This window comes from Mauremys mutica, chromosome 13 (genome assembly GCF_020497125.1).
Source record: "Mauremys mutica isolate MM-2020 ecotype Southern chromosome 13, ASM2049712v1, whole genome shotgun sequence".
NCBI lineage: Eukaryota > Metazoa > Chordata > Testudines > Geoemydidae > Mauremys > Mauremys mutica.
Window position 1 is genome coordinate 48,126,855 of NC_059084.1, and position 57,709 is coordinate 48,184,563.

A 57,709-nucleotide genomic window follows, 5' to 3' on the forward strand; every position below is an offset into this window, starting at 1 on the left:
TATGAAGCAGCAATTACTCTAAACAGGTTAGATCATTCTTGGCAAAAAACATATTATCTCGTTAGTAACTTTTCTTGACCGGTCATTCTGTTTCACTCCCTTTAGCCAGGTGCAAGCAGGCTGTATAATTGCCTCCTGGTACTGATAACTAGTTGCCACACATTCCATTCTTTCCATCTAGCCTGTGGGGTTAATTAAAGTTTAAACATGGAAGCAGTTCAGACAAGCAGAGGCCTAATACAGGGAGCCTTCATTGGCACTGTCATTTTCCACCCCTCTGTCAACACTGGGTCATGCCTGGTGCCACCAACAATTCCCTCCTTTGAGAATACTCAACAAACCTTTGGCTGAGTGTTCTCATATACTGTGGACAAAACGTAATTGAGTTCTATGGAGCTGGGGCTGTCAATGAGAGGGTACATAGGGACCTTCGGGACACGGGGGGTACAAAGTTTACGGAGGAGCAGTTTAAAACAAGCAAGCAGGAGGAGGGTGACCAGGCACAGTATCACACCTGTGAGGAGGAGACGCACAAGGCCACTTCCCAGTCCTCCTAGGTTGGGCAACCAACTTTAAAGGGAATTAAAAATTGTGGGTTTCCTTTCCTGGGCCTTCCACTCCTCGAAAGCCTGTTTGGCTGACAGGATGTGTTTCCATAGCAAAGAGTAACATTGTGGCAAACCCTAGGCCTGGATCCATACTGGGCAAGTGATCCTAAGGCCTAACAATTACAATTCCCCAAATACCCACAAAATTACTACTACTAATAACAAGCAGATTAAAAACAAAAGGGACCAGGCCCACAGGTTAGGCTGGCCCTGTGAAAATAAACACAGCCAACGCTTAGAATGTTCACGGGGAGTGCGCTGTAACTGTCCAAAGGGGTCACAGGGCATTCCCAGCAGGCCTTACTGTCGCCTGAATAACAGCTTAAGTCCCAGATTGTCGTTGGCAGTCTTCTCCGCAGGTTGGACGGTCCACCGTTCAGGAGCTGGCACTGCTTTCAGACGGGAGTAGTGGATCCAGTTCTTGTATCCCTCAACCTTTGCTGCTGTGTGGGTGATCAGCAGGACGGTGTGAGGTCCCTTCCACTTCTCTTGGAGAGGCTCGTCCTTCCAGGTACGAACGAGAACGGAGTCACCAGGCTGCAGGGAGTGGACAGGGGCATCCAGCGGGAGAGGCTGCAAATCTTTGGTATACCTGTGGAGAGAACAGAGAACAGCAGACAGAGAGCACATGTACTGAGATAAGAAACCGCAGCCTACCTCCCACTCCCCTAACAGAACCGGTGTACCATTCATAGGCCATGCCCTCCCAAACATAATCTCGAAGGGACTAAGCCCTAACCTGCCCTTTGGGAGAGCACGAACTCGGAGCAAAACAAGGGGTAAGGCATCAGGCCACCGAAGAGAAGCCTCTTGGCAGACCTTTGAGAGATGCCGCTTGAGTGTCTGATTAGTACGTTCCACTACTCCACTGGCCTGTGGTCGCCATGGAGTGTGGAGCTTCCAGGTGATTTGTAGAACATCCGAAATCCCCTGAATGACTTGCGATGTGAAGTGTGTTCCATTGTCAGATTCCATCCACTGGGGGAGTCCAAAGCGAGGAATGATCTCCTTGACAAACTTGAGAGCCACAGTTCTGGCAGTGTTGTTTCGGCATGGGAAGGCTTCAGGCCATCCGCTGAATCGATCCACCATGACAAGGAGGTACCTGAACCCTTGGGTCCGGGGGAACTCAGTGAAGTCTACTTGCCACACCAATCCTGGCCCTGGGGTAGGTTCCAGAGTGGCTGGTGGCACTGACACTCCTGGTCGAGGGTTGTTCTTTTGACAGACTAAACACTCAGCCTGTACCTGGGAAGCCAGGGGTCTTAATCCAGAGGTTAGAAAATACTTATTCATAAGCTGGGTGAGAGCCTCCCTTCCAGCGTGAGCATGCAATACCCCAAAAGCATATTTTGAGTCAGTAAAAATATTAACCCGTTTGTCTTTTGCCAGTTCAAGTGCACGGGTTAATGCTACAAGTTCAGCAAGCTGGGCAGATGTTCCAGCAGGTAAACTCTCTGCTTCCACTGTATCGTAGAGGGTCACAACAGCATAGCCCGCCCTCCTTTGCCCATCTATGACAGCACTGCTCCCATCAGTATACCACTCACAGTCTGCATTTGAGAGCGGTTGATCTTTTAAATCTGGACGGCTGGAGTACTGGGCATCTATGATTTCTAAACAGTCATGTTCCTGCTCCTCTGTTTCTGGTAACATAGTGGCTGGGTTGAGGGAGGGGCAGGTCTGCAGGGTAACTTCAGGATTTTCTAGGAGTTTAGCCTGGTACCGAGCTACCCGAGCCTGCGTGAGCCAGAGACCACCCTTAGTGTCCAGCAGGGCTTGAACCATATGAGGGGTATACACCTGCACAGTCCCCCCCAAAGTCAGTTTCTCTGCTTCACCAAGCACTAGGGCAGTTGCCGCGACGGCTCGCAGGCAAGCTGGCCACCCCTTGGCAACTTGATCCAGTTGTTTAGAGAAATATGCCACAGGACGTTTCCAAGTGCCTAATAATTGAGTAAGCACCCCTAGAGCCACTCCCTTCCTTTCATGCACATACAGTTGAAACGGCTTAAAGATGTCTGGGAGACCGAGTGCTGGAGCTTCCATTAGCTTTCTCTTTAACACTTTAAATGCCTTGTCAGCTTCTGAGGACCAGTGAAAGGGATCGTGATCCATTCCCTTAACACATTCATACAAGGGCTTAGCCCACAGTCCGAACTCTGGGATCCATATTCTGCAAAAGCCTGCCATGCCCAGAAAAGCCCTGAGCTGTTTACGATTGCTTGGGATAGGAATTTGACAGATGGCTTCCTTCCTCTCATTTGAAAGCTGTCTCTCCCCCTGTCTTATGTGAAATCCTAAGTACTGTACTTCTGAGAGGGCAATTTGAGCCTTGCTCTGAGCTACCCGGTATCCTCTGAGTCCAACAAAGTTCAGGAGGCTCACAGTGGCGTGGAGGCAAGGGGTTAATCCCACCGCCCCAATTAACAGGTCGTCCACATACTGCAGGAGGAGAATCCCGTCCGGAGTATTCCACTCCTCCAGGTCTTTGGCCAGAGCCTGGCCGAAAAGCGTAGGGGAGTTCTTAAATCCTTGGGCTAACACAGTCCAGCAAAACTGCCTTTTAACCCTTCGGTCGTCTTCCCACTCGAAGGAGAAAATCTCCTGAGATTGTGTGTCGACCGGAATTGTGAAGAAAGCATCTTTCAGGTCTAGGACTGAAAAGTGGGTGTACTGCCCTCCTATAGATGCCAACAGTGTATATGGGTTTGGAACAAGGGGGTGCAGAGTCTTAACCCGTTCATTAACTGCCCTCAGGTCCTGGACCAGCCGATAGGTGCCATTGGGCTTTCGAACAGGCAGGATGGGGGTGTTCCAGGCTGACTGGCATTCTCGCAGTACCCCGTACTTCAGAAACTGATTTATAGTTTCCTGCAGCCCTTCTCTGGCCTCCCTCTTTATCGGATACTGCTTGATCCGCACCGGACTTTTTCCTGGCAGGAGCTGAACTTTAATGGGGGTGTGATGTACTGCCTTTCCTGGGACCCCCGATGCCCATACTAGAGGAAAAACCTGGTCCTCCCACTGGCTCCACTCTGGGGCTTGCATGGCTGAGGGCTCAACTGCAAGAGTCATTATCCAGGCATTCTCTGGGGGCAAGGTGAGGGTGATTTCATCTTGGGTGAAGTGCAGGGTGGCACCTAAGCGACAAAGCAGATCCCGTCCCAGTAGAGGCGTTGGGCAGTCGGGGAGGTAAACCAGCTTGTGGGAGAGAGTTTTGTCTCCCAAAGCACATTCTGCTGGGGCATACACTGGACATTTGATTCCTTTTCCTGTAGCGCCGACCACAGTGAGGGAATCTGCCACAGGCAGCTGGAGGGGTTGATTTACAGCGGTTCGAGCCGCTCCAGAGTCTACTAAAAAGTCTATTTCAGAATTTCCCCTGCCTGTGCCTTAAAGGCTGCTAGGTCCACTGGGTTAAAAGGCACATGTGAGTAAACTAGCATAGTAGTGGCCCGGCGCCCCTCTGCTCCCGGGCGAGCCACCACAGTCTCAGTAATCAACGGATAAAATCCCACTGAAGGAGCAATCTCTGAAACCTGAGGCACCTGGTCTTTATACGGTGGGGGTGTAGGAGCCGAAGGGGACACCGACTCTGCCATTACAACCGGGGAGGGGTTCGGGGAACTAACAACAGTGACTGCCGAGCCTGTCGGAGTCAGATTACACTCTTGCAACAGATCTGACCTATCTCTCAACAACATAAACAACTGTGCATACATAAATTCATTCCACTTATTCATTCGCTGACAAAACAAAGCTAATTGAAGGATCGTGTTGTAATTAAGTGATCCCTCCGGTGGCCACCTTTCCTGGCCCTCTAGCTGGTACTGAGGCCAGTTTACTGTACAGAATCTTTTCAGTTTACTTTTAGTCAATGGATCTTTTTCAAACACTTTCCAATTCATCAGAATGCATTCTAAGGGTGTACACCGTACCCTGCCTGTACTCTGTCCCTGCCCCATACCTATGGGAAGACACTGGGCGTCCCCAGGTCTTAACAGGCAAACAAAAGGTTAACAGCACTGGACTGTTCCTACCTTGTCCACGAGACCGGTTCCCCACCGTCGCCCGTAGCTGCTTCTCCACTATCTGAGCGCGTTGCACCGTAGTGCCCTCCGGGGTCGACCACACTGCGTCTCCGCCGAGGCCCCCGATGAACTCACCGGTGCGCGCTAGGCATCGGTCGTCGCCGCAATCCGTCGACCTCCAGGAGGGGTCCGGGCAAGGCTAAATTTAGCCTCAAGCCCACCCAGGGACGCCAAAACTGTTGCTGGCCCAAAAGGCCTGAGGCAGCAAACAGTGATTCGTTGCCCGGAGTGCCTCGCTCCAATTAGACACACCAGGGTGGAGAAGCAAAAAAAAAGTTTATTTGAGATCTCAAAGCGCAGGATGCTTGGAGGAACACACCTCAGATCAAGCACACCCCAGAAAAGCAGCTCTCTGTCTTTATACATGATCTTAGCTAAGCATGTCTATTACCCCCAATGCCCAGCTTTCCCCCTTCGCCCCCCTCTTCTCCCTCCTTTTTAGTTCCCATACAGCAAATACATTATGAAGCAGCAATTACTCTAAACAGGTTAGATCATTCTTGGCAAAAAACATATTATCTCGTTAGTAACTTTTCTTGACCGGTCATTCTGTTTCACTCCCTTTAGCCAGGTGCAAGCAGGCTGTATAATTGCCTCCTGGTACTGATAACTAGTTGCCACACATTCCATTCTTTCCATCTAGCCTGTGGGGTTAATTAAAGTTTAAACATGGAAGCAGTTCAGACAAGCAGAGGCCTAATACAGGGAGCCTTCATTGGCACTGTCATTTTCCACCCCTCTGTCAACACTGGGTCATGCCTGGTGCCACCAACACCGGTGGACCTACACCAAAGCCGCAGGCAGGGCCGCCCAGAGGATTCTGGGGGCCCGGGGTCTTCGGCGGCGGGGGGGCCCTTCCGTTCCGGGACCCGCCGCCAAAGTGCCCCGAAGACCCGTGGCGGGAGCCCCCCGCCGCCGAATTACCGCCGAAGGGTCCCGGAACAGAAGGGCCCCCCCGCCGCCGAAGACCGGGCTGCACGGCGGCGGTGGCGGTGGCGGCGGCGGCGGCGGCGGGTCCCGCGCCCCCCCCCCCCCCCCCGCCCCCGGCCCCGGCGGGTCCCACTCCTCCCCCCCGCCACCGGTCCCGCCCCGGTCCCGGCCCCGGCACCAGCCTCTTACCGAGCGCGTCGCCGGCAGGGCCTGAGCTCCTTCCCGCTCAGAGCCGCGTGGGGAGGGGGCGGGGCTGTGAGCTCCACGCCGAGCGGAGGCAGCTGCCCCGCCCCCTCCCCACGCCGCTCTGAGCGAGGCGGGGCTCAGGCCCCGTTGGAGCTCCCAGCCCCGCCCCCTCACCACGCGTCTCTGAGCGGGGCGGGGCTCAGGGGCCCGCCGGAGACGCTGAGGCTCCAGGAGAGGTGCGGAGGCAGGAGCCTCTGCTCTTCTCTTGGGGGCCCCTGCGGAGCCCGGGGCCGGGGCAAATTGCCCCCTTTGCCCCCCCCTCTGGGCGGCCCTGTCCGGGTGCAGCCTGGGCAGAGAGAGGCTCAGATTTAAACGGGAAACTGTCTCCCTCATTTGCATATTTCCCTTCTCATAAGGGACACACCCTCCTGCTGCCAGTGATCTGACTGACTCGCCCCAGGGCTCCGGGTGCGGGAGTCAGACTGTCCCGTCCTGTGTGTCTGTGCAGCGCCGGGCACAGGGCGCTGGGGTCCTCCCGACACTTTCGGACCCCTGGGAGGAATGACCAGCTCCCTGCAGTGACTGTATTTCCTCACCTGGGAACTGAGGGCCTGGGTATTGTGAGGTGATACTGGGGATTGGGGGGGACTCAGCTCTGGAGCCCCGTTCCAGGCGCACAGGGGCCATGCAACGTCCGGTCAGGGGGGGTCAGTATCGGGTGAGGGGTCGTGTCCCAGGGATCCATTGGGCTGGGCCACCCGCTGGAGAGGGAAGATTTCCCATGGCGCGGGGGGGGGGGGGGGGTGGGGGACGGAAGCCCCTTTCCCTTCCCGGCAGTGACCGGCTCCATTGAAATGATCCGTGACACTAGGAACGTGATCGGAGCAAGCCTGGCTCGTGCTTTGGGCCGGGTCTGGGGCCCGCCTGTGGGTGCAGGTGGGAGAAGCGGGGGGGGGGGGGGGGGGGGAGTCAGAGGGCAGAGTTAAGGTTTTGCAGTGGAGCCTCCCTGACATTAGTGGGCCGAGAGCAGCGTGTCTGGGAGATTTTCTTTAGGGGGGAGTCGAGAAAGGATTCAGACAACAGTTAGGGAAGATTATTCTGCGCGGCTGATATTTATATTCGTAAAAGCAGCAAAGAATCCTGTGGCACCTTATAGACTAACAGACGTTTTGGAGCATGAGCTTTCGTGGGTGAATCCCCACTTCGTCGGATGCAAGGGATGACATGTATCTGACAAAGTGGGTATTCACCCACGAAAGCTCATGCTCCAATACGTCTGTTAGTCTATACGGTGCCACAGGACTCTTTGCTGCTTTTACAGATCCAGACTAACACGGCTCCACCTCTGATATTTATATTCGTGTTTCTATTCCTGTTCCCAGTCACAGGCCACTTCCCATTTACACTCGGGTTGTAAACTCGGTGGGACTGAGAGAGGTTTTATGGTCTGTGTTTGTACCGGGGCTAGGACTATGGGAGCCTAGACTGTAATTAACAACATAAGAAGGGCCAGACTGGGTCAGACCAAAGGTCCCATCTGTCCCAGTGTCCTGTCTTCTGACAATGGCCAGTGCCAGGTGCCCCAGAGGGAATGAACAGAGCAGGGAATCAGCCAGTGACCCACCCCCTGTGGCCCATTCCCAGCTTCTGGAGACCCTAGGCGCCAGGACCACAACTAGCACCAAATCTATCACCGCTGAGCATCATCACCAAGATCATTTACTTAGTTAATTATTAATAAGCAATTAATTGTAGACAGAAGCTTTCTCCTGATTGTGTTTAAAGAACTTGTGTGAAATGAACGCTACATGTTTCTAAACCATCCCCAGGATGTAATATTGAGGGATAGTAACAAAAACACCACAACAAATATTCCCATTCCCACTGACTTTCAGACAAGTAGCAGCATTCACGCTGAGACACAGATCTCCATTCCCATGACCACTCGTGTTCCCTTTCATATCCCCACCCTCATTCACACACACTGGAGGGGAAGGGGGTGTTCTCAGGGAATGTCTCATAGACAGTTACACTGAACGATGCTCAGATGATGAGGGTGGGTGGGTGGGTGACTCCATAATGCGCCATGGTACTAGGTTCTCAGACTGGCTGGAGACCAGTTCATTGATGAGGCTAATCGGAGGGAGACAATGTACAGGGCAGGGAGTCGAATAAATCTATAAACAGACACGACCCAGCTCTCTGGCATTGACCAACAGGGATTTGGGGAACAGCCTTGTTCCCTTTTATAGCTGCCAGGGTTTGTGTTTTCACCTCTCCTGCTTTCTATCCGCACACGGGAACTGAGAGGTGAACATGGGACTATTTTAGGCTTCTGCTGCAGCTGCCAGGAAGGTTTTTGTCTGAGCCCAGACTGGCTTCCCCTCACTGTGTGTGTCAGTGTCTCTACACAGCGGTGTCCTTGGCTTTCAGGCTGTTCATGTGCAAGCGGAAGGTGTTGCTGTCCTTGGAGGCTGCAGATCTCCCCTGGATGGAGGAGGCGTAACAGTGGATGGAGGGATCATAGTACCTGGCCAGCCACCCCAGCCCCTTCCCGGGCTCCCGTCTGACCCAGCCCATCCAGGTGCTGCTCAGAGCGAACCCGCTGGTGGCACGTTGCAGCGTATGGGACTCTCCGGCCTGCTTCAGCGCTGGCCCCGACTGGGTCAGAACCACCTGGGAGCGGGCCCCTGGGGGAGAAGGGAGAAAACAAGGCAGCGGTACATTGAAGCAGGGAATTTTAATCAAAGGGGGGAAATGAGTTGCATTAACCGCTGAATTTGCATCTCCTCCTCTTTATAAGACACATCTTGGACTTCAGCCCTCAGCGAACTCAGCCTCCCGGAGGTGGGTGCCGTGGGAAAGTGTTACCTGAGTGAAGGAGAAGAGTAGAACTTCACTCAAAGAATCATTTCTGCAGGGTTCTCTACAATTTTTAGAGACAAAATTCCTTTTTGATTGCTCATCTTAAGAACATAAAAACCGCCACACTGGGTCACACCAAAGGTCCATCTAGCCCAGTGTCCTGTTTTCTGAGAGTGGCCAATGCCAGGTGCCCCAGAGGGAATGAACACAACAGGGAATCATCCAGTGATCCATCCACTGTCACCCATTCCCAGCTTCTAGCAAACAGACTCTTTAAATAATGTCTCTGGCATTTCTTCCTCTTCGTTCATGTGCACAAGGCGGGTTGAAGGGCAGAAAGCTAATGATCAATAGCTACTGAGGCGGATTCAATGTCTCCATTGCTACCCACTAAGTCAAGTCCTCGCTATTCTCTCAACATAGCGAGTCTTTAACTGCCAATCTGCATTTTGAGATGACTGAAGCCCAGATACATTATTGGCGGTTTCTTATTCCATTTCCCGGTGTCTCAGCTGCTCTGCCCTGTCAGTGCCTGCTGCTCTCTGCTGGCCCTGAGAGCTGTTTGCGTCCGAGGAGGAGGTTTTTGTATTCACTGCAGTTGATTTCTGATCGCTGTGTCTCTCGCACAGTAATACCGGGCGGTGTCTTCCGCTTTCAGGCCGGTCATTTGCAGATACACCAGGCTGTTGGAGTCGTCTCTGGAGATGGTGAATCGCCCTTTAACCGCATCACTGTAAAACGTGCTGTGGCTACTAGCAGAGTTGTATATCAGTGCGACCCACTCCAGGCCCTTCCCGGGCGCCTGACGGACCCAGCTCATATGGTAGCTGCTGAAGGTGAACCCGGAGGCTTTGCAGGAGAGGCGGAGAGAGTCTCCGGGCTTCTGAATTCCACCTCCGGACTCCACCAGAAGAACCTGGGACCGGACATCTGGGGTGGGTGGGGGGGAGGAAGAAGGAAAAAAGGCATTAAGAATCATGTTAACACACGACCTGAGCCGAAGCTCACAGAAGCCGCTGGGAAGCGGCTCGTTCATTTCACTGCGCTTTGGGCTGGGGCAGGAATGTACAAACTGCCCCGGAGTCTCCCACCGATGCTGGGGGCGGGGGAGGTGGGAAGTACCTGGAAGGGCCGCTAGAGCCAAGAGAAGATTCAGCCACAATCTCATGCTGCTGACGCTGGGGGGGTTTCCGATGGGAACTGCAAGACCTTGGCCTGCTCCCCGTTCACACTCTGCGCTCCAGGAGAACACTGGATTTATGCGGGGCCCCGAGACACTGAATTTGCATCTCCCCTCTTTAAAAATCACACCCCAGACCGCAGCCCTCGTTAAACTCGGGCCTCCCGGAGACGGGTTCGGCGGAAGAAGATATTCGGCGGGAGAAGGAGGGTTGGAGTCTCTCTGACAGGCTCATTGCTGCAGTGACCTCTAGGGATGCTCGCTGCCTCTGACAGGCAAACTGCACCATCGATTGTTCGCCTGTCGCTGAGCTCTAGCGCTTCAAAGCGCTGCCGCGGCAGCGCTCCCGCGGCAGCGCTTTGAAGCGCTAAGTGTAGTCAAAGCGCCAGCGCTGGGAGAAAGCTCTCCCAGCGCTGTCCATACTCCACCTCCCTGTGGGGAATAACGGACAGCGCTGGGAGCCGCGCTCCCAGCGCTGGGGCTTTCCTTCCCACCGTGTGTCCCAGTGCAGAGAGCGCTAGGCCGGGCCATGGGACACTGGCTGTTTATTCCTTGGTCTGCTGGGTTGCCTTGGATAAGTCACCTCTCTCTGTAAAATGGGGATAGAAACCCTGACCCTTCTTTGTGAAGTGCGCTGAGATCTCCTGCTGGAAATCGCTATATAAATGCTAGGGGTTAGTGCTATTACTAATGTCTGGAAACATCTTTTTCTTCTTCTAGAAGGAGGCAGGCATTGCAAAGCAGGGGTGCTGGAACAATGTATATAGTGCGGATGCTGAGAGACACTGAATCAAACTGGAAACCCTGTATATGATGGAAACCACTTCAAGCCAGGGTTGGAGCAGCACCCCTAGTTCCACCACCTATGTTTGAAACTCTTCCTTGCAATGCTGGACGACCAGACAGAATTATTATTAGATTAGCACCTTAAAATGAATGGGAGTTGGGTGTGGGTACCCCTAGCCTGCTGTGAATGTTGTAGCCCAGAAGTCCTAAAGAGCTAAGTTCTGCTAACTCATATAGTGAAAATGGACAGTCGGTACCTGAAAAAATATCCAGCCTAGGATTATAACCCAGCAGGTATTTGTATGCGTGTGTAACTGTAAGTGACAGAGAACTCCCGTTGCTTTGAGTGGGGTTAATTGTAAAAAATCTGTTGCACAGAAGTTATTTCACTCTTCTCCTTCTTAGTATTAGTGTCAATATTATTTTCAACACCCACTGTATATAGGGAATAATACAGATAAAAATGTCAATAAGCTAAATGAAAGTCTCTATGGGAACGCTGGATAAAATAATAAAAAATAACAGCAATACATAGACCTTAGAAGCTGAGCCCTGCCCCTGTGTTGATGCACTCTGATACCAGGCACCTTAAAGACTAACAAATTTATTTTAGCATGAGCTTTCGTGAGCTAAAGCTCACTTCTTCGGATACAGACTAACACGGCTGCTACTCTGAAATCTGATACCAGGGGGAGTTTTTAAAGGATCTTAGTTTAAGCAATGTAACTTCTCAAATCCCATGGGAGTTGGAAACCTCACGATGTTGGGTTCCTTTGAAAATCGGGAGCAACCTCTCTAATGGGCGGAGGACTTGTTGTTTCTCAGGCGAGATCCAGTGCGCTCAGAGGCACAGCTCAGCAACATTTCAGTGTGAGCAATCTCTTACAAACATTATTATGTAAAATCCCACAGCAGTCTGGGGTTGGGCTATTCCAAACAGTTTAAGGAACACAGTAGGTCGGGGGATGATTTTCAAGGATGCAAGTTAATTCGTGATTTCATCTAGACCCTAGAATAATTTCTTAAGCCTTGATTCAGGAAAGCACTTATGCATTTGCGTAACCCCATCTCTGTGCGGGACACCACTTCCAGTTCAGCACAATTCGTAGTGCCATGGATTTAACTTCACACTTAATTCTCGGTAATGCCAGAGGCTATTCAAGATCTGAAAGAATGTTTGTCTCATATCACTAAAACACATAGAAACCCCTAAATATTTACATGCTGATAGGTGCACAAACATGATCTTTAATACTTATGCCTGAATAATTTAATAAATCAGCATTTAATTGTTGTTCACTGCTGCCCTCTGCAGCGTGTTGGTAAAGTTGTACCATTTCAGCTCGGTTTTTGTTCCGTGTTTAATAGCTTTAATCTGCTCACTCTGTGCCTAGCCCAGTGATACCGGGCGGTGTCCTCGGGCTTCAGGCCGGTCAGTTGCAGATACAGCAGGTTGTTGGGGTTTTCCCTGGAGATGGTGAAGCGTCCCTTGAAGGGCTGGGCGTAGTAGATGGTAGTTGAAGTTGGGTGTATTTCCCCCGATCCACTCCGGTCCCGTCCCAGGGGCCTGGCGAACCCAGCTCATCCAGTAGCTGCTGAGGGTGAACCCGGTGGGTTTGCAGGAAAGGCGGACAGAGTCTCCGGGCTTTTTCACATAAACTTGGGGGTCCAGGGGCTGGATCTGCGAACTGGCGACTGGGAATAGAAAGATATTATAAATCATATCAATAGTAATAACGATAATAGACTGGTCCCTTGCCCCGCCAGTGCTTTCCAGGGGAGAAGATACCTTCCAGAGCCGCTACAATGAACAGTACATGGTGCTGAAGTCTCATTTTCCCTGGAGTTGGAGGGAAAGGCTCTGAGGGGATTAGCTGATAACTGCACAGAGACAGGGGGCTGCGGATTGTCTCTCTGGGTGCAACCTGGGCAGAGAGAGAGAGATTTAAACAGGAAGTGTTACCCTATTTGCATATCCCGCTCCTTATAAGACACACAAACTCCTTCCCTGAATGATCAAATTTCTTATCCTCCGATTCCGAGGGGTGGGCGAAGAATTTGTGTAACTTTCGGACCCAAACCTTCCTGAACTGAGAAGGGACGTGGCTTTGACTGCCATTGACATCGGATCAGCTCCTACATGGAGAGCAAATATTGAATCCGGGGCTCTTTAATCTGACAGACAAAAGGTATAGCAGGAATCAAAGGCTGGAGGTTGAAGCTTGACACATTCAGATTGGAAATAGGGTGCAAATATCTAAGTGAGAATAATTGGCCATTGGACCAACTCACCAGTAATCCTGGTGTGTTCACCATCGCTGACCATTTTTTAACCAAGACTGCACGTTTTTTCCCTGGGAGATCTGCCTGAGAGATTATTTTCAGGGAAGTTCTGTGGCCTGTGGAGGTTCGATTAGAAGTTCAAATGGTCCATTCTGGCCTTGGAATCCATGAATCAATGAGCAACCAGTCGCCTGGATAATGGTGCTGACCTCCCTGCAAAGCGCTTTGAGATCTAAGAGGAAGTGGTGACGGTGACAGGGCCGGGGGGGGGGGGGATTTTCCGCAGGCCCCGCAGTGGTCCCCAGGAGAATGTCGGAGGATCCTCCCCCCCTCCACCCATTCGCCGGCGCCTCAGCGCACCAGGAGCGGCCCTGGACAGAGCTAAAGCAGCCAGGCTTGGGTGGGGCCTGAGGTCCTCCGGCTCAGAGCCACGTGGTAAGGGGCTGGGCCTGTGAGCTGCGGCCAAAGCTCAGGTCCCGCTGGAGCCACGCTGCTGCAGCGCTGTCCAGGGTCGCTCCTGGACGCCGCACGCTGAGGCTCCAGAAGAGCGGGGAGGTGGGGGTAAATGGCATGATAAGGGGGCCGGAGCTGGGGGGGTTGGATAAGGGGTAGGGAGGACAGTCAAGGGACAGGGAGCGGGCAGAGGTTCAGGGGGCGATCAGGGGATGGGGAATGGGGGTTGGATTGTGGGCATTCAGAAGGTCTGTCAGGACTCAGCAGGAGCGGGGGGTGGATGGGGTCGGGGCAGTCAGGGGACAGGGAGCAGGGGGGGTACATGAGGGGTGGGGTCCTGGGGGGGTGTTTGGGGAGGGTCTTGGGTGGGCGGTCAGGGGACAAGGAGCAGGATGGGTCAGGGATTCTGAGGGGGGGCAGTCGGGGGGCAGGAAGTGGGTGGGGGGCAGATAGGGGGCAGGGCCAGGCTGTTTGGGAGGCACAACCTGCCGTACCCTAAGACTCACTGAGCAGTTTGAGGCTTTCAGACAGCTATTTAACACCAAGAGCCAAGCTGTTAGCTTTTCCCTTAGGGGTACCATCCCTTTCACTTCTCAAATGCCAAATTATAGTCTACATTTAATTTCAGTGCCATAGAGAGATTCATGTCAGGGGAGGGTAGCTTCCTTGAAAATTAGCCACTTTAGATTAACAGTGATAGAGCCAAGAGAGCCATGGAGGAGGGATCACACAAGAAGAGCAATATCCTACACCACCTACCTCCTTCCCAACCCTACCAAGGGAGACCCCCCCTCCCCTGCTTTCCCCGAGGCTCCAGGAGGTTAATTCAGTGGTTCTCAAACTTTTGTACTGGTGACCCCTTTCACATAGTAAACCTCTGAGTGTGACCCTCCCCCCTTTATAAATTAAAATACTTTTTAATATATTTAACATTATTTTAAATGCTGGAGACAAAACGGGGTTTGAGGTGGAGGCTGACAGCTCGCGACCCCCAGTAATAACCTCGTGACCCCCTGAGGGGTCCCAACTGCCAGTTTGAGAACCCCTGGGTTAATTTAATTTTAGCACCCTGTGTCCATTCACATGCTTGTGCTATTTTGAGCATTTCAGTTTTCACAACATAGGCTCATCCCAGATTCTGGAACAAGCTCAAATGCTCAGTTTGTGGAGTATGTACATAAGTTATATGAAAGACAAACCCACAGTAACCGTGTCCAGTTTGTGAGGGACCCCGTGGAGCCAGTCTCTAGGAAACAGGTAAATGCATGGAGATTAAGTCCATTAATGGCTATTAGCCAGGATGGGTAAGGAATGGTGTCCCTAGGGTCTGTTTCTCAGAGAGTGGAGATGGATGGCAGGAGAGAGATCACTTGATCATTACCTGTTAGGTTCACTCCCTCTGGGGCACTTGGCATTGGCCACTGTTGGTAGACAGGATACTGAGCTAGATGGACCTTTGGTCTGACCCAGTATGGCCATTCTTATGTTCTAAGCTAAATGAACCCAAAGTTATGGAGACAGGTATGAGTCAAGGAAGCCAGCAGAGTATCAGAAACCTGGGAAAATCTCTGACTGGATGGGCTTAGGTGTTTGGTCACAAGCTGAGGTGGTTCAAAAGTTTTGGATTTTTTTTAAGCAGAATTTTTTTATTGTTTCTTTAAACAAACAAGTAGCAAATATTGGGCCACACACTTCTGAAACCCCAAACCATGTCCAGGTTTTGGCAGACTAATTTCACAACACATTTTGAAGGAAAGCAGACATTGTCCATGATTTTTTTCTGCTTTTTAAAAACCTTGAGTTTTCAATCCAAAAAAAGTTTTGACGGAAAATATTTGTCCAACCCTTTTAATGAGCTTTGGTGCCTTTTAGCACTAGCTGATGCTGAGAACCAGTGATACCTTTTTAAATGTTTATTTTTCCCGGGGGGGGGGCAAGTGGGGCTATTTGCCCGAGACCCCACAGGGGCTCCCATGAGTATATACTAGTCTATAGTATTGCAACTTTTTTTATGGAAGGGGCCCATGAAATTGATTTTCCCCAGGCCCCTGGAATCCTCTAGGCAGCCCTGGCATCAATTAGTGGATCCCTTTATCGCATGTAGATGAGATGCAATAAATTGATCCCTCATACATCGAACACTACCCGCCGATCTGGCGAGTTGTATAGACGTACACTGAGTCTCTTTGACTGTGTGAAGCCACTTTAGCTCAGCATGGTCAGTCTGCAGGTGGAATCTGTGTCCCCAGATGTATGGGTATAACTTCTCCCGAGCGTACACAATGGCATAACATTCCTGAGACAGACCAGTGGCTTTCCCTCTCAGGGCAGGTCTTCACTATCTGCTGGATTGGCAGGTCGGGATTGATCTATCAGGGATTGATTTATTACAGGGGTCCCCAACGCGGTGCCCGCATGCACCATGGTGCCCACAGGGGCATCTAAATGTGCCTGCATCCTAGATGGTGGTTGAGCACCCGCCGAAATACCACTGAAATTCGGCGGCATTTTGGTGGTGACACCTCTGGATGACAGCACTTGATCTAGATCAGTGGTCCCCAACCTTTTTGTCTGTCACACACCAGATGAAGGACCATGGCGGCGGTTGAGCATCTGCAAAAATGCCACCGAATTTCTGCGGCATTTCGGTGGTGACGCCTCTCAATGATGTTGCTTGTTGGCGGCAAGCAGCATCATCGAGAGGCATCACTGCTGAAATGCTGGAGAAATTCGGCGGCATTTAGTCGGATGCTCGACCGCCAGCCAGGACGCTGGCACATTTAGATGCCGCCATGGGCACTGCGTTGGGGACCCCCTGGTCTAGATGGTGCTGGTCCTGCCATGAGTGCAGGGGACTGGACATGATGGCCTCTTGAGGTGCCTTCCAGTTCTTTGATTCTAAGTCTTCATGTACGTTTTTAGATGTTCCTCTGTGTTTGTGGGTTTTTTGTTTGTTTCTGTGTTTGGAGTGGAAAAAGGGGTGAGAATAGCTCTTCGCATGGCAGTGCGTGAAGTGGAGCAATTACAGGTTGAATCATTATAGAATGAAAACCAAATGGAGCCAAAGTCTCAGTTTCCCTGCTGCTGGAGGGGAAGTTTCTCAGGACGATTGGCCGGGCCGTCACTGCTCAGACCCAGGGGACTGCGAACTGTGTCTCCGGGTGCTGCCTGGGCGGAGAGAGGAACAGATTTGAACAAGAAACTTCTCAACCTGTTTGCATATTCCCTTCCTTATAAGACACAAGCTTCTTCCCTTTGCATTAGTCTTGAAGAAGAGAACTCAAAGGACCCCTCACTCTGTGTTGTGAAGTGCCTGGGCTGGGGGATCATGTCTGTGCTTTTACCTAAGGGAGAAGTAAAATTAAGTAAAATGGGCGGTGATTTTCCCAGTGTCCGTGGGGTGAAAACAATCCACCAGCCGCTTGGGAAAGTCCCGGCGGTGCCACATCCCCAGCCCCAGCGGAGTGGAGTTTGTTCAGGCGCTGGGTGATCTCTGCCCACAGCCCCGCCCGGACTCTGAATGGCCCATTTCCATATCAAGCCTCCAGCTCTCCGTGCCTCAGTCTCCCCGCTCTGACCCAGGGGCTGGGATAGTTCCCGGCCTCCCGGCGGCGCTGTGGGGAGAAAGGCGATAACCGCGTGTGAAGGGCCGAGACGCCGCAGTGAGGGGCCTCCACACGGGTTATAATGAACTAATCACCTTCCGCTGCGTTAATCCGCTAAACTCCCAGTTTGCTGAAAGGGCCAGAGCCTCCCTGGTGTAAATCCGGAGTAACTCGAGTCTAGCGGAAGCAGCTGCGGTGACTTTACACCAGCGGAGGATTTGGCCCCAGGGGCAATTCGCTCCATCCGTTGGGTCTGATGCGAACCCCAATGCGCTTGTCCCGTTTACACTGACAGACGCTGCCCTGTGAGTGTGACACCGAGACGGGCCCAGGGGGAGCCAACGTGCTGGGTCAGCGAGGGGAGAGCGACTCAGAACAGGACTCACTCCGGATTGGGGTTCACAGATGAAGCGGGGGATCTCTGCACCCAGCGGGGCTCTGGGCAGGAAGGGGAGACACTTTGCCCGGGAACGGAAGGGTTAAAACTGCCGGGAGGTTTGTGTTACATTCACCCGGGTGCCGGGTCTCCTGTCCCAGCCCGGAGCGGTGTGTGTGTCACTGCTGCCCCCGCGCGGCTGCCGGGAGAAGGGCGATTCCGCAGCTTGGGTTTTTGCATGATCACAAACCGGTTTCGTGTCACTGTGGATCTCTCGCACAGTAATAGCGGGCGGTGTCCTCGGGCTTCAGGCCGGTCAGTTGCAGATACAGCTCACTCTTGGGATTATCCCTGGAGATGGTGAATCGGCCTTTCACTGAATCAGGGTAATATATATCACTCCCATCGTACCTTATAAAAGCGACCCATTCTAGTCCCTTGCCAGGAGCCTGTCGGACCCAGCTCATACTGTAGCTGCTCAAGGTGAACCCGGAGGCTTTGCAGGAGAGGCGGAGAGAGTCTCCGGGCTTTTTCACATCCCCTCCGGACTCCACCAGCTGCACCTGGGACCGGGCACCTGAGAATAAAGACAGGCCATTAATATCGGTATAAAATCAGCGGTAACACAATATTCTTCTAACGCTGCCAGTGACTCAGAGGACGAAAATACCTTCCAAAGCGGCTACAACGAAAATTACAAGGAGCAAAAATCCCATTTTCCCTGGTGCTGGAGGGGAAAGTTCTCAGGGACTGGCTGGTCACTGCACAGACCCAGGGGCTGCGGATTGTGTCTCCGGGTGCAGCCTGGGCAGAGAGAGGCTCAGATTTAAACAGGAAACTGTCTCCCTCATTTGCATGTCCCCGCTTTATAAGAGACACACACTCCTGCTGCCAGTGATCTGAGTGACTCGTCCTAGGGCTCCGGGTGCGGGAGTCAGAGTGTCCCGTCCTGTGTGTCTGTGCAGCGCCGGGTACAGGGAGCTGGGCGCCTCCTGACACTTTCGGACCCCTGGGAGCAGGGCCGGCTCTAGGTTTTTTGCTGCCTCAAGAAAAAAAAAATAGCCGCCCCCACCCAGCCCCTTGTGTGTGTGGCTTTTACACGTTTGCACTTTGCAATGTTGTTGGTTTGTTTTGTTTGACTGGCTGCGGTACTGATGCAGCATTGGACAACGACTGCACCTGAATCTGCTTGGGCCACCAAAGAGCCTGAGTAACTCGCGCCGCCTGTGATACATGCGGGGGAGGAGGAAATACAGACCAGAGAGGGACATTTGAAGAGGCTTAAATCACCGCGTGCTTTGCGGCGCCGGTGTCACGCCTGGGTCTTTTGAAGGGAGGCTCCGGGTTTGTGCAGCCGCGATCGGAGGCTGAGCGAGAGCCCTCCAAAGGGGACAGTTATCTCCTGAGACAGCCCCTGGCTTTCCTGGGCACGCTCCGGATTTCAGTCTTACTAGGAGCTGGGCTGCTGCTTCTGAGCGCTCTGCTCTTTCGCTCATTTAAAATGAGCCCGACATTCCCCAAATCATTAACTGACACGGACAAGGAGCGCTGGAGAATTGCTCGCTGTCCGACGGGTGCTAATTAACATAAGAACGGCCGTATGGGTCAGACCAAAGGTCCATCTAGCCCACTATCTGTCTATCGACAGTGGCCAATGCCAGGTGCCCCAGAGGGAGTGAATCTAAAGCCTGGTCTACACTAGGCGTTTAAATCGGTTTTAGGAGCGTAAAACCGATTTAACGCCACAACCGTCCACACTAGGAGGAACCTTATATCGATTTTAATGGCTCTTTAAATCGGTTTCTGTACTCCTCCCCGACGAGAGGAGTAGCGCTAATATCGGGATTAACATATCGGAATAGGGTTAGTGTGGCCGCAAATCGACGGTATTGGCCTCCGGGCGGTATCCCACAGTGCACCAGTGACCACTCTGGACAGCATTCTGAACTCGGATGCACTGGCCAGGTAGACAGGAAAAGCCCCGCGAACTTTTGAAATTCATTTCCTGCTTCCCCAGCATGTAGATCTCATCAGCCCAGGTGACCACGCAGAGCTCATCAGCACAGGTAACAATGCAGTCTCCTGAGAATCGAAAAAGAGCCCCAGCATGGACTGCACGGGAGGTACTGGATCTGATCGCTATATGGGGAGAGGATTCAGTGCTAACAGAACTGCGTTCCAAAAGACGAAATGAAAAAGTATTTGAAAGAATTTCTAAGGCTATGACGGATAAAGGCTACAGCAGGGACTCAGTGCAGTGCAGAGTGAAAGTTAAGGAGCTCAGACAAGCCTACCAGAAAACCAAAGAAGCAAACAGAAGGTCCGGGGCAGGTCGAAAAACATGCCGCTTCTACGCTGAGCTGCATGCAATTTTAGGGGGCTGCGCCACAAGTACCCCACCCCTGACCGTGGATTCCGAGGTGGGGTTGTAATCTCTGCCATGGCTGAGGATTATGCAGACGGGGAAGATGAAGATGAAGAAGAGGAGGAAGACCTAGCAGAGAGCACACAGCACTCCGTGAGCTCCAGTAGCCAGGAGCTTTTTATCACCCTGACGGAATTACCCTGCTCCCAGCCCTCCCAAGCAACTATCCCAGACAATGACGCCATGGAAGGGAGCTCTGGTGAGTGTACCTTTGTAAATAGCAAACATTGTTTTTTAAGCAAGCGTTTTTTAATGATTGATTTGCCCTGAGGACTTGGGATGCATTCGCAGACAGTATAGTTACTTAGAAATGTTTGTTAACATGTCCGGGGATTGAGAGGAAATCCTCCAGGGACATCTCGATGAAGCGCTCCTGTAGGTACTCCAGAAGCCTTTGCAGAAGGTTTCTGGGCAAGGCAGCCTTGTTCCGCCCACCATGGTAGGACACTTTACCATGCCATGCATGTAGCAAGTAATCAGGTATCATTGCGTGGCAAAGCATAGCAGCGTATGGTCCCGGTGACTGCTGGCATTCAAGAAGCATCCATTCTTTATCTTGTTGTGTTATCCTCAGCAAAGTGATATCGTTCAGGATAACCTGGTTAAAAATCAGGAATTTAATTAAGGGGGATGGCCATTTTCCTACTGGGTTCGTGGACTGCAGCAGCTTAAAAAAAATCCTTTCCTGCACGTAGCCACGCGGGGGAGGGGAGGAGTGACATGCCGATGATCTTTTTTGTGTTTGGTCAGCGGGGCTTCCCCAAGCTACCAGCCACGCAGTGGGTGGGGGGTGGGGGTGGGAAGGGTGTTGATTAGCAGGGAGCTAGCGTGGTATTAGCCATGCATTGTGGGGAGGGGTAAATCACTGCAGACGCCGAAAGATAGTGGCTTACCATGGCCGCATGCAAGCTGAATTCTGATGCCCGGACCTGTGTCTGTGAGATCTGTAACTCCAGAGCTGCAGGCACTCACTATTAAGATGAAAAATGCGACCTTGTAGGGAAATCACATGTGCTATGTAAGGTGAATAGCGCTGTTCACTGTGAAAGAGTATAACCATTGTTCTGTAAAATGTATCTTTCTAAATATTTCTCTCCCTCGTGCAGCTGCAATTTTTTCAACCATCCCTCCTCCATCCCAAAGGCTAGCACAGATAAGGCGGAGGAAAAAGAAGACGCGAGATGAAATGTTCTTGGATATTATGGAAGTTACACGCAATGAAAGAGCTCATCTGAATGAGTGGAAGGACGTGGTATCAAATTACAGGAAAGAGGCCAGTGAACGTGAGGACAGGAGGGACACCCGAGATGAGAGGTGGCGACAGGAAGACCAGCAGGAAAATCAGCGGTGGCGGGATGCAACTCTGGGGCTGCTGCGTGATCAAACTGACATGCTCCGGCGTCTGGTGGAGCTTCAGGAACGGCAGCAGGATCACAGAGTGCCGCTGCAGCCCCTGTATAACCACCCCCAACCCTCACCATGTTCCATATCCCCCTCACCCAGACGTGTAAGAACGCATGGGGGGAGGCTCCGTGCACCCGCCCACTCCACCCCCGTGGACAGCCCAACCAGAAGGCTGTCGTTAATGTGAAATTTTTTTAATGGCCTTTTCCATCCTTCCTATCCTCCTCCCAAACCACACCCTTACTTCTCTCTCTCTTTTTATAATAAATTAATAAAGAATTCATGATTTTTAAACGAGAGTGACTTTATTTCCATAAGTAAGCTGTACTCGAAGGGGGAGGGGGAGTTGCTTACAGGGAATGAGTCAATCAAGGGGGGTTGGGTGTTCATCAACAAACACAGCAGTCACACTGTACCCTGGCCATTGATGAAGCTCGTTTTCAAAGCTTCTCTGATGCGCACCACTTCCTGGTGTGCTCTTCTAATCTCCCTGGCGTCTGGCTGCACGTAATCAGCGGCCAGGTGATTTGCCTCAGCCTCCCAACCCACCATAAAGGGTGCCCTCCTGGACCCCCTGCCCCTAACCACTCCCCTGGAACCTCCCATCCACACACACCCCCAGCCCCTTTCTGAATGTGGACTCAGGAGGAGCAGGGGCAGTCACGCAGCTGGAGAGAGGCAGCGGTTTCCCTTTCAAAGCACCACTTCTCTCTGGTCATCTGCGAGGCTGCCTGGTGATCCTCCTGAGTCCTCCACCCACGTTCCCTGTGCTCCAACCACCCGCACTGCACGCCTTCCCTACCCAGCCCTCCATACTGTTTCGCAACCCCAATGTGGCCCTCAGCCAAAACGTTTGCCCACCCTGGGCTAGAAGCATGTGGTTTCAACAGTGAAAGATTCATCAGTTGAAAAAGTGAAGAACTCTCTCAACACATTCAAAAAAATTGCACACATGGCTGATGAATGCACCGATGCAAATGGGCATCAAGTATTAAGTTATTGTGTACATTAACTTGATGTCAGGGGTAGACCAGTAGATGCATTTCTAGATGTTCAAGTTATAGAAGACTCATCAGCTGCATCTGTGGCAACCCACATCTTAGAAGAGTTAAATGCTTGTCAATTGGACCCCAAACACATGGCTGCTTGCGCATTTGATGGAGCTGCAAACTTTTCTGGACGACATGGTGGAGGACAAGCTTTGCTCAGAGAAAAGTGTAACCCTAATCTCTCCTATACACACCGCAGAAGCCATCTACTCTAAGTAGCACTAGTACAAGCTGAAGACTCTTCAAAAGACATTTTAAAAAGCTATAAATTTATTGTCTTCATTATATTCTTTTTTCAGCAAGAGTCCAAAAAGACTGAATATTTTAGAAAATATAGAAAATACACTGGGACTGAAGTTCAAATCAGTCCAACCTGGGAAAACCCGCTGGCTTTCTCAGGAGCGATCCTTGGCTGTTGTCTTAAAATTACTCCAGCTGAGGCACTACCAGCAATGAGGCTGCCATGTGCTCAGGATAGACTAGAGAATTTGAACATAGAGTGGGAAGATCTTAGGACGAATGAATGAAGATTTGACTTCAACTTCTTTTTTATCATCACTAGTGGCTTGAGCGGATCTTTATGCCATATTTTCTGGGATGAAAGAAGTAGGAAATCATCTCTTCCTACTCCCAGTCACAACAGCTACAGCTGAGGGTTCTTTTTCATTACTGAATAGAAATTTGTGTTCAGAAAGAAGTGGCCTTCTGCCTGATCATGTGAATGAAGTAATGAGCATATCAAACCGGGAGAGCCAACGTTCCGGGTCAGCGAGGGGAGAGCGACACAGAACAGGACTCACTCCGGATTGGGGTTCACAGATGGAGCGAGGGATCTCTGCACCGCAGGCCCAGCGGGGCTGTGGGCAGGAAGGGGAGACACGTTGCCCGGGAACGAAAGGGTTAAAGCTGCCGGGAGGTTTGTGTTACATTCACCCGGGTGCCAGGTCTCATGTCCCAGCCCGGAGCGGTGTGTGTGTCACTGCTGCCCCCGCGCGGCTGCCGGGAGAAGGGCGATTCCGCAGCCTGGGTTTTTGCAGGATCACAAACCGGTTTCGTGTCACTGTGTGTCTCGCACAGTAATAGCGGGCGGTGTCCTCGGGCTTCAGGCCGGTCATTTGCAGATACAGCTCACTCTTGGGATTATCCCGGGAGATGGTGAATCGGCCTTTCACTGAATCAAGGTATTGTATATCACCCCCAGCGCTGTTGAGATAAGCGACCCATTCTAGTCCTTTGCCAGGAGCCTGTCGGACCCAGCTCATGTAATAGCTGCTGAAGTCGAACCCGGAGGCTTTGCAGGAGAGGCGGAGAGAGTCTCCGGGCTTTTTCACATCCCCTCCGGACTCCACCAGCTGCACCTGGGACCGGACACCTGAGAATAAAGACAGGCCATTAATATCGGTATAAAAACAGCGGTAACACAATATTCTTCTAATTCTGCCAGTTATTCAGAGGAGGAAAATACCTTCCAAAGCGGCTACAGCGAAAATTACAAGGAGCAAAAATCCCATTTTCCCGAGTGCTGGAGAGGAAAGTTCTCAGGGACTGGCTGGTCACTGCACAGACCCAGGGGCTGCGGATTGTGTCTCCGGGTGCAGCCTGGGCAGAGAGAGGCACAGATTTAAACAGGAAACTGTCTCTCTTATTTGCATGTCCCCGCTTTATAAGAGACACACACTCCTGCTGCCAGTGATCTGACTGATTCACCCTGGGGCTCCGGGTGCAGGCGTCAGACTGTCCCGTCCTGTGTGTCTCTGCAGCGCCGGGCACAGGGCGCTGGGGTCCTGCTGACACTTTCGGACCCCTGGGAGGAATGACCAGCTCCCCGCAGTGACTGTATTTCCTCACCTGGGAACTGAGGTCCTGGCTATTGTGAGGTGTTATTGGGGCTGGGGGTGACTCAGCTCTGGAGCCCCGTTCCAGGAGCACAAGGGCCATGCACCGTGCGGTGGGGGGGGGGTCAGAGTTTGGCGAGGGGTCGTGTCCCAGGGATCCATTGGGCTGGGCCACGCGCTGGAGAGGGAAGATTCCCCATGGCGCGGGGGGGGGATTGGGGACGGAAGCCCCTTTCCCTTCCCGGCAGTGACCGGCTCCATTGAAATGATCCGTGACACTAGGAACGTGATCGGAGCAAGCCTGGCTCGTGCTTTGGGCCGGGTCTGGGGCCCGCCTGCGGGTGCAGGTGGAAGATGCGGGGGGGGTCGGGGGGCGAAGCGGGGAGTCTGAGGGCAGAATTAAGGTTTCGCCGTGGACCCTCTCTGGTATTAATGGGCCGAGAGCGGCGTGTCTGGGAATGTTTCTTTAGGGCAGTGTCGAGGGAAGATTCAGGCTACAGTGAAGGAAGATGATTCTGCGCGGCTGATATTTATATTCGTGTTTCTATTCCTGTTCCCAGTCACAGGCCACTTCCCATTTACACTCGGTTGTAAACTCGGTGGGACTGAGAGAGGTTTTATGGTCTGTGTTTGTACCGTGCCGAGGACTATGGGAGCCCAGACTGTAATTGGGAACATAAGAAGGGCCAGACTGGGTCAGACCAAAGGTCCATCCAGCCCAGTGTCCTGTCTCCTGACAGTGGCCAGTGCCAGGTGCCCCAGAGGGAGTGAACAGAACAGGCGCTAGGACAGGGGTGGGCAAACTACAGCCCGTGGGCCAGATCCAGCCACCCAATAGCAGATTTACCATGGAGCCACTGGCGTCATGGAGCCGGGCCCACACTCCAGGGGGACCCGGACCAGGCCCACTCTTCTGCGCGCCCCCACTCTCCTGCGGGGGGCAGAAGCTTGGTGCTCCTGGCACTGAGGCTCCTGCTGCAGTAGGGCAGCCAAGCTCCCCCTCCGCTGCCTCCTCTCACAGCTTGCTGCGTTCCCGCCTTCCCCCTGCCGGCTGTCGATCAGCTGTTTGTTTGCGGGCGGGCGAGGGGGGAGCACAGCCGCAGCACGCTCACCTGGGGAGAGGAGGCGGAGAAGAGGCGGGGCGGGGCCTTGGGGAGGGGGGTGGATCGAGCAGACCTACTCTGACTGCAGAGCTGCAGGCTCAGGCTGAAAAAGAAGGTGCTGCCTAGCTCCCGGGACTTTGCAGCTGGACACCCGCTTCTGGGTCCTAGTGCTGGTTGAGCTCCCTTCTGTGTGCCGGGAGCCACCCTTCGTCTTGTACAACAGTGAGTGCCCGTGGTGGGGCAGGGGGGCAGAGGCAGCGGGAAGGAAGGGGGTGGGATGGGGAGGAGATGGAGTGGTGGAGAAGGGGCATGGGATGGGGAAGAGAAGGGGATAGAGCAGGGATCGGCAACCTTCGGCACACAGACCGCCAGGGTGAGCCCCCTGCTGGGCCGGGCTAGTTTGTTTACTTGCCACATCCACAGGTTCGGCAGATTGTGGCTCCAGGCCAATGGGGCTGCAGGACAAGGGATGTGCTGGCTGCAGCTTCTCGCAGCCCCCATTGGCCTGGAGCAGCAAACCACAGCCAGTGGGAGCCGCAATCGGCCGGACCTGTGGACACGGCAAGTAAACAAACCAGCCTGGCCCTCCAGGGGCCTTACCCTGATGGGCCATGTGCCGAAGGTTACTGATCCCTGGGATAGGGGAAAGGGGGGTCCAGCATGTGGATCCCCTTGGCAGCAGCTGGGGCTCCCCTGTTAAGCAGGCCCATCAAACCCTCACCCTGACAAGCCCCACCTCCCCTGCATCTTTACCACCCCAATGAGCCCCCCCGGACACCCTCCCCACTGACCCCCAACCACCTACACCTAGACCCCCACCCAAATGAACCCTGTAGATAAATCTCTGTATTAAGCATCTTCACATAACTTTCACATGACTTTGTATCATGCCTCTTTGTATAACCGGGTATTAAGCTATTTTCATAGAACTTTGTATCAAGTCCCTTGATATAGGAACTTTGTATCTGAGAAAACTTTGTGCTAAGCCCTGGTGTAACGTTATAGCCCCCAGGATAGCTAAAGTAGAAGAAAAATGACTTTTTGCTGGGAGTAGAATAAGATTCCCCCTCCCCACACTCCCTTAATCAATTGCCGTGTTGAATGAAGGAGGTGTGAATGAGCAAGGGGAGGAAGGCGGCACCTCCAGACAGCTGGTTGGAGAGGGGATGGAAGCCAGCCCCAGGGACAGTCAAACTTGTCAAGGGGGCTCACTAACGACGAGCAGACATATTGATCGCCTTGGAGGGGGGGGGGGCGGTTGTTGAGAAACAAGCAGCTTCTTTTGGAATCACCTCTTTGAACGGTATTGGGACAACACCCAGAAGGAAGCAGCACAAAGGACCAACGGACACAAATTTTGAATCTGGTGCAGATTTGCATGACAAGGAAGCTGCTATAAATGTGAGGTGTCTTGCAGAGGACCCTGGGTCTTGTCATCATGGGAGCATTGATCCAGATTGGGAGAAGCCTGGCTCCACCCACCCCCCATCTAACTCACCTGGCTAGTGAAGTTAAGGGAAGCAACTAGTTGATAACAACAACAAGACAGAGTGTTTGTGTGTGTGTATGTGATGCATGAGTGTAATATAGATCATATGCATAGGAATCACTGTTGATTGATACATGTATGACCAATGAATGTGACGTTTGCCTTATTCCCCCTGAAAAGATCCTGGGCAGCACTTTAAGTACAACAACCCCACCTCCCCTGCCCTCAGATCCCTCCCCCTGTGAGCTCCACCCACTTTCACTTGGTCCCCCTGCAGACTCCCATTGCCCCTGCACCTGGCACCTCCCTGTGCATCCAGATCCCCCACTGAGCTGCCTGCACCCAGACTGCCCCCCACAGAACCCTCTTACCCCCCCCCAGAACCATCTTATCCCCATCTAGATACCCCCACACTAAGTCCCTCTGTGCTGGGACCCTGCTGCTGGGCTGAGCCTCCCTGCCCATATCTGCTGCCTGGCACAAAAGGGGCAGGGCCCCAGGGTGTTTCTGGGGCAGGCCTGGCCCTTGTGCTGGGTCAGGGTCAGGTTCAGCCTCACTGCCAAGTCCCCGTCCCAGGGGGTGGGGGAGGCTGCAGGGATCTCCCACCTCAGTGGCCTGAGCTCCCCACTGCCATGGTGAAGCTTCCACATTTATTTATGGTAAAAAAAATAAAACTGCAGAATTTTAAAATATTATGCACAGAAATTGATGCAGAATTCCCTCAGGAATATGGGGTGCTGCACAGCTGTGATGGTGGGACTGTGAAGGGGGTGCTGGACAGTAGGGGATCTGTGGGTGGGGGGAGCTGGGCAGGGGTATGTTGTGCAGGGTGCTGTGTAGTTGTGGTGGGATGTCAGGGGGAGAGGTCTCGAGGCAGGGGGTGCTGGGCATAGGGATCTGTGGGGGAGAGTCTCTGGGTGAGGGGGCACTGGCATAAGGGCCGGGCACTGGGCCCGGAGGCAGTGTGGAAGGGGCATGCTGGCAGCTCAGGGTTGGGTGGGCCAGTGTGCATCTAGCAGTCTGGGGTTTGTAAACAGTGCCCTTGTGCTGGGCTGAGTGGGGCCACTCCCACTGCCCTGTGCCTCATTGCCCCCAACCGGCCCCTCGCTCTGCGGCCCCCCCCCCCGTCACATGCCCTATTTCCGTAATGGGGCCCCACAAATATGCTTGGCACTGGGCCCACAAAAAGTAAATCCGGCCCTGCAGCCACCAACTGTTTTAATCTGGCCCATTAGCTCCCGCTGGGGAGCAGGGCCTGGGGCTTGCCCCTCTCTGGTGCTCCAACTGGGGAGCAGGGTCATAGAATCATAGAATCTCAGGGTTGGAAGGGATCTCAGGAGGTCATCTAGTCCAACCCCCTGCTCAAAGCAGGACCAAACCCAACTAAATCATCCCAGCCTGACCTTAAAAACCTCTAAGGAAGGAGATTCCACCACTTCCCTAGGTAACCCATTCCAGTGCTTCACCACCCTACTAGTGAAAAAGTTTTTCCTAATGTCCAACCTAAACCTCCCCCTCTGCAACTTGAGACCATTACTCCTTGTTCTGTCATCTTCTACCACTGAGAACAGTCTAGGTCCATCCTCTTTGGAACCCCCTTTCAGGTAGTTGAAAGCAGCTATCAAATCCCCCCTCATTCTTCTCTTCTGCAGACTAAACAATCCCAGTTCCCTCAGCCTCTCCTCATTGGTCATATGCTCCAGCCCCCTAATCATTTTTGTTGCCCTCCGCTGGACTCTTTCCAAGTTATCCACGTCCTTCTTGTAGTGTGGGGCCCAAAACTGGACACAGTACTCCAAATGAGGCCTCACCAGTGCTGAATAGTGGGGAATGATCACATCCCTCGATCTGCTGGAAATGCCCCTACTTATACAACCCAAAACACCATTAGCCTTCTTGGCAACAAGGGCACACTGTTGACTCATATTCAGCTTTTCGTCCACCGTAACCCCTAGGTCCTTTTCTGCAGAACTGCTGCCCAGCCATTCGGTCCCTAGTCTGTAGCAGTGCATGGGATTCTTCCGTCCTAAGTGCAGGACTCTGCACTTGTCCTTGTTGAACCTCATCATATTTCTTTTGGCCCAATCCTCTAATTTGTCTAGGTCCCTCTGTATCCTATCCCTACCCTCCAGCATATCAACCACTCCTCCCAGTTTAGTGTCATCTGCAAAACTTGTTAAGGGTGCAGTCCACACCATCCTCCAGATCATTAATGAAGATATTGAACGAAACCGGCCCCAGCACCGATCCTTGGGGCGCTCCACTTGATACTGGCTGCCAACTAGACATGGAACCATTGATCACTACCCGTTGAGCCCGACCATCTAGCCAGTTTTCTATCAACCTTACCGTCCATTCATCCAGCCCATACTTCTTCAACTTGCTGGCAAGAATACTGTGGGAGACTGTATCAAAGGCTTTGCTAAAGTCCAGAAATAGCACATCCACTGCTTTCCCCTCATCCACAGAGCTGGTTATCTCATCATAGAAGGCAATTAGGTTAGTCAGGCATGACTTGCCCTTGGTGAATCCATGCTGACTGTTCCTGATCACTTTCCCCTCCTTTAAGTGGTTCAGAATTGATTCCTTGAGGACCTGTTCCATGATTTTTCCAGGGACTGAGGTGAGACTGACTGGCCTGTAGTTCCCTGGATCTTCCTTCTTCCCTTTTTTAAAGATGGGCACTACATTAGCTTTTTTCCTGTCATCCGGGACCTCCCCCGATCGCCATGATTTTTCAAAGATAATGGCCAATGGCTCTGCAATCTCATCGACCAACTCCTTTAGCACCCTTGGATGCAGCGCATCCAGCCCCATGGACTTGTGCTTGTCCAGCTTTCCTAAATAGCCCGAACTACTTCTTTCTCCACAGAGAGCTGGTCACCTCCTCCCCATACCGTGCTGCAGAGTGCAGCTGTCTGGGAGCTGACCTTGTCTGTGAAGACAGAGGCAAAAAAAGCATTGAGTACACTAGCTTTCTCCACATCCTCTGTCACTAGGTTCCCTCCCTCATTTAGCAAGGGGCCCACACTTTCCTTGACTTTCTTCTTGTTGCTAACATACCTGAAGAAACCCTTCTTGTTACTCCTAACATCTCCGGCTAGCTGCAACTCCAAGTGTGATTTGGCCTTCCTAATTTCACTCCTGCATACTTGAGCAATACTTTTATACTCCTCCCTGGTTATTTGTCCAATCTTCCACTTCTTGTAAGCTGTTTTTTTGTGTTTAATACGAGCAAGGATTTCACTGTTTAAGCCAAGCTGGTCACCTGCCATATTTACTTCTCTTCCTACACATCGGGATGGTTTGTTCCTGCAACCTCAATAAGGATTCTTTAAAATACAGCCAGCTTCCCTCGACTCCTTTCCCCGTCATGTTATTCTCCCAGGGGACCTTGCCCATCAGTTCCCTGAGGGAGTCGAAGTCTGCTTTTCTGAAGTCCAGGGTCTCTGTTCTAGTGCTCTCCTTTCTTCCTTGTGTCAGGATCCTGAACTCAACCATCTCATGGTCACTGCCTCCCAGGTTCCCATCCACTATTGCTTCCTCTACTATTTCTTCCCTGTTTGTGAGCAGCAGGTCAAGAAGAGCTTTTTCCCTAGTTGGTTCCTCCAGCACTTGCACCAGGAAATTGTCCCCTACACTTTCCAGAAACTTCCTGGATTGTCTGTGCACTGCTGTATTGCTCTCCCAGCAGATATCGGGGTGATTAAAGTCACCCATGAGAACCAGGGCCTGTGATCTAGCAACTTCTGTTAGTTGCTGGAAGAAAGCCTCGTCCACCTCATCCCCCTGGTCTGGTGGTCTGTAGCAGACTCCCACCACGACATTACCCTTGTTGTTCATACTTCTAAATTTAATCCAGAGACTCTCAGGTTTTTCTGCAGTTTCATACTGGAGCTCTGAGCAGTCATACTGCTCTCTTACGTACAACGCAACTCCCCCACCTTTTCTACCCTGCCTGTCCTTCCTGAACAGTTTATATCCATCCATGACAGTGCTCCAATCATGTGAGTTATCCCACCAAGTCTCTGTTATTCCAATTACATCATAATTCCTTGACTGTGCCAGGACTTCTAGTTCTCCCTGCTTGTTCCCCAGGCTTCTTGCATTTGTGTATAGAGATGTAAGATAACTCACTGATCGTCCTGGTGTCCCAGAATGGGGCAGGAGCCCTCCCCTCTTGCACTCACCTACTTGTGCTTTCTCCCGATATCCCACTTCCCCACTTACCTCCGGGCTGTGGTCTCCTTCCTCTGGTGAACCTAGTTTAAAGCCCTCCTCACTAGGTTAGCCAGCCTGCTTGCAAAGATGCTCTTCCCTCTCTTCGTGAGGTGGAGCCCGTCTCTGCCTAGCATCCTCCTTCTTGGAAGACGGGTCAGGGGTCTGGTTCCTATGTGTAGTGGGGCAGCCCCAGGCTTGATCCCCCCTCCCACCCTCCAAACCCCTCGATCCCAGTCCGGAGCACCCTCCTCCACCCCAAGCCCCTCATCCCCAGCCCCACCCCAGAGCCTGCACTCCCTGCCAGAGCCTGAACCCCCCCACCACCTGGCACCCCACTCCCCTGCTCCTCACCCCCTCCCACACCCTGAATTCCTAATTTCTGGCTCCACTCTAGATTTCCATATCCCAATGTAGCCCTCGGGCCAAAAAGGTTGCCCACCCCTGCGCTAGGACCACAAGCAGCACCAAATCTATCACTGCTGAGCATCATCATCAAGATCATTTACTTAGTTAATTATTAATAAGCAATGAAGTGTAGACAGAAGCTTTCTCCTGGTTGTGTTTAAAGAACTTGTGTGACATGAACGTTACCTGTTTCTAAACCATCCCCAGGATTTAATATTGACAGATATAGTAACAAAAACAACAACAAAATATTCCCATTCCCACTGACTTTCAGACAAGTAGCAGCGTTCACGCTGAAACACAGATCTCCATTCCCATGATCACTCATGTTCCCTTTCATATCCCCACCCTCATTCACACACACTGGAGAGAGTGAGAGAGAGAGAGAGAAACGGGGTGGGGTGGAGGGAAATGTTCTCAGGGAATTTTCCATAGACAGTTACACTGAATGATGCTCAGACGATGACGGTGGCAGGGGCGGCTCTAGGAATCCGGCCGCCCCAAGCACGGTGGCACGCTGCGGGAGGCGCGCTGCCGGTTGCCGGTCCCGCGGCTCCGGGGGACCTCTTGCAGATGTGCCTGCTGAGGTCCGCTGGTCCCGGGGCTCCCGTGGAGCTTCCGCAGGCTTAACTGCGGAAGGTCCGCCGGAGCCGACTGCCGCCCTGCCGCGAGCGCTTGGCATGCTGGGGTCTGGAGCCGGCCCTGGGTGTAAATCCGGAGTAACTTGAGTCTAACAGAAGCAGCTGCGGTGACTTTACACCAGTGGAGGATTTGGCCCCAGGAGCAATTCGCTCCATCCATTGGGTCTGATGCGAACCCCAATTCGCTTGTCCCGTTTACACCGACAGACGCTGTCCTATGAGTCTGAGGGTACGTCTACACTACGGGATTATTCCGAATTTACATAAACCGGTTTAGCAAAACAGATTGTATAAAATCGAGTGCGCGCGGCCACACTAAACACATTAAATCGGTGGTGTGCGTCCACGGTCCGAGGCTAGTGTCGATTTCTGGAGTGTTGCACTGTGGGTAGCTATTCCGTAGCTATCCCATAGTTCCCGCAGCCTCCCCCGCCCCTTGGAATTTCCGGGTTGAGATCCCAGTGCCTGATGGGGCAAAAATCATTGTCGTGGGCGGTTCTGGGTAAATGTCGTCAGTCACTCCTTCCTCTGGGAAAGCAACAGCAGACAAGCATTTTGCGGCTTTTTTCCCTGGATTGCCCTGGCAGATGCCATAGCATGGCAATCATGGAGCCTGTTTTGCCTTTTGTGACTGTCACCGTATGTGTACTAGATGCCGCTGACAGAGGTGATTCAGCAGCGCTACACAGCAGCATGCTTTTGCATGATAGCAGAGATGGTTACTAGCCATTACCATAAATTGGTAATAAGATGATCATGGTTACCAGTCCTTTTGCACTGCACTATTTGCTGCTGTCATAAGTGCCCCTGGCTGAGATTAGCCAAGGGTGCAAAAGCCAAAATTGGGAATGACTCTGTAAGTCAATTCCTCCTTTTTGGTATCTAAAAATAGAATCAGTCCTGCCTAGAATATGGGCAAGTGTACTAGAGAACCACTGTATCATAGAACCAGAGAGCACACCTGCTCTGTGTCAGATCCTGCAGAAATTATGAGCTGTATGCTATTCACAGGGGGTGGCTCCTGCAACAACCCAACCTGTTGATTCCATTCTTCCCCTAGCCTTCCTGGGCTACCGTAGCATTGTCCTCCCACTTGTGTGATGAAGTAATAAAGAATGCAGGAATAACACACAGTGACTAGTTAGTGAGAAGTGAGTGGAAGGCAGCCTCCAGCTGCTATGATAGTCCAGACAGGATATTAAGGAGTGTGGAGGAGAAGAGCCCAGCATCCCTCTGCTAGTCCAGGGGCAATTGAATCTTTTCTTTACACATGAAGGGTGGGGGCTGATGGAGCTCAGGCCCCTGTTGCTATGATGAGGACAGTTACCAGCCATACTGTACCATCTACCAGGAAAAATTAGGGCCAGGCACCCTTGATAGACCTCACGGATGGTAATCTGCATAGTTACCACTCCTTTTGCACTGCCCTATATACCAATAGGCTGATGATGATGATGACAGATATCAGTCTTATTGTACCATCAGCCACCCATGGTGGGGGAAAGCAAGGATGTTGGTGTTGTGTGCTGCAGCATCACATCTATCTGCAGCATTCAGTAAAGATAGGGTGACATGTAAAAGAGTCGAGAGGATTGTTTTCCCTTTCACTTCTGGGGGCGGGTGGGGGGGTGCGTAAATTGCCGAGCTATGCCCTGACCCACCGCGGACACTGTTTTTGACCCTAGAAGCATTTGGAGCTCAGCCAAGAATACAAATACTTTTCAGAGACTGCAGGAACTGTGGGATAGCTTGAGTCCTCCAGTCCATGAGCGTCCATTTGATTCTTTGGCTTTCCGTTACGCTTGTCATGCAGCAGTGTGCTGAGCCCCTGCTATGGCGTCTGTCTGGAGATTTTTAAAAAATGCTTTGGAATTTCGTCTTCTGTAACGGAGCTCTGATAGAACAGATTTGCCTGCCCATACAGCGATCACATCCGTACGGTCCATGCTGGAGCTCTTTTTGGATTTTGATTTCGGACTGCATCGCCACCCGTGCTGATTGGAGCTCCACGCTGGGCAAACAGGAAATATTCAAAAGTTTGCGGGGCTTTTCCTGTCTACCTGGCCACTGCATCCGAGTTCAGATTGCTGTCCAGAGTGGTCAGTGATGCACTGTGGGATACCACCCGGAGGCCAATACCGTTGATTTGCGGCCACACTAACCCTAATCCGATATGGTAATTCTGATATCAGCGCTACTCCGCATAGGGCTAGTCTACACTTACCTGCCGGGTCGATGCGATGAGTTCGACTTCTCTGAGTTCGAACTATCGCGTCTAATCTGGACACGATAGTTCAAACTCCCCGCGTGCTCCGGTCGACTCCGGAACTCCACCACTGCAAATGGCAGTGGCGGAGTCGACCTTGGAGCCGCGGACTTCGATCCCACGGCGTCTGGATGGGTAAGTAGTTCGAACTAGGGTACTTTGAGTTCAGCTACGCTATTCCTGTAGCTGAACTTGCGTACCCTAGTTCGACCCCCGCCCTTAGTGTAGACCTGCCCTCATTAGGGAGGAGTACAGAAACCGGTTTAAAGAGCCCTTTATATCGATATAAAGGGCCTCTTAGTGTGGACGGGTGTGGCATTAAATCGGTTTAATGCTCCTAAAACCTCCAAGGCATGTCCTGGGCAGCTTCTGTTGTATATTGACCTGGGTGTGTGGCTGATCCTGCCTCACCGGGGTGTACTGAGGATAGATGCGATAAAAAGTATGAGGTGCTCAGATATGATGGTGACTGAAGGAGGGCAGACAGATGTGTATCTAAGACAAAAAAATCTGTTAGTCTGGGCGTGCTGAAAAGATCACTGACATGAATGGAATGGGTGTGGCCTCCCTTGCCTTCATTTGACCCTGGGCCCTTCCCCGATGCAGCAACTGCTGGATATTCCTTCCCATGAGAAAACAGCTGGTCGAGGGACTTGATTAACTTGGGCAAAAAATGTCTAGTATAAGGAAAACATCTCACATTATTTTAGAGCCTGACGCAAAACCCTTCCCAACGCCATAGAAACCCTCCTCTTGAGAGCAACGTGAGCTGTGTCAGGCCCTGTGTTCATAACCCTGAGTCCGCAAAATTGTTAGTTGTTTCTTGAAATGTCAATTGTAGATGTCTTTACAAGTGGCAATGGACTGATCACTAGAACAGAGCTAATTAGATGAAAAAGATGCTTCCTTCAGAAGATCAGGAGCTGTGACTTAAAGAAGAAAACTCTGGGAGCTTGCAGATTAGTAGAAGAATCCTGGGCAGATTCATTGGTGTGGGTAAAATACCAAATCTGACTGACTATAATGAGTATTGGCGAAGGATTTTGCCCAATATTAGTGAGGGCTTGAGCCTGTCAAAGACTCACTGTCATTTCCGCATGAGCTGGGTGAGATGAAAACTATTTCCTGTACAGTTGCTTTCTTCCAGACGTTGCCGAGCGTTTTACAAAGGACATAAGCCGCATTATCCCCAATTTTTGTCCAAGGGGAAACTGAGGCATGTGGAAATGACGTGATTTGCTCAAGATCACCAAAGAAATAAGTGGCAGACCAGGAAATAAATTCCCAGCTGTGCTGAGTCTCTGTTTGGTGCTGAGCACTATGGGAAAGTGATCTATGGACACCCGCCATGCACTGCACAGTAACGGATAGATAAAGACAGCCAAGCGGGTTTCTGATGCTCAGTGTTAGTACTACTAAGGTCTGAAAACTTCTTCTTCTTCTTCTAGGAAAATTGGAGAAAGTATATTGAACTCTGTCTAGCAATGCTGGATTAGCAGGCAGAATTATTGTTTAGCAGTATTGTACCAGCATCTTAAAAATTGTGGAATTTGGTGGTCAGGATCCCCTCTGTTGTTCTGAAACTCGAAGCCCAAAAGCTGCCTTGGTGCGGGACTCAGCTCGGTCATGCAGTGAGTATTATCTCCCGGGTGAGAGGCAGTGTGCTCCGATGCCGGGCTCAGTTTCCTTTAGGGGTGGCTGAACCTTTGCAGAGGCTGGTTTGTAAAATCTGAGCGGTGGGGCTGGAGGGTCCTTAAGGAAGACAGCAGCTCACTGGATCTGTGAGTGGCACCATGGGTTATATAAGGCCGGGGAAGATTTTTCCCATGTTACTGAATCATAGAGAAATACCTAAACACCGGCTAATATTTTCTCCCACCAGACGGGTTATTCACAATGTGATGTACTAGTCAGCATAAGGGTGTCACTGTCTGTTCCCTACATCTGCCTGGAATGATCACTGCCAGCCACAATAGCAAGCTCAGCTTCATTTCTCTCCTCGCACGCTGCTCTCTCTAGTTCTGTCCCTCGGTGTATGTTTTCTGGGGTGTGAGTGACGTTATTTGAGATGGAATTTTCAGGGGAGGGTTCTAGGAATTGATACATTAAGGGCGAAGATCACAAGGGGACATGGCTGTTGCAAGGCTATTTCACTTGCTATAAGTAATTAAAGGAACCGGGGAGACTGGCTGGATCCCCTGACGCTCACTCGGCGTATGGGGCTCTCCAGACCTTGTACTCCCCGGCGCGTACTACAGGAGGTGAAGGCCGCTTTGCTGCCCGCTGCTCGGGCCTACCTCGACTGGGTCCTGCACAAGGACATGCCCCGCCCGCCCCCCACCCCGAGCCCTCCGGACCTTTTCATCGGGCCCCTGCCCCGTGGACCCGACCGGCCGTCCCGCCCCTTTTCTGCAAGCCGGCTGCACAATCTGCAGCCAGTCCGCTTCCAAACTGCAACGAGGAAACATCTCTACACGCTCGTGCTCCACACCCTTCCCTTCCTCACCCTTGTGTCCCGCCCCAACACAAAGTGGTGGGACCTTCTGCCACCTCTCGAGGGTGAGGAGCCCCGGTGGGCCAGCCTCTACTCCACCCTGGTCCTGAGGCCCACCAGGGATATCAGTTGGTGGCTCCTTCATGGGGCCATGAGCACAGGTGTGTACTTGCCGCACTTTACCCCTGTCCCAGACACCTGCCCCTTCTGCGGCGCGAGGGAGACCCTGGCGCACGTTTACTTAGAGTGCGCCAGGTTGCAGCCCCTATACCGGCTCCTCACCAATATACTGTTGCATTTCTGGCTGCACTTTTCCCCTCACCTCCTTCTCCATGCACTCCCTATCCGTGGGCCCACGAAGTCGCGGGACCTCCTGGTCAACCTCCTCCTCGCCCTGGCCAAACTGGCCATCTACGCAACCAGGGAGAGGTGGTTGGCCAATGGAGACTCCTGTGACTGTGGGGCTTGTTTCCAATCCTCTGTCCGTTCACGTATCCGGGAGGAGTTCCTCTGGGCGGCGTCCACTGGCTCCCTTGATGCCTTCGAGGAGCAGTGGGCGCTGTCCGGGGCTCTCTGCTCGGTGTCCCCATCAGGCTCCCTCCTTTTGACCCTCTGACCGCACTCCTGTCCCTGTTCTTTTATTAGTTGCCCCTGAAATCAGTTGGGTTCTGAGGTCCTGTAGATCCTCCCCTTAGGCTGGGGGGGGGGATCCTTTAGCAGTGGAGGGGCTTCTGCCCTCCCACTTCCCGGAACCCAATAGGTATAAGTAATTAAGGACTCATTAGAGCAGGGACTTGAGTCTCCTCCTGAATCCCAGAGAGTGTCCTGACCCCTGGGCTGTGCAGTGACTCGCTTTCCTGCTCTCTCTGCCCAGCACATCTCCCCGCCAGGCGCCTAGGGGATTTCGGTGCCTACAGGGGGCCGGCTTTGAGGGTCTCGGTGGCATGTCCGATTTGGGCACATAAGGTGGCAGGTAGGTGCTGAATTCACCTTGTGGACCGAGCCCTGAACACACATCGAAAGCCCCTGGCAGGTCGCTCTCCAGCGCCCGTAGGCTCCTTCCAGAATTCAAACCTGTCTGCCCGGGCTGAGATTTTCTAGCGCTCCCGAGGGGTTAGAATAGGCATGAGGTGTCCGTATCTCTAGGGCAGCCTGGAGACCCTCCGCCTGGCTTTACTTTAACGGCCTCACTTTAATGTCGGAAAGGCGGGGAGGGGCGGAGTGAGGGGCACAGAGCGTGTTGGGCACACGGGGAAGTTGCGGGCTGGTCTCTGCTAACAGAGCGGTGAGTCCGTGTCTGTGTCGGGGCGGGCGGGGGGGGGGGGGAGTCACAGGCAGGCAGCTGCGGACCGGAGTTTTCTCGCTCACGGTCTCTGCGCTGCGAGCTGTAGAACTGCAGCGCCCCCCAGCGGAGCGTTTGTGCTTAGCCAGCGAGGGCAGGTTTTTGTCTGAGCTCAGCCCGGCTTCCCCGCACCGTGTGTCTCTCTCGCACAGTGATACCGGGCGGTGTCCTCGGGCTTCAGGCCGGTCATGTCCAAATGCACCAGGTTGTTGGAATCGTCCCTGGAGATGGTGAATCGGCCTTTCACTGAGTCTGCGTAGTAATAGCGGTTCCATACTTCCCGGTAAGTGCTTGAAACCCACTCCAGCCCCTTCCCGGGAGCCTGCCGGACCCAGCTCATCCCGTAGCTGCTGATGGTGAAGCCGGAGGCTTTGCAGGACAGGCGGAGAGAGTCTCCGGGCTGTTTCACATCCCCTCCGGACTCCACCAGCTGCACCTGGGACCGCACACCTGGGAATAGAGAGATAATGTAATTCGCATTAGTATTAAGAGTAACAATAGACTGTTCCCCTGCCCCGCCAATGGATGAGAGGGGAGAAAATACCTTCCAAAGCCACTGCAAGGAACAGTACATGGAGCCAGAGCCTCATTGTCCCGGGCGCTGGAGGGGAAAGTTCTCAGGGACTGGCTGGTCACTGCATAGACCCAGGGGCTGCGGATTGTGTCTCCGGCTGCAGCCTGGGCAGAGACAGAGACAGTTTTAAACAGGAAACTGTCACCCTGATTTGCATATCCCGCTCCTTATAACACACGCACAAACTCCTTCCCTGGCTGATCTCATTTCTCGCCCTCCGGTTCCAGGAGAAGGGGGAGATTTGTGTCAACGTGTGTAGCGTTCCGACACAAATCCCATCAAATCCAAGGGGATTTTTGTTAGCGGCTTGGATCGCATCAGGTCCCATGTGTTTGTGTGGAGTCCTGTACAATGAGAACCTGGGCCTGGAATGCTCCGGAAAGGGGCTGGCAGAGCAGGAGGAGAGGAAGGAAGGAGGGAGGGGGGGATTGTAGCATAAAAGAGAGAAAGGAAGAAAGGAAGCTGCAGTCCTGGTAATGACAGTCAAGGGCTTCTAGGCCACCTATCAATCACCATCATCTTCATCCTCCTCCTCCTCCTCCTCCTCATCATCTTTGGAGCATTCTCAAACTTTACCAGCAAATAGTTTATATAATCGTTCTGGATAGTTCCTCATCTCTGGCAAGGGGACAGCAGCATCTCCCTGTCTCACAGCGGTATTGTGAAAGCAACTACATTAAACATTGTGAGGAGCTAATATATTACCTCAATTTGGGGCATACTAGCACCTGCGATAAAATCTCGGAGTCCTGAATCACTGCTATTCAGTTATGATATTATCGTCAATAATAATAAATAAATAATAATAATTTATTCTTATTGTTGTGATTGGGCCTGGGAGTCGTCTTTTGGGCCCCACTAGGCGAAGCCCTGGGCCATCTCCGGACAAACAGATGTTCCTTATCCCAAAGGTTTGTTTGTCAGATATAATTTAGGTTGCATCAGTCCCAGCACGCCGGGAATGTGGGGGTGCTGGACTCAGTGGGGTGGGATACGATGGATGGAGAAGGTACCTCCCCCGGTGTGTAAGTGGCAGGAGGACGGGTTGGGAAAGCGCCCCCCAAACATGCCTTCTTGTATGAGTGAACATCTAAATGAGGTAAATTCCCGGGAACAGGGAAGTGGAGGTGACAGGCAGGGATTGGGAGATTCCCATTTTCTCTCTTTTCTCCTCTGGAGATTTTGGTGCGTGATCCCCGGTTCCCCGCCAGCAGCGACCTGTTTCTGGAAGCGACAGGGCAGTTACTTGTCTGAGCTCAGCCCGGCTTCCCCGCACTGTGCTTCTCCCGCACAGTGATACCGGGCGGTGTCCTCGGGCTTCAGGCCGGTCAGTTGCAGATACAGCAGGTTGTTGGGGTTGTCCCTAGAGATGGCGAAGCCTCCCTTGCAGGGCGGTGCGTAGCTGATCGTAGTTGAAATTGGGTGTATTTCCACTATGCACTCCAGTCCCTTCCCAGGGACCTGTCTGACCCAGCTCATCCCGTAGCTGCTGAAGGGGAAGCCGGAGGCTTTGCAGGAGAGGCGGAGAGAGTCTCCGGGCTTTTTCACATCCCCTCCGGACTCCACCAGCTGGACCTGAGGTCGGACACCTGCAAACAAAGACACAATGAGATTCCTGCAGACCTGGCTCCCAGTGAGATTGATACAAAACCCGGAGGCTCCCCAGTGTCTTCAGGAAACAGTTGCAATCAGAAGGAAATGTAGCTGGAGTGGCATGTTCCTGAACTTGGGATTCTGCCTGGATAGGTTGTAGATCGTTGATGATGTGCTGGAGAGGTTTTAGCTGGGGGGCTGTACGTTATGGCCACTGGTGTTCTGTTATTTTCTTTGTTCGGCCTGTCCAGTAGTTGGTGATTTCTGGGTACCCATCTCGCTCTGCAATCTGTCTCCTCAGTTCCCCAGGTGGGTATTATAGTTTTCAGATGTGTATGGATCCACAGCCTTGCTTTAGAAAAATCCAGCATGGAGAGCCTAAAAGGTCTCAGATGGAATAAAAATTGTTAAGGAGTTTGAACAGTCCTATTACCAAGTGGCTGAGCTTGGCCAGCCTGTTGGGGAAACAATGTTGTTGGAACAAGAATGTCACCATGTTGACTCTGTGAGTGAACAGTCCTTGTCAGAGGTTCAGAGCGAAGACTGGGTAGCTGAATCTGCAGATCAGGACAGCTGTGCAGTTAATCTCTTGAGAATAGAGGGGATGGCAGGCAAACTTTCATCTCTAAATACTTTGGATATGTCTTCTAGTCTCTTAGTGGACTTAACATCTGATTCCATGTGGAAACAGAGGTTGGTGATGGAAAGAAGAAATAACCTTGGGTCTAACGTGCTAGTGAAAATGGATAGTATCTCTGTAAGACAGAGTCCAGCCTTGGAACTGGTATTAGTTAAGAATCTGAAAACTGGTGAACAAACTAGTGTCTGTGTTGATGAAAATTACCTGACAGACAGGCGGGAGAAAGACTTGCCCATAGCCATTAGCAAAGAGGACACACCCAGCCAGACAATGGATTCTGTTACACAAAAGAGCTCAGATTTTGACACCCCCCACCCAGAACAGGGAGGAAGGGAAAGGCTAAACCTTTCAAATAAAAGCCACTTGTTAACCCTAAAATGCCAAAACCCCAATGGAATTGAGCCAAAGGCATGGCATGACAAAAATGCTTGGAAATGTACACTTGTAATGGATGTAATGTTAATATCAAGGCTAATATTAACTCTTGTGACTAATGTGTTGCTGATACCAAACACTTTAAAAATGTACAATGTGCCTAATCTTTTGGAAAAACCCTTGAACATGTTGGGAGTGATACATAGGAGCACAGTTTATGTTAAAAGACCTTGTGATACTGATATTTCACAGTTAGTGCCTGTAACTAGTCTTGAAACTACTCAGGAGAAAATACATTGCAGACCTAATGTGCTGTATGAAAAGGGAAACTGAGGCACACTACCATATTGCTAACATGGCTAAATGCCAAGATTCCTACACTATGGGGAACATTAATATCTACATTGACTTGATGTTAATTGGGTTCCAAACATTTGTCAGAACTTGTATAAATAAATTAGCTAATTTCATTATCGTATGGCAACGTCAGATGAGACATACAAGAATTATGCTGCAAGAGCAGGTCCAATCCACTATTGGTCTAACCAAGTTTTACCTTGGGTTTGTCATGAAATTCAATCACCTTGTTACTTCCACAATGATCCTTACAAAGAAACATCCTGTTTTAGTAAAACATGATTTTGATAAACCATTTCTGTTATACAGTAAGAGCACGTCTACACTGGCAAAATTACAGCACCGGCAGTTACAGCACTGCTCAGAGAGCACCGAAGGAAAACTACTGTTTGTTCACACTGACAGCTGCCTGTGCAATAGCATGTTCACCCTTGTGGCACTTGCAGCGGTGTTTGGAGTGGTGCATTCTGGGCAGCTATTTCACAGAGCATCTCTTCCTCTTCTCCCACTAAGACTTGTGGGAAGGTGTGAGGGGGTCGCGGAGCATCCTGGGTCCAGCCCCAATGCCCTGTGATACATTGCTTCGCATCCCAGCAATCCCTGTGCTTCCGTCTGTGATTAGCAAAACAATGGTTTGTGTACTGCATGCCCTGCCTCTTCTGGGCAGCAGGAATGGATCCCGAACTGCTGACCAGTACGCTGCTCACTCTCACTAACACATACATGTCATGAGTGGCAGTGGAGTTATTCCTTAACCTACAAAGGCAAGAGGAGTGTGACATTAATCTTGCCACGTGGCATTCACAGACATGCTGACCACAGTGGAATGCTGCTTTTGGGCTTGGGAAAAAAGCACTGAGTGGTGGGATCACATCGTCATGCATGTCTGAGATGACGGGTAGCTGCTGCAGAACTTTCAGATGAGGAAAACCACATTCAAGGACTGTGTGATGAGCTCACTGTGGCGCAAGGACATGAGAATGAGAGCTGCTCTGTCACTGGAGAAGCATGTGGTGATTGCACGGTGGAAACTGGATACTCCAGACTGCTACCGATCAGTCGCTAACCAGTTTGGAGTGGGAAAGTCAGTCATTGGAGTCATGTTGATGGAAGTCTGCAGGGCCATTAATTGCATCCTGCTCCAAAAGACCGTGACTCTGGGCAATGTGCATGACCTCATGCCTGGCTTTGCAGAAATGGGCTTCTCTAACTGCAGATGGGCGATAGATGGCACACACATTCCAATTCTGGCACCAGACCACTTAGCCACTGAGTACATTAATCAGAAGGGGTATTTCTCTACGGCTTTCCAGGCACATGTGGATCACCATGGGCATTTCACAGACATTAACGCAGGCTGGTCCGGAAAGGTGCATGATGCACACATCTTTCAGAACACTGGCCTGTTCAGGAAACTGCAGGCAGGGACTTTCTGCCCAGACCAGAAGATCACTGTAGGGGAAGTTGAAATGCCCATTGTGATCCTGGAAGACCCCGCCTACTCCTTAATGCCGTGGCTTGTGAAGCCATACACAAGGCAACTTGACAGCAGCAAGGAGTGGTGCGGTTCAACAACAGGCTGAGCAAGTGCAGAATGAGTGTTGAGTGTACATTTGGCTGTTTAAAAGCCCACTGGCGACCCCTGTATGGGAAGCTGGACCTTGCCGATGACAGTATCTCTATGCTTATAGCTCCGTGCTGTACACTCCATAATATGTATGAAGGGAAGGGTGAAAGCTTCACTCAGGGCTGGACCACTGAGGCTCAGCACCCAGAGGCTGAGTTTGAACAGCCAGAGACCAGGGCTATTAGAGGGGTACAGCACAGGGCCATAAGGCTCAGGGATGCCTTGAGGCAGCAATTTGAAGGTGAAAGCCACTAGTATTCAGTGCATGCTCGGGATCGCAGTGCTTGTAATGCTAGGAGGTGACTGGTGCACAGGATGCAAGAAGGGGCCTTAACATAATTGTATGTTGCTTTGCAAGGCTCTTTTCCCTTTCACTTGATAGAATGAAGATTGCTTTCAAACCAACACAATTATTTTATTAAAAGACAACAACCAAAGAGAGAGTCATTGCTGCCCCCGGTAGTGGACGGGAGAAGCAGACTCTGCAGCCCCCCTCTATTTCTCTCATTGACCCCCATTTTTGTGTTATTATTAAAACCAGAAAATGAATATTTTGGGGGGTTAGTTATTTATTCATTTAACCCAGGATTTTTTTTCTCCTAGGAAAATGCTCCTTGTGCCAGAAAACCCACCATAGGTGGAAAATAATTCAACTAACCAGACAAAGAAGCAGAAAACAAAGGAAACACATAGAGAAACTTGGGGGGTTCTAGTGTGAAAAGCTGAGTGACCCGGCCCTTCTGCTGGAATGTGTCACTGACAGGGTGACACTGAGCGGAATCCCAGCACGGTGAAGCGAAGAGGGTCCTAGAGGGAACCGGAATGAACCAGGTTGAGGCTCCATGGCCTGTGTTATGCAGGAGCTCAGACTAGTTTCTCATACTGCTCCGTTCTAGCCTTTATGTCTATGGATCTGTGACTCCCTGGCAGGTTGGGGGTGGCCTCAGAATTTGTCCCCTGACAAGGAAAAAAAGAGGCAGGGACCCAACTAAGAATGTTCTGCGCTTTGCGGGAACTTGTATAAATTCCTTCACCTTGTGTAAAAGCAAAGAGGAGGGATAATAACAACAATAAAAGGGTCTGCTGCTGCTCGGCCCTTTCCCAGAACTGATCTCATTGTCACTCACAGGCCTGGGGCGCCCCCAACACCAAACCGCTTCTCTGATCACTGCAGGGAGAGGTTCTTGTCTGAGCTCAGCCCGGCTTCCCCTCACTGTGTCACTCGCACAGTAATAGCGGGCGGTGTCCTCGGGCTTCAGGCCGGTCAGTTGCAGATACAGCAGGTTGTTGGAGTTGTCCCTGGAGATGGTGAATCGGCCTTCAACAGCCGGGGAGTACCACTGATTAGATGCATCGGGTCTAATCTGAGCCAACCACTCCAGCCCCTTCACGGGAGCCTGTCGGACCCAGCTCATGTAGGCGCCGCTGAAGGTGAAGCCGGAGGCTTTGCAGGAGAGGCGGAGAGAGTCTCCGGGCTTTTTCACATCCCCTCCGGACTCCACCAGCTGCACCTGGGACCGGACACCTGGGAATAAAGACAGGCCATTAATATCGGTATAAAATCAGCGGTAACGCAATATTCTTCTCACTCTGCCAGTTATTCAGAGGAGGAAAATACCTTCCAAAGCTGCTACAGCGAAAATTACAAGGAGCAAAAATCCCATTTTCCCGGGTGCTGGAGGGGAAAGTTCTCAGGGACTGGCTGGTCACTGCACAGACCCAGGGGCTGCGGATTGTGTCTCCGGGTGCAGCCTGGGCAGAGAGAGGCACAGATTTAAACAGGAAACTGTCTCCCTCATTTGCATATTTCCCTTCTTATAAGAGACACACACTCCTGCTGCCAGTGATCTGAGTGACTCGCCCTAGGGCTCCGGGTGCAGGAGACAGACTGACCTGTCCTGTGTGTCTGTGCAGCGCCGGGCACAGGGCGCTGGGATTCTCCTGACACTTTCGAACCCCTGGCAGGAATGAACAGCTGCCCGCAGTGACTGTATTTCCTCAACCAGGAACTTAGGGGCTATTTATTGTAAAATGATATGGTGAGGGGAGGGGAGGAGAGACGAGACTCCGCCCTGGAGCCCCATCCCATGGGCAGAGGGGCCGTGTAACGTCCGGTCAGTGGGGTCTGTGTCTGGTGAGGCTTCAGGCAGCACTGAAGGGAGATTGTTATTCTCTATGGATATTTATATTCGTGTTCAAACTCCTGTTCCCATTCTCATCATTCAGACTCTACTTCCCATTCATATGGAGATTCTGTGAAATAAAACTGACCACAAATCTGCCGTTGTGTTGGCTGTTGGGGTTGATTCCTGTTCCCCCACTTAAATGTGGCCATTTTAAGAGCCAAACACGATGTTAACCCGCTGTCGGTTTTGGTGATGGGCTTTGTCACTCTGGTCTAGTCTCTCACACAGTGACACCGGGCGGTGTGTTCCGCTCTCCTGCTGCTCCTTTGTAAATACAGAGGGCTGCTGGGACTGTCTCAGGAGACAACGAACCGCCCTTTCGCTGAATCGGTGCAATGAGAACAATTTCGTGTGTCCTGCGCCCTGGAGACCCGCTGCAGACGCTTCCCAGGAGCCTGACGGACCCAGCGCTGAAGTGGAACCCGGAGACTTTAGAAGAGGCGAAGTCAAAGGGCGCCTGCAAGTTCCATGTACAATCGAGCCGTGTATGTAGGTGCAGAGCTGAAAAAAGAATGTTTTCCAACCCCCAAAGCCCCTCTTCAGTCTCCTCCCCAAGGCTGTGCTGTTTTCTCATTGCTCCCCCTGGTGGGGAATGGAGAAGGGGACTCTGCAGCCCCCCTCCCGCTCACTGACTTCCCTTTTGTATTATAATTTAAAGCAGAAAATAAATATTTGGGGGGTTATTTATTCTTTTAATCCAAGATTATTTTGCTCCTAGGAAAATGTCCCTTGTACCAGAAACAGCCAGCTTTTGCTGAACAATTATTCAACTAACCAGAAAAAGAAACAAACAAAAAAGAAAAACAAAACAAAACAAACAAACTTGGTGGGTTCTAGTGCCAAAAGCTGAGAGATCACTGCCCTTCTGCTTGACTGTATCTCTGACAGTGGTGGAAGAAAGCGGAATCCCAGCATGCTGAAGTAAAGAGGGTGCTAGGCTGAAACCCAATTAATCAGGTTGAGGATTTATGGCCTGTATTATGCAGATGATCAGACTAGAGAATCATACTAATCCTTTCCAGTCTTTAATTCTATGAATCTGTAACTGTCCTGGAGGTTGTGTTCATTTTTACTTTGGTGTCTGATAAGGGTCACATTCAAATATGACCGTAAGAACATAAGAATGGGCATATTGTCTCAGACCAAAGGTCCATCTAGCCCAGTGGCCTGTCTTCTCACAATGGCCAATGCCAGGTGCCCTAGAAGGAATGAACAGTATTCCAGATGTGGCCTTACCATGGATTTATATAAGGGCAATAATATATTCTCCGTCTTATTCGCTGTTCCTTTTTAACCCTAATATCCTGTTTGCTTTTTTGACTGCTGATGTGCACTACATAGACATCTTCAGAGAACTATTCACGATGACTCCAAGGTCTCTTTCCTGACTCGTTGTATCTAAATTAGCCTCCATCATATTGTATGTATAGTTGGAGTTACTTTTTCCATTGTGCATAACTTTACATTTATCCACATTACATTTCATTTGCCCGATTTTTTTAGCACTTTGTTATTGTTTGTTTGAAACAATTGTTTGTTGGTTTTGTGAGATCTTTTTAAAGTTCTTCACAGTCTGCTTTGGTCTTGACTATCTTGAGCAGTTTAGTATCATCTGCAGACTTTGCCACGTCACTGTTTACCCCTTTCTCCAGATCATTTATGAATAAATTGAATGGGATTGGTCCTAGGACTGACCCTTGGAGGACACCACTAGTTTGTCCTTTCCATTCTGAAAATTTACCATTTACCATTTATTCCTATCCTTTGTTCCCTGTTTTTTAAACCAGTTGTCAATCCATGATATGATCTTCCCTATTATCCCATGACAACATAAGAGCCTTTGAGTGGCCCTGTCAAAGGCTTTCTGGAAATCTAAGTACACTATGTCCACTGGATCCCCCTTCTCCACATGTTTGTTGACACCTTCAAAGAACTCTAATAGATTAGAAAGACATGATTTCCCTTTACAGAAACCATGTTGAGTTTTGCCCAACAATTTATATTCTTCTATGTGTCTGATAATTTTCTTCTTTACTATTGTTTCAACTAATTTGCATGATACTGACATTATACTTACCAGTCTGTAATTGCCAGGATCACTTCTAGAGCCCTTTTTAGGTTGGATATTAAGAAACATTTCCTAACTATCAGGGCAGTTAAGCACTGGAATAAATTACCAAGAGTAGTTGTGGAATCTCCATCATTGGACATTTTTAAGAGCAGGTTAGACAGACACCTGTCAGGGATGTTCTAGATGGTGCTGCCATGAGTGCAGGGGACTGGACTTGATGAGCTCTCGAGGTCCCTTCCAGTTCTATGATTCTATGAAAATCTAAAATCAGCAGCGGATTGAAGGAGAGAAGTCACTTCAAAAAGGGACCAATGAGCCACATTCTCCAATAAAGAGCATGAGAGCACTGAATAAAGCTGTGTTATAAATCACAGCCATTGCAGTATCACACAGAGAAAAATCTCTCGCCCTTCAGTAGATGCATTGGGAAGAAAATACTTTCCAAAGCCGCAGCAACAAAAACTAAAAGGAGCCAAAGTCTCATTTTCCCTGGTGCTGGAGAGGAAAGTTCTCAGGTGATTTGGCTGGCAACTGCACAGACCCAGGAGCTGCCGATTGTGTCTCCAGGAGCAGCCTAGGCAGAGAGAAGCAGAGATTTAAACAGGAATCTGTCACCCCTATTTGCATGTCACCCTCCTTATGACACATAAAACATCCTCAATTAATGAGCCCAATTTACCTGCCTGGGGATTCAGAAAGTGGCCAGAGGAAGCAAGAGAGGAACATTCAGGGCTCAGGGCGCTCAGGCTGGGTTCTCTGCTCTGTCACAGACTTCCTGTGTCACTGGGGAAGTAAACCTGTGGCTGGATTTTTCCAAGTACTGAGGCATCAATGTACATTCTCTGAAGCACCGAGGAGCGCAACTCCCATAAATGTACCTCAGTTCTCAGGCTGTGAAATGGGGATAATCAAACTTTCCTCCCTCTGCGGGGTGCATGGAGGATAGATGAGACAGAAAGTATGAGATGCTCAGATATGATGGTGACTGGGGGAGAGGGGGATATATGTGTATCTAAGAGAAAAAAGTCTATTTCTCTGGGTGTGATGTGAGGATCACTTAAATGAATGGAATGAGCTAGTCAATTATCTTCATTTGACCTTGGGCCATTCCCCAATGCAGCAATTAATGGCTTTTCCTTCCCATGAGAAAACTGCTGGTTGGGTGACATGATGAACTTGAGCAAAAATGTCTGGTCTACAAAAAGAGAAGCGACTTTAATCCTTGTAGGGCCTGATGCGAAAGGCCTTTATAACTCAATGGAAGCCACCCCACTGAGTACAACATCATTTGTGTCACGCCCTGTGTTCATAAACCTGATGCTGGAAACTTTATGGCCATTGCTGAAAATATCAATGTAAATGTTTCACCGGTTGCCATGGAGTTCTTGCTAGACCGGAGCTAATTATGGTGCAGAGGATGCTTCCCTCATAGGGTCATCAATTGTGTTTGATGCAGAAAACTCTCAGAGCAATCAGATTAGTAGAAGAGCCCTGGGCAGATTCCTAGGTATGGATAAAATACCAAATCTGACTAATTATAGTGAGACTGTTGGCGGGATTGAGGAATGAAGGGTGTTGCCCAATATTAGTGAGGTCATGGACCTTCACCTGTCAAAAACTCAATGTCATTTCTGCATGATCAGGGCGAGATAATCCCAGTACAGATGAGGATGATGATAGTAGAACCTAGCTCCTGTATAGCCATAGATTTCAGAGTGCTTTACAAAGCAGATAAACGACGTTATCCTAATTTTTCACATGGGGAAACTGAGGCACATGGAAATGAATTGACTGGCCCAAGATCACCCAGGAAATAAGTGGCAGACCTGGAAGTAATTTTCAGCTCTCTTAAATCTCAATTTACCACTTACCACTATGGACACCTGCAATGCACAGTGCAGTAAAGGCAGTAGACCAGCTCTGTAAACGGGCTATTTTCCACTCCGTGTTAGGTCTGATTCCGTTGTCAGTTGCTGAGTGTAAATCTGGAATAAATCTGTTTAGTTCAGGGGAGTGACCCCAGATTTAGGCCAATGTATATGAGAGCTGAATTTGTCTGATTCTTTTCAAATCCAGTCTCTTGTCCTTTGTCACACTCAGAAATTGTCAGAAGGCTTTTTTCAGGGTGTGTATTTGCATGTGTGTTTTTGTTCGTGTATCTTAGTGTAAGTGCTTGAAGGTGTGGATGTGTGTGTGGGGGGGTGCTTGTATGATTGTATGTCTGTGATTGTGTCTGTAGGTGTGATGATGTGTCTCTGTGTTTGTGTGTGTGTTTGGAATAGAAAACACAGCTGATAGGAGCTCTTAGCAGGGCAATGTCTGACGTACAGAGCAACTCCAGGGTGACTCTTTAAAACTCACTTAGAAATGCCCCTTTACCCTCAACTATTTATAATCCAGGGACCGACATTCCTTCCCCGGCCCCTTTCTCTGCGATGCTCCCATGACCGAGTTCTGTGCAGTCTGCGGCGCGCTAGCGCCCCATACCCCAGTGTGGCCCTCGGGCCAAAACGTTTGCCCACCCCTGCGCTAGGACCACAAGCAGCATCAAATCTATCGCTGCTGAGCGTCATCATCAAGATCATTTACTTAGTTAATTATTAATAAGCAATGAAGTGTAGACAGAAGCTTTCTCCTGGTTGTGTTTAAAAAACTTGTGTGACATGAACACTACATGTTTCTAAACCATCCCCAGGATGTAATATTGATGGATAGTAACAAAAACAACAACAAAAATATTTCCATTCCCACTGACTTACAGACAAGTAGCAGCATTCACGCTGAGACACAGATCTCCAGTCCCATGACCACTCGTGTTCCCTTTCATATCCCCACCCTCATTCACACACACTGGAGAGAGAGAGAGAGAGAGAGAGAGAGAGAGAGGGAATGTTCTCAGGGAATGTCCCATAGACAGTTACATGGAATGATGCTCAGACAATGACGGTGGGTGGGTGGATGGCTCCATAATGCACCATGGTACTAGGCTCTCAGACTGGCTGGAGACCAGTTCATTGATGAGGCTAATAGAGGTGAGACAATGTACAGGGCAGGGATCGAATAAATCTATAAACAGACACGACCCAGCTCTCTGGCATTGACCAACAGGGATTTGGGGAACAGCCTTGTTCCCTTTTATAGCTGCCAAGCAGTTAGCAGGGCCGGTTCTAGGCACCAGAAAACCAAGCACGTGCTTGGGGGCGGCCCATTTTCAGGGGCAGCATTCTGGCCAACTTTTTTCTTTTTTTTTTTTTGCTTTGGGCTGCAAAAGCCTAGAGCCAGCCCTGGCAGCAGCAGCACGTTGTGCGCCGGGGGTGCCCTGGGGCTGCTGCGGTTCGCACCTGGGCCAGGCAGGCTCCAAGTGGGGGACACTTGGGCTGGGGGCCACCCCGCAGGGCACACGGAGCCGCCTGCAGGTGCCACAGGGTGGCCACCCCCAAGCTGCCCAGGGACTGCGGCAGGGTGGCCAGAAGCAGCAGCAGCAGCAGTGCCATGGGGGGGACACTGCTGTGCGGGGCCCATGTCCCGCTCTCCGGGATTCCCCTCCCTCTGGGGCAGCCAAAAATCTTTTTGTTTGGGGCAGCAAAAAACCAAGAGCCGGCCCTGCCCGTGGGTAGGGCAGGTTCAAGGATGTTTCGTGCCCTAGAGGAAACTTCCACCTTGCGCCCCCCTCCCCGAGCCCTGTGGCAGCTCTCCGCCCCCCCAGGCACCCCCCCCACGGCAGCTCCCCCTGGCCTGGGGAGCTGTGCGGCAGCTCCCCGCCCCAGCTCACCTCTGCTCTGCCTCCTCCCCTGATTATGCTGTCACCGCTCCACTTCTCCCGCCTCCCAGGATTGTGGTGCCAATCAGCTGTTTGGTGTGGCAAGCCTGGGAGGGAGAGAAGCAGAGCGGGGTGAGATGCTCAGGAGAGGAGGTGGAGCAGAGGTGAGCTGGGGTGGGGAGCGGTTCCCCTGCGTGCCGCCCCCCCTTACTTGCTGCAGGAGGCCCTCCCCCTGCCCCCCCGCCCCAGGTCCCTCTGCTGAAATGCCGACAACAACCAGGGCAGCCGAAGATCCGGCTGCCATGGTCGCTGCCACCGAAGGACCTGAAATGCCTCCCCCCAAATGCCAGCGCCTTAGGCGACTGCCTAGGTTGCCTAATGGGTTGCACCAGCCCTGCCTGTGGATCAAGATGTCCTGATGTGATTTCCCAATTTTGGAGTCTGGAGACACAGAGAGCCTGGTCCCCAGGCATGACACCCACCCACAGCGCCAGCTGAGGCCAATGAGAGATACGGGCCCTGAGCATCTTCTGGCGATTAGGGTCAAGGTGTGTTGGGATAAGTGCCCAAAATATGAGGTAGCCCAAACCATCACTCCTGGCTCGGTGAGTCTCTGGGTGCACTTTTCAGTGCGCAGCACAAGGAAGCAGAGTGTTTAAAATCCCTTGGTGGAAGGGGCTGGGAGAGGGTGGGATGTAGGGGAAAAAGGGGGTTGGCTCCTGAGACCCCACTGTGGGCAATGCCCCGTCTGGCTCATCCCCTAGAGCACAGATTGTGTGTTCCAGTCAGCTGGCACTTTAGAAATTCATTTCCCTTTTTTGTGCCAGTCCCGGCTCTGCTCTGTGTCACTGTGTCTCTGGCGCAGTAACAGGTGCCAGTGTCTGCAGCTGTCAGCGAGCGGAGCTGGAGATAAACTTCGTCCTTCCAAGTATCCCTGGTGATGGTGACACGAGGTGTGAGAGCCGAGTTATACTCTGTGGTTCCCCCGTTAACTGTATGTCGGCTAAATCCCATCCATTCCAGCCCTTTCCCAGGGGGCAGGCGCAGGGGCGGCTCTAGCTTCTTTGCCACCCCAAGCATGGCAGGCAGGCTGCCTTCGCAGTGCACCTGTGGGAGGTCGCCGGTCCCGCGGCTTCGGCATCCCCGACGCTGAATTGCCACCGAAGCCAAAGGACTGGTGGACCTCCCGCAGGCAGGCCCCCGAAGTCTGCCTGACTGCCGCCCTCACAGGGACCGTCAGGGCGCCCCCAGCAGCTTGCTGCCCCAGGCACGCGCTTGGAGCGCTGGTGCCTGGAGCCATTGCTGGTTGCACACATACAGAACTGGAAATGACTGCCTAGGAAGGGGTACTGCAGAAAGGTATCTGGGGGTCATAGGGGATCACAAGCTTGATATGAGACAACAATGTAACACTATTTAAAAAAGTGAACATCATTCTGGGTTGTATTAGCAGGAGTGTTGTAAGCAACCCACTTAATTCTCCCGCTCTCCTCCACACTGATTAGGCCTCAAATTAAATATTGTGTCCAGTTCTGGTTGCCACATTTCAGGAAAGAGGTGGACAAATTAGAAAAAGTCCAGAGAAGAGCAACAAAAATAATTAAAAGTCTAGAAAACATGACCTATGAGGGAAGATTGAAAACTCTGAGTTTGTTTAGTCTGGAGAAGAGAAGACTGAGGGGGACGTGATAACAGTTTGAAAGTACATAAAAGGAGAAGTACAAGGAGGAAAGTGACAAATTATTCTCTTTAACCTCTAAGGATAGGACAAGAAGCAATGGACTTAAATTGCATCAAGTGAGGTTTGACATTAGGAAAAACTTCCTAACTATCAAGGTGGTTAAGCACTGAAATAAATTTCCCAGGGAGGTTATGGAATCTCCCTCACTGAAGATTTTTAAGAGCAGGTTAGACAAACACCTGTCAGGTATGGTGTCTAGATAACACTGAATCCTGCCATGAGTGCAGGGGACGGGACTAGATTACTTCTCCAGGTCCCTTCCAGTCCCAGGGTTCTATGATTCTACAGATGGATATTGAGCTCTGAAACCTGAGGACTGATTTGTTTTTCACTCTGGTTGCAGATCCAATTCCTGTGCCCAGGGCTGGATTGTTTGGGGAAGTGCTGCCCCCATGCGGCGCACGGGAGAAGGGCGGTTCTGCGTCTCTGGTTTTTGTACGAGCCCTGTCGGGATTCTCCCCACTGTGTGTCTCGCACAGTAATAGCGGGCGGTGTCCTCGGGCTTCAGGCCGGTCATTTGCAGGTACAGCAGGTTGCTGGGATTGTCCCTGGAGATGGTGAATCGCCCTTTAACTGCATCAGCGTAGTATGTGCTACTCCCACTGCCGCTGCTGATACGGGCGACCCACTCCAGCCCCTTCCCGGGGGCCTGGCGGACCCAGCTCATGTAGTAATCGCTGAAGGTGAATCCGGAGGCTTTGCAGGAGAGGCGGAGAGAGTCTCCGGCTTTTTCACATCCCCTCCGGACTCCACCAGCTGCAACCTGGGACCGGGCACCTGAGAATAACAATTAATTATGGGGAACATGAGTACCTCGGCAATAGCACAATAATCCCCCGCCTCCCCAATACATCCAGCCCATGGAAAGGGAGAATGTACCTTCCAGACATGCTGCAGTGAGAACGAGATACAACCAAAAGCCTCATTGTCCCGGGTGCTGGAGGGGAAGTTCTCAGGGACTGGCTGGTCACTGCACAGACCCAGGGCTGCGGATTGTGTCTCCGGGTGCAGCCTGGGCAGAGAGAGGGCAGATTTAAACAGGAAACTCTCACCTTCATTTGCATATCCCCCTCCTTATAAGAGACACGCAGCATTTCCTAGCGCGAACTCAGTTTCTTTGTGTGCGGCTGAGAGAAGAGGCGGCGCTTTGTCTCCGTGGTAACCCGCCCTTGTCTCAGTCGGAGCCCTCCTACTTGACCAGAAGGAGACTAACTGGCATCTTCTTTATCCCTCCACTAGCTCCCACACCTAACCGTGACCTTGAGCAGGGGCGGCTCCAGGCACCAGTGCTCCAAGCGCCTGTCTCAGGTAGTAAGAGGGGGGTGTGCTCTGCTGGTTGCTGCTAGGGTGGCAGGTAGGGTGCTTTTGGGGGGCATGTCTGTGGAGAGTCTGCTGGCCCTGTGGCTTCAGTGGACTTCCTACAGTTTACTGAAGCTATGGGACCAGTGAATTCTTCCTGCTTGGAGCAGCAAAATGTCTAGAACTGACCCTGAAGATAAACTCCACTTTCATATGTGTCTTAACTGGAAAACTACATGAATACCTTACTTAGAGCAGGTTTCAGAGTAGCAGCTGTGTTAGTCTGTATCCGCAAAAAGAACAGGAATACTTGTGGCACCTTAAAGACTAACAAGTCTTTAGTCTTTAAGGTGCTACAAGTACTCCTGTTCTGTTTACGTAGAAACACCAAATCCTGACTTTACCCAGGATGCAATTCTAACCCGAATGTACATTCTAACCTGAGTTTTCTCCATGCTAAGAGGGAGGTTTATTCCTCTTTTTGTAACTTTGAAGCTGAGCCTAGAGAGGAATCATCTGTGTTTTAAATCTATTTATTACCCTGTAAAGTTACTTTCCATCCTGATTTTTGCAGGTGTGATTCTTTTACTTTTTTAAAAATAAAATTCTCCTTTTAAGAACCCGATTGATTTTCAGTGCCCTAAAAACCAAGGGGTTTGGTCTGTGCTCACATTGTAACCAATTGGTTGGTAGATTATTCTCAAGCCTCCCCAGAGAAGGGGGTGAATGGGCTTGGGGGGAATATTTTTGGGAAATAAGGATTCCAAGTGGCCCTTTTCCTGATTTTTTTGGCTAAACCACTTGGTGGTGGCAGCAATAACATCCAAGGACAAGGAAAGGATTGTGCCTTGAGGAAGTTTTTATCCCAAGCTGGTAGAAATAAGCTTAGGGGGTCTTTCATGCGGGTCCCCACATCTGTACCCCAGAGTGGGGAGGGATCCCTGACAGCCACATTAACCACATTGTCCAATAAAGGTGCGAGGTAACAGAACAAAGCTCTGTTATCAATCACAATCATTGCAGTGTCACTCATAGAACAATCCCTCACCCTTCAATAGATTTACTGGGGAGAAAATACCTTCCAAAGCCACAGCAATGAAAACTAGGAGACAAGGCTAATTTTTCCTGCTGTTTGAGGGGAAATTTCTCAGGGAATTGGCTGGTAACTGCACAGACCCAGGGGGCTGCAGATTGTCTCCCCTGGTGCAGCCTGGGCAGAGAGAGGGACAGATTTAAACAGGAGACTCTCACTTATATTTGCATATCACCCTGTTTATAAGACACACAAGTTTCTGTTGTGGAGCAAGCTCTGTTTTTTTTTAAATCTGGGTCTAAGAGAGAAAGAGCTGGATTTTCCCTCTGTGGTACAACCTCCTGCACTGTCAGTATCAGAGCATGATTGGCTTTGCACTTCCTACCTCATTCTGAGGAGGACAAATTCTCATCTTCTTTATCCAAACCTGAACCCTAAATTTAAGGATGAACTCTAAAACCCCAAATTTAACATTTACCTTAATCCTAAAAGGAAATGTAAAAACTAACCTTACCCTATAATGCCTTACAGTAGTGCTAAAAGTACCTCTAACTTCAGGGGTAAACTCTAACCCCATCTTTTGACTTTTACCCTACATTTAATTTTAATTTATACCTTGAACCTAATGGTACATTCTGAGCCTTGCCCTAACCACCACAGAGGTAATTTCTAACCCCTATATTTTAAAACTCACCCAAACTGAATTGTTTCACCATAAATCCTAAAGCCTTACTCCAGCTGTAATTCTGAGAGTAAACTATAACTCTAACCGTCAAAGCTAAAACAAAGTGTGTAAACCTAACCCTAACCTCAAACACTTATCTTTAACTCTTAACCTTAACCCAAATTTATGCCCTATCTCTACATCCTGTCCGACTAATGCTAATTATTAATCAAAACCACTATTTTAAACCCAAAACATAGCCCCAGTCTTAATTCTAAACTTTATCCTTCCCTAAGATAAACTCTAAGCCAGGGATCAGCAATCTTTGGCACACTGCTCACCAGGGTAAGCACGCTGGCTGGCCGGGCCGGTTGGTTTACCTGCCGCATACACAGGTTTGGTCAATTTGCAGCTCCCACTGGCCGCAGTTCACTGCTCCAGGCCAATGGGAACTGCGGGAAGTGGGGCCAGCACATCTCTCATCTCGCACCACTTCTCGCAGCCCCCATTGGCCTGGAGCGGTGAACCATGGCCTATGGGAGCTGCGATCGGCCAAACCTGTGGATGCGGCAGGTAAACAAAATGGCCTGGCCTGACAGGGTGCTTACCCTGGTGAGCCGCATGCCAAAGGTTGCTGATGCCCTGCAGCTAAATTGCCCCTAAAAATGTAAATCATATGGCTGTAGAAAGGGATAGAATTTTAATTCTTACAGGTTATTAGTGGTGTAGTTTACTTAATAAGGGCAGAACAAAATAGTTCAGCTAATATTGTTACAGCCTTCCAAGGAATAATGCCAATAGTCCCGATTTGCAGTGGATAATTCTTGTATTTGAGAGAAGATCTGGTTGGACCGTCATGGTGGGATTTGAAATTGTGTTTTCTCTGTGATTCCTCATTTTAGACTAATGGACATGGTAGATTGCATGGCGAGCTTATTTGTCCACTGTGGGCACATATAATCTTCTTTTTAAACTGAATATGGAACATTGAAAATAAAATGTTTTGGGACCATTGATTATCTCATCAAAGAGTTCCCAGGCAGAAAGACCTATGACCTTTGTGGTTCTCCTACCCTTCTGTACGACACGGGATTTTGAAAAGATGTTGGGTTGGCACCTCAGTTTGAAAGTGAGAAAAAGGTGGGTAAGTGTGGGGAAAAGCCAGTATACAACGTTATATGGCCTGCATGCATAGTCTATTGGAAGGTCCAGTAGTACAGAAAACTTTTCAGAGCAAGGGACGTAGACCTTTAGGCCAGTGGTTCGATCAAACCGCTATTTACCATTGTGGGCCCTCTTATGCAGTGTTGACTCGCTATGTGTTTATTGTATGAGGGCGATTCAATCCACACTATATAGTATGCAAATTACCTACACTCAGATGGTCCTGCAGAGTGAGCTAGGGAGATGTCACATGGGGCTGCAGCTGTGTGCTGACTGGGCTCTCACGGGCCCCACCTGGTGACAGGTGTGAGAACCACAGTGCATTATGGCGCATGTATTACATGTAACTCAGAGTCAAGTCAAAGGTCGTATTGGCTGTTGCTATGAAACATTTCGATGCATATGTTCTCGACCACAGGATCAGAAGAAGTGCTTGTTATCATTCAAGCATACGGTTAGCTGTTGTTCTGGAGGCCTGTATGTTTATGTATAGTGGTAGGGGGGGGGGGGGGGGGTGATGTGTTTTCAGTGTCACATGTGTTTATAGTATGTATGTGTTTGGAATGGTAACAGGGGTGAGAATAC

The 57,709-nt window shown here is 51.0% G+C and overlaps 1 pseudogene and 6 gene segments (V, D, J or C); all 7 read right to left on the reverse strand.

Annotated features, from left to right (window-relative positions):
- Nucleotides 1-8,224: 8,224 nt before the first annotated feature.
- On the reverse strand, nt 8,225-8,627 carry LOC123347514. The segment is given in 2 exon segments: nt 8,225-8,508; nt 8,591-8,627. Coding segments are annotated over 2 exon segments (321 nt in total).
- A 645-nt stretch (nt 8,628-9,272) lies between these two features.
- LOC123347515 lies at nt 9,273-9,851 on the reverse strand. The segment is given in 2 exon segments: nt 9,273-9,613; nt 9,806-9,851. Coding segments are annotated over 2 exon segments (387 nt in total).
- A 7,070-nt stretch (nt 9,852-16,921) lies between these two features.
- Nucleotides 16,922-18,082, reverse strand: LOC123347516. The segment is given in 3 exon segments: nt 16,922-16,999; nt 17,645-17,943; nt 18,037-18,082. Coding segments are annotated over 3 exon segments (423 nt in total).
- A 4,875-nt stretch (nt 18,083-22,957) lies between these two features.
- Nucleotides 22,958-23,755, reverse strand: LOC123347517. The segment is given in 3 exon segments: nt 22,958-23,101; nt 23,318-23,616; nt 23,710-23,755. Coding segments are annotated over 3 exon segments (489 nt in total).
- Nucleotides 23,756-38,152: 14,397 nt separating this feature from the next.
- LOC123347518 lies at nt 38,153-38,614 on the reverse strand. The segment is given in 1 exon segment: nt 38,153-38,614. A coding segment is annotated over 1 exon segment (462 nt).
- Nucleotides 38,615-43,959: 5,345 nt separating this feature from the next.
- On the reverse strand, nt 43,960-44,723 carry LOC123347519 (the record flags this gene model as incomplete). The annotated part of the segment is given in 2 exon segments: nt 43,960-44,013; nt 44,241-44,723. Coding segments are annotated over 2 exon segments (537 nt in total), but the record flags the coding sequence as incomplete, so codon positions are not given.
- An 8,569-nt stretch (nt 44,724-53,292) lies between these two features.
- On the reverse strand, nt 53,293-54,022 carry LOC123347520 (annotated as a pseudogene).
- Between the last annotated feature and the right edge of the window lie 3,687 nt (nt 54,023-57,709).